The sequence below is a fragment of the Nicotiana tabacum genome, chromosome 16 (assembly GCF_000715075.1).
Source record: "Nicotiana tabacum cultivar K326 chromosome 16, ASM71507v2, whole genome shotgun sequence".
Lineage (NCBI taxonomy): Eukaryota > Viridiplantae > Streptophyta > Magnoliopsida > Solanales > Solanaceae > Nicotiana > Nicotiana tabacum.
This window is the reverse complement of record NC_134095.1, coordinates 162,982,410-163,054,498: the sequence shown is the minus strand read 5'-3', so window position 1 is coordinate 163,054,498 and position 72,089 is coordinate 162,982,410.

Sequence of the window (72,089 nt, the reverse complement as noted above, 5' to 3'; positions counted from 1 at the left end):
ACAATAGTGTATAAGGGTGATTAACAAGTATTAGAAGTTAAACGAATCAAGGATGTTGTAACTCATATTTTCAGGTAAATCTAGCAGTGCTTAATACACTCAATAGGTCATGTATTAAGGTATTTTAATCATATAATATCCGTATCATAAGTCTTGAAGTCAAATGAGTTATGAAACAAAAGTCGACAAAGGTTGTCGCAACTTAGGTTCATAAATTTTACTTAAACATTAGGTTAAATGTTTCTAAGTTTTTCTCCTAATTTACAAGGTATTACGGGGTTATCTACCCACCAAATTAAAGATCAATGAGTCTAGTTTATAACTCATTAAACCGTTCATCGATACAATCTTGGAGTAGAGATATATTCACGTTTTCGCGAGACTGCGCCAAACACCTCTCTATGGGGCCCACTAAGGCGGTTTAAGATATTTGGACCTATATAGGATGCCTCAAACCCATTGTAAGTCATTTATTTTCACTATTTTCAGACCATATAACCCTATGAACATCCTCTCAAGGTTCTCTCAAGATTCAAGACCCAAAAAAAGGGCGAACAACACAAATCAAGTGTCGGGAATTCCGTGGCGCTAGTAAGTCTCATGTTCTTCTTGTTGTTGCTCATTTTTGTGTTGTTTCAGCTCATGTGGGATGTTGTTGTAAAGGGTTTATGTTCTGTAAAAACTCCCTCATGTTCTTAATATCAATCCTAGGTGATTTCAAGCCTTCTAAAGTGATTCTAGTGCCGAAAAATACTAATTGATCGCTAGTTTCGCTTTCTTGTTGTTGTGGCAGCATTGGAGGGATATTTCATGGAAATTTAAGGTCAAATTGGAGTTTTTATTTCTTTATAAAGGTAAGGAACCTCTTACTCTATATGTATTTAAGATTATCCAAGTTGCGGCTAAGCCATTGAAGCTAGAACTTGTGAAATATATATCGAAATGCTTGGTAGTAATGTTATTGTTTTGTGGACTGTTTTGCATTGCTGTTGGGCTACGTATTTTACTACTGTTTTGTGGAGTTTTGGATGAGGAAGGGTGTGTAGAAACACCATATATATGTAGGGTTGTGGGATGATAGTTATTCGTAACATTTCCGGGTCGTTTGACACGACTACGGTGGTCGTCATATGTATGGAGTGATTAGGTTGTGCGTGGACTATTTTGGGAGGCTCAATATGTTAATTATTGATGTTGTTTGTGTTGTTTGGTGATTTGTTTTGAATGGTGTGAATTCATATATATAGGGGAGGTGTTGTCCGTTTCATCGTAAAATAGGTTGTGGTCGATACATAATAGTTATGACGCTTAAATGATAACGATAGTATCGTTTCTCTTATTGTAGACTAAGGAGTTGTGACAATTGCATAGCTTGAGATTTGGGCAATATATACAAGGTATGTGAGGCTATACCTTTCCTTCTTTTGCACGACTCCAATTGTACATAATGCAATGAACGTGCTTCCAAAGATACTCTACTCTTAGAAGCTAGTAGTACTTACATTGTTTCCCCTCTTATGGAACGATTGATGTTAATGTTGCTTCTGTTATTCTTATATTATCAATGTTGTTGGTACTTCCTGATTCTTATAAGGTTCATAGTGAAGAGTTAGTCCTAATAACATGTACAGAGGATACCGACTTTATGTCACTCCAAAAGGTTTAGAACGTGATTCCATGAGTCGAGCATGTATTATATATATGTATCTATTTTACTCTACCGAGCCGCACTATAGTCGGCCGGGTACGACACCTATTGTGCAACCACTGATCAGTTGGGTTTTACCGAGCTCCACGTGGCAGGGTACGATTCTACCGAGCCTTAGGATTGTCGGGTACATTTTTTACCGAGCCTATTATGGCCAGGTACGATATAATGATGATGATGCCCACAGAGGTGAATGTTTTAAAAGTTTATGTATTTATACATATGTATCATGCATTTCATGTCAGTAGCCCTCAGAGGTACTCAAATGTTACAGGTTGTATATTCTCTATCCCTGCTTACATTACTGATCGTATTTATGGTTCCCTCCCTTATATACTCAGTACTTTATTTGTACCGATGTCCTTTTATTTGTGGACGCTACATGTCATGTTGCAGGTCCTGATAGACAGGCAGGTGCAGCTCTCCCACCACAGTAGGTTGTCCAGATCAGCGGTGATTGGCGAGATCCCTTCTCCGGACTTGCCTTGGTCTTGGTATGCATTTTTGTTATAGACATTATGGGTATGTCGGGGCCCTATTTCGGCTATGTTGCAGCACTTATATTCCTTTAGAGGCTCATAGACAGGTGTCGACTCATGTATAGTTTGGTATACCTTGTCAGCTAGTTTTTGTTGTATAGTCTTTCATGGTAGCGTGGTAGCTCATACCTTATATATAGTTTCTTGATTGTCTAGTCATCCCATATTATATATGTTCATGCCATTATTTTTTATTGTTGGTTGTCCATGATCCATGTCTACCATTTATATTGATCTCATCAGCCGTAAAAGATAATAAAGAAGGTTAGATAAAATGTACGTTAGTTTTCGGCAAGTATGGTCGGGTGCTAGTCATCGCCCTCCAGTTTGGTCGTGACAAACTTGGTATCAGATCAAGTCTGTCCTAGGAGTTGTCTATGAGCCGTGTCTAGTAGAGTCTTGATTATGGATGTGTAGCGCACCACATTTATAATCAGGTGGCTACATGACATCTAGGGTTGTTACCTTCTTCCTGAATCTAGATCGTGCGTAGAGTAGAGTCGTAAGTGTTTGTCTTTAATATTCACCTTGTTTTCTTTCAGTGATGCCTTCGACTAGGAAGCAAACAATTAGTAGACGGCTTGATACAATAGTGGGAGAGGGTACCAGTCAGGTGCCCCAAGCCAGAGCAGGCCAAAGTGAGGCTCAGAATGAGATGCTCTCTCATACCTCATTTACTCCGTCTCCTCCAGAGGATATTAGGAGGCACCCAGCACCGCCAGTTCCTCCAGCTGGCACTATAGACCAGGATATGCGGAGTGCTTTGTAGTTATTGACTAGCCTGGTAGCTGCTCAGGCTCAGAGGCAGAATACAGGTGCTGCTGATAAACCAGTTAGTATGAGAGTTTATGATTTTATTAATTTGGACCCTCCAGTGTTTACCAGATCAGACCCCAAGGAGGACCCGCAGACTTTTATTGACCAGGTTCATCGTACACTGCGGGTTATGCGTGTTAGTAATACAGAGGTAGTAGAGTTGGCTTCTTATCAGCTACGTGATGTAGCGGTTCTCTGGTATGATAGTTGGGGTAGATATCCAGGGGTCCGAACGCTCCTCCAGCAGTGTGGAAGGAATTTCTGAGGCCTTTCTTCGTCACTACTTGCCAGTTGAGATACGACGAGCTAGAGCTGATAAGTTCTTGAACCTTAGACAAGGTAATATAAATGTGCGAGAGTACAATATGCAGTTTGATTCTTTATCAAGGTATGCTCCCCATATGGTGGCCGAGATGAGTGATAGGGTGCATTTATTCGTGAACGGGTTGGGACCGCATCTGATAAATGAGTGCACGACAACCTCCTTGGTGGAGGGCATGGATATTTCCCATATTCAAGCTTATGCCCAGACCCTAGAGGATCGTAAGCACCAACAGAGGGCAGTTAAGGAGCAGGATAGGGGCCAGCATAAGAGGGCGAGGTTTGCAGGGTATTCTGATGACTTCAGAGGCAGCGTCAGGCCACAATTTTCGAGGAGTTTGGTGCCACCTGTAGCTAGTGCTCCTCCACAGTTTTAGAGGCCTCGATATGATCGATCCTATTTTGGTCCAGGTCAGAGTTCGCGGGCATCTGGCTTGCAATATCACAGGGATACTAGTCAGATTAGACCCCCAACACCACATTGTTATCAGTGCGGCAAGGCCCACTTTGGACTGTGCCGTCGAGGTTCTGATACGTGCTATTTGTGCGGACTGCCTGGCCATATAATGCGGGATTATCCTAGCAGGGGAGGTGATAGTATGGCTTAGCCGACTGGATCTGTGTCTGGTTCTTCCTCATCAGTTGGACCTCCAGCACAGGCTTTTCAGCAGTCGACAGGTCATGGTAGGGGTAGAGGTGCAGTGCCGAGTTTGAGTGGTGCTCAAAATCGAACCTATGCTCTAGTAGGTCGACATGATCTCGAGTCGTCTCCAGTTGTTGTTACAGGTATATTGTCTGTGTTTTCTTATGATGTATATGCGCTGATTGATTCGGTATCTACATTATCATATGTTACACCCTTTGTGGCTAATAAGTTTGGCATTGAACCTGAATTGATAAGTAAACCCCTTGCGGTATCTACTCTGATAGGTGATTCAGTGATTGCTAGAAGAGTATATAGAGATTGCACTGTGATGATTTATAGTCGTCAAACCTCGGCAAATTTATTTGAGTTGAAAATGGTTGATTTTGATGTGATAATGGGAATGGACTGGTTGGCCTCATGCTATGCAAATCTTGATTGTCGTACGAAGATGGTTAGGTTTCAATTTCCTAGTGAACCCATCATTGAATGGAAAGGGAACATTGCTACACCGAAAGGTAGGTTTATTTCCTATCTTAAGGCAAGGAAAATGATCTCAAAAGGTTACATTCATCATCTCGTTCGCGTTAGGGATGCGGAGGCGAAGCCGCCTACTCTACAATCAATCTCTGTGGTCATCAAATTTCCAGATGTTTTCCCAGATGAACTCCTAGGCCTTCCTCCTGAAAGGGAGATTGAGTTTAGCATTGATGTGTTGCCTGACACTCAACCGATCTCTATCCCTCCATACAAAATGGCCTCGGCAGAGTTGCGAGAGTTGAAGGTGCAGTTAAAGGACTTGCTGGATAAAGGCTTCATTAGGCCTAGCACTTCACCTTGGGGTGCGCCAGTCCTATTCGTGCGGAAGGAAGATGGGTCGTTACGGATGTGTATCGACTATCGATAGTTGAATAAGTTTACTATAAAGAATAAGTATCCACTTCCAAGAATTGATGACCTGTTTGACCAACTCCAGGGTGCCAAGTATTTCTCCAAGATTGATTTACGTTCAGGGTATCATCAGGTGAGGGTTAAGGAGAAGGATATTCCAAAGACGGCCTTCCGGACAAGATACGGGCACTTTGAGTTCTTGGTGATGTCGTTCGAGCTAACAAATGCCCCAACAGCTTTTATGGATCTCATGAATACTGTATTTAGGCCCTATCTTGATGTGTTTGTGATTGTATTCATTGATGACATTCTAGTGTATTCTCGTTCGGAGGCGGAACATGCGGGCCACTTGCGGATAGTATTACGGACGCTTCGGGATTGTAAGTTATATGCTAAGCTCTCCAAATGTGAATTTTGGCTGAACTCAGTAGCGTTCCTTGGCCATGTGATATCTGATGAGGGTATTAGTGTCGACACTCAGAAGATCCATGCAGTAAAGAATTGGCCGAGACCTACAACACCATCATAAGTCCGCAGCTTCCTGGGGCTAGCAGGATATTATAGGCGGTTTGTAGAAGGGTTTTCCTCTATATCATCACCATTGACTAAGTTAACACAGAAAGCTACCAAGTTCTAGTGGTCTGACACTTGTGAACGTAGTTTTCAGGAGCTGAAGAATCAATTGGCATCTGCACCAGTGCTCACTCTCCCTGAAGGAACTGAAGGTTATGTGGTATATTGTGATGCCTCAGGTATAGGTTTGGGGTGCGTATTGATGCAGCGTGGGAAGTTGATTGCTTATGCACCAAGACAATTGAAGAAGCATGAAAAGAATTATCCAACCCATGATTTGGATTGGCTGCAGTAATATATGTTTTGAAGATATTGTGGCACTACTTATACGGCGTCCATGTTGACATCTACACAGATCATAAGAGTTTACAATACATCTTCAAGCAGAAAGAGTTGAATTTGAGGCAGCGTATGTGGCTTGAATTACTGAAAGACTACGACGTCGAGATATTTTATCATCCCGGTAAAGCCAATGTTGTGGCAGACGCTCTCAGCCATAAATCAATAGGAAGCTTAGTACATATTGAGGCAGGTAGATGGGGGTTGACTAAAGAGCTTCATCAGCTAGCCAATATGAGAATCAGATTGTTCGACTCTGATGACGGAGGTGTTACTGTACAGAATACATTAGAATCATCTTTGATAGCCGAGGTAAAAGCACGACAATATGAAGATCCTATCTTAGTACGATTAAGAGAGAGCATTCAGCAATGTAAAAGTACGACTTTTGAGATCGAAAAAGATGGGGCACTAAGATACCAGAGCCGATTATGTGTGCCTAATGTGGTAGGGTTGCGAGAGAAGATTATGAATGAGATTCATCAATCCCGACATTCCATCCATCCCGGCTCGACAAAGATGTATCATGATGTCAAGGAGCAGTATTGGTGGGATAACATGAAGATGTCTATTGAAGAATTTGTAACCCAGTGTCCCAATTGTCAACAAGTAAAGATAGAACATCAAAAACCCGGTGGATTGCTTCAGAATATAGAGATTCCGACCTGGAAATGGGAGGTGATTAATATGGACTTCATTATTGGATTACCTCGCTCTTATCATAAGTTTGACTCCATCTGGGTGATAGTTGATCGACTTACAAAATGTGCCCATTTTCTGTGCCAGTTAAGACAACTTACACAACTGAAGATTATGCGAAGTTGTATATCAAGGAGATTGTTAGGCTTCATGGTGTGCCGGTATCTATTATATCAGACTGAGGAGCTATATTTACAGCTAACTTTTGGAGGTCTTTTCAGAAGGGTTTAGGCACACAAGTGAATCTCAGCACTGCATTTCATCCGCAGACTGATGGACAGGCTGAACGTACCATTAAAACATTGGAAGATATGCTACGAGCATGTGTTCTAGATTTTAAGGAGAATTGGGATGATCATCTTCCACTCATAGAATTCGCCTACAATAATTGCTACCATTCCAGGATTAAAATGGCCCCATACGAGGCACTATACGGGAGGAAATGTAGATCACCAGTTGGATGGTTCAAAGTCGGTGAAACAAAATTATATGGGCCATATTTGATTCACCAAGCCATTGAGAAGGTGAAAGTAATACAGGAGCGATTGAGGACAGCACAAAGCAGGCAAAAATCTTATTCTGATGTCCGGCGTCGTGATCTGGAGTTTGAGGTTGGTGATTGGGTTTTCCTGAGGATCTCACCAATGAAGGGTATTATGCGTTTTGGGAAGAAAGGTAAGCTAAGTCCAAGGTATATCGGGTCGTATAAAATTCTTCGACGAATCGGACTGGTTGCTTATGAGTTAGAATTGCCATCCGAATTGGAATTTGTCCACCTGGTATTCCATGTATCTATGTTGAGGAAATGTATTGGAGACCCTTCTCGGGTCGTCCCCATCAAAGATGTACAACTTACAGAGGACCTATCATATGAAGAAGTGCCAATGGCTATATTAGATTGACAAGTCCGCAAGTTGAGAGCAAAAGATGTAGCTTCCGTCAAAGTATTGTGGAGGAACAAGAATGTGGAAGAGATAAAATGGGAAGCAGAAGAAGAGATGAAGTCTAAATACCCTTACCTATTCCAGAATGAAGACAACAAGGATGCTGGTGGAACACATGATACATTGGAAGGTGAAACGGCTCTATGAGGTAAGCAATAATTTGAGAATACTCCTCCTTAATACAAAATGGTGATATGTAGATAATGTAAATATCCATAATGTTTTGTGTAGCCTTGTAAAGCCATATGTTGGGCTTAATTGCTTGCAAGTTTTGCTAGTGACCATTTTATAGGGGAAAATTGATCGGAAATTTCCATTGGAATCCACAATGATTTAAACTCCCCATGAACCCTTACATTCGAGGACGAATGTTCCTAAAGGGGGGAGGGTGTTACAACCCATATCTACATGTGTTAGTTCATTCCATATATTAGTTAACATAAATCAAAGAAGGAATTATCTTTGAGATGATAAGAAGTTAATCATATTGGTCTTAAGTGATACAAGAGTGTATAAGGGTGATTAACAAGTATTAGAAGTTAAACGAATCAAGGATATTGTAACTCATATTTTTAGGTAAATCTAGCGGTGCTTAATACACTCAAGAGGTCATGTATTAAGGTATTTTAATCATATAATATCCGTATCATAAGTCTTGAAGTCAAACGAGTTATGAAACAAAAGTCGACAAAAGTTGTCGCAACTTAGGTTCATAATTTTACTTAAACATTAGGTCATATGTTTCTAATATTTTATCCTAATTTACAAGGAATTATGGGGTGATCTACCCACAAAATTAAAGATCAATGAGTCTAGTTTCTAACACATTAAACCGTTCATCGATACGATCTCGGAGTAGAGAGATATTCGCGTTTTCGCGAGACTGCGCCAAGCACCTCTCTATAGGGCCCACTAAGGCAGTCATTTATTTTCACTATTTTCAGACATTAGAACCCTAGTAACATCCTCTCAAGGTTCTCTCAAGATTCAAGACCCAAAAAAGGGCAAACAACACAAATCAAGTGTTGGGAATTCTGTGGCGCTAGTAAGTCTCTTGTTCTTCTTGTTGTTGCTCATTTTTGTGTTGTTCAAGCTTGTGTGGGAGGTTTTTTTAAAGGTTTTATGTTCTGTAAATACTCCCCCATGTTCTTAATATCAATCCTAGGTGATTTCAAGCCTTCTATAGTGATTCTAGTGCCGAAAAACACTAATTGATTGCTAGTTTCGCTTTCTTGTTGTTGTGGCAGCATTGGAGGGATATTTCATGGAAATTTAAGGTCAAATTGGAGTTGCTATTTCTGTATAAAGGTAAGTAACCTCTTACTCTATATGTATTTAAGATTATCCAAGTTGCCGCTAAGCCATTGAAGCTAGAACTTGTGAAATATATATCGAAAGGCTTGGTAGTAATGTTATTGTTTTGTGGACTGTTTTGCGTTGCTGTTGGGCTGCATATTTTACTACTGTTTTGTGGAGTTTTGGAGGAGGAAGGGTATGGAGAAACACCATATATATGTAAGGTTGTGGGCTGATAGTTATTCGTAACATTTCCGGGTCGTTTGACACAACTACGGTGGTCGTCGTATGTATGAAGTGATTAGGCTGTGCGCGGACTATTTTGGGAAGCTCAATATGTTTTATTATTAATGTTGTTTGGGCTGTTTGGTGATTGTTTTTAATGGTGTGAAGTCATATATATAGGGGAGGTGCTGTCTGTTTCATCGTAAAATAGGTTGTGGTCGATACATAATAGTTATGATGCTTAAATGATAACGATAGTATCATGTTTTCTTGTAATGCCATATGGTTAGTCCCGACAGATAGAGCAAGGATTAGGATATATACAAGGTATGTGAGGCTATACCTTTCCTTCTTTTGCACGACTCTGATTGTACATAATGCAATGAACGAGCTTCCAAAGATACTCTACTCTTAGAAGCTAGCAGTACTTACATTGTTTTCCCTCTTATGGAACGATTGATGTTAATGTTGCTTCTCTTATTCTTATTATCAATGTTGTTGGTACTTCCTAATTCTTATAAGGTTCATAGTGAAGAGTTAGTCCTAATAACGTGTACAGAGGATACCGACCTTACGTCACTCCGAATGGTTTAGAACGTGATTCCATGAGTCGAGAATGCATTATATATATGTATCTATTTTACTTTACCGAGCCGCGCTATAGTCGGCCGGGTATGGCACCTATTGTGAAACCACTGATCAGTTGGGTTTTACCGAGCTCCATGTGGCCGGGTACGGTTCTACCGAGACTTAGGATGGCCGGGTACGTTTTTTACCGAGCCTATTATGGCCGGGTACGATATGATGATGATGATGATGCCCACAGAGGCGAATGTTTTAAAAGTTTATGTATTTATACATATGTATCATGCATTTCTTGTAAGTAGCCCTCAGAGGTACTAAGATGTTACAGGTTGTATATTCTCTATCCTTGCTTACATTACTGATCGTATTTATGGTTCCCTGCCTTACATACTCAGTACTTTATTCGTACTGACGTCCTTTTATTTGTGGACGCTGCATGTCGTGCTGCAGGTCCTGATAGACAGGCAGGTGCAGCTCCCCCACCACAGTAGGCTGTCCAGTTCAGCGGTGATTGGCGAGATCCCTTCTCCGGACTTGCCTTGGTCTTGGTATGCATTTTTGTTATAGACATTATGGGTATGTCGGGGCCCTGTTCCGGCTATGTTGCAGCACTTATGTTCCTTTAAAGGCTCATAGGCAGGTGTCGACTCATGTATAGTTTGGTATGCCTTGTTGGCTAGTTTTTGTTGTATAGTCTATCATGGCAGTGTGGTAGCTCGTACCTTATATATAGTTTCTTGATTGTCTGGTCATCCCATATTATATATGTTCATGCCATCAGTTTTTATTGTTGGTTGTCCATAATCCATGTCTACCATTTATATTGATCTCGTTAGCCGTAAAAGATAATAAAGAAGGTTAGCTAAAATGTATGTTGGTGCTCGGTAAGTATGGTTGGGTGCTAGTCATGGCCCTCCAGTTTGGGTCATGACAAACTTGGTATCAGAGCAAGTCTGTCCTAGGAGTTGTCTATGAGCCGTGTCTAGTAGAGTCTTGATCATGGATGTGTAGCGCGACACATTTATAATCAAGAGGCTACATGACATCTAGGGTTGTTACCTTCTTCCTGAATCTAGATTGTGTGTAGAGTAGAGTCATAAGTGTTTGTCTCTAATATTCACCTTGTTTTCTTTCAGTGATGCCTTCGACTAGGAAGCAAACAATTAGTAGACGACTTGATACAGCTACGCGGGAGAGGGTACCAGTCAGGTTCCCCAATCCAGAGCAGGCCAAAGTGAGGCTCAGAATGAGATGCCCTCTCATACCTCATCTACTCCGTCTCCTCCAGAGGATATTAGGAGGCACCCAGCACCTCCAGTTCCTTCAGCTGGCACTACAGACCAGGATATGTGGAGTGCTTTGCAGTTATTGACTAGCCTAGTAGCTACTCAAGCTCAGATGCAGAATACAGGTGTTGCTGATAAACCAGTTAGTACGAGAGTTTGTGATTTTAGTAATTTGGACCCTCCAGTGTTTACCGGATCAGACCCCAAGGAGGACCCGCAGACCTTTATTGACCAGGTTCATCGTACACTGCGGGTTATGCGTGTTAGTGATACAGAGGCAATAGAGTTGGCTTCTTATCGGCTACGTGATTTAGCGGTTCTCTGGTATGATAGTTGGGAGAGATCCAGGGGTCCGAACGCTCCTCCAGCAGTGCGGAAGGAATTTTTTGAGGCCTTTCTTCGTCACTACTTGCCAGTTGAGATACGATGAGCTAGAGCTGATAAGTTCTTGAACCTTAGACAAGGTAATATGAATGTGCGAGAGTACAATATGAAGTTTGATTCTTTATCAAGGTATGCTCCCCATATGGTGGCCGAGATGAGTGATAGGGTGCATTTATTCGTGAACAGGTTGGGACCACATCTGATAAATGATTGCACGACAGCCTCCTTGGTGAAGGGCATGGATATTTCCCGTATTCAAGCTTATGCCCAGAACTTAGAGGATCGTAAGTGCCAGCAGAGGGAAGTTAGGGAGCAAGATAGGGGCCAACATAAGAGGGCGAGGTTTGCAGGGTATTCTGATGACTTCAGAGGCAGCGTCAGGCCACAATTTTTGAGGAGTTCGGCGCCACCTGTAGCAAGTGCTCCTCCACAGTTTTAGAGGTCTCGATATGATTGATCCTATTCTGGTCCAGGTCAGAGTTCGCGACATCTGGCTCGCAACATCACAGGGATACTAGTCAGATGAGACCCCCAACACCACATTGTGATCAGTTCGGCAAAGCCCACTTTGGACTGTGCCGTCGAGGTTTTGATGCGTGCTATTCGTGCGGACAGCCTGACTATATGATGCGGGATTGTCCTAGCAGGGGAGGTGATGGTATGGCTCAGCCGACTGGATCTGTGTCTGGTTCTTCCTCATCAGTTTGACCTCCAACACGGGGTTTTCAGTAGTCGACAGGTCGTGGTAGGGGTAGAGGTGCAGTGCCGAGTTTGAGTGGTGCTCAAAATCGAACCTATGCTCTAGTAGGTCGACAGGATCTCGAGTCGTCTCCAGTTGTTGTTACAGGTATATTGTCTGTGTTTTCTTATGATGTATGTCACACCTCCTTTTTGCGCGCCCCGCCCCGAAGGGTTGGATGCGCGGGTGGAGTTTTTCCAATTTAAGTGACAATATTCGAAATGGGATTATTTATTTAATTCAGAGTCGCCACTTGGGAAAGGTTTGGCTTTTGGTGTCCCAAGTCACCGGTTTATCTTGAATCCCGAATCGAGGAAATTTTCGACTTTTCCAAATGAAGTCTGCGAACCAGAAATTCTAAGTAAGGAATTCTGTTGACCCGAGGGAAGGTGTTAGGCACCCTCGAATCCCGTGGTTCTAGCACGGTCGCTTAAATTGTTATAATGACTAAATATCTGACTTGAATACATGTTATGACTTACGTGCTTTTATTAAGATTAAACCGCTTTTATTATTATCATTTATTTTTTATAGAATTGCAACGTCGTGAAAACGCATCTTGAAACACGTCACAATCAATGCACCCGTGATCGTCAACACATTCTGACTCCGTTGAGATTTGGATTTGGGTCACATCAATGTGCACCCGTGTTTAAGAAGGTTAAGTTATTAAAGGTGCTCCTAAAGCAACTAGTGTATTGTTACTTTTTGGGAAAGGCCATGAAGTTTACTAAACGGCCCGTCCTGAATTCTAAATATTTATTATGTTTAGTTGTTGAGGGCCCCGCAATTTGCATTTTTATTTGGCGAGGCTCGTCTCATTATTTTAGAAAAGGATGTCCTAAAGCGACTACATTTCTATTACATTTGTCTCTAAAAATGAAATAGAAAGACCAAACTTACTTGTTTAAGTAGCTACATGCTAAATATCTGCTATGTTTGGCGAATCTGAATTTTGTTTGATCACCTGATTGGTTGTTTATGAGATGAGAATTACCTCATGCCTTGTCTTTAAGGAGTGAATGAACTTTGTTAATTTGCTAAAGGGGATTGCAAACAAACTAATAATGTACACTAAATTTACATTAAAACGACCTTCCAGTTTGAACTTTAAAACTAGCTCATTTGGGCTTGATAAATAAGATCAGTTGTTTATTAGGAAAACTACTGTTAATTGAACTCAAAAAGTAGCCGCATTATTTTGAAACAGTGAATCTATATCGAAACCCATATCGACCCTATATAGGAACAAGTAAACTAACAGGAGGGTTGGCATACATGGTCATCCTGTTAAAGTAACACCACATGAGAATTAGCTTGGGTACATTTATCTTGAAATTAAACGGAACCAAATATAACAGATTTGACAGTTCAAAAGTCTCGACAAAATACATACAGATGTTTGCCACGATTCTATATTATACTATCATAGCTGAATCGAAACCTAATGGTTATACATATTGAAAATACGTCTGACCTAATAAACAATATTATCTAATATGTCAATCAAGAAGTGCATAACTCATACAGAGCAATCGTGATTGGAACTAACTTAAACAAATACATACCAAGCTACCATTCAAACTATTTTTGAACACAAGGATTGTAAAGTAAACAGATGTTCATTTCTTTATTTCAGCTTCAAACTTCAAACTTTCAACCAACAAGGTTTCAGGAGCGTGTACCTGGGAATGCTTACAATCGAAAAAGGAAGGAGGTTAGTAGAGTGACAATGGCAACAGAAACAGCAGCAGTAACAGCAGGTACAAATAGGCCAGCTCCCAGTGCAAGATACAGTTAGAACCGATAAGAAATGGCAGAAAGGTGACAGCAGACAATGCAGTAGGAACAATACTCTAAGACAGACCAAATCCAGGAGAAACAAACAATATGAATCAACCAATGAACTCAGCTGATACTTGAAAGAAAACAGAGTTGATTGAACAGTTTGAACAAACTGAGATTCGCACAAACAAAACAGAAATAGATGCTGATTTTCTGTTTATCCCTCTCCCTATCTCCTTTCTTTTCAAAATCTAATATTAATCTTCAGTTTTGAACTTGTGCTTGAGTTATCAAAAGAAATCTTTTCCAGTCTTCTGTTTTTCAGAACTCAAACCCTCTGCATTCAATCTCAGTGTTTTATGTGTATCTCTCTTTCTGTGTGTGTATCTTTTTCTAGAACTTCAACTCTCATCTATCTATGCTCTCTCTGACCTCTATTATCAGATGGTGTTCTTTTTCTCTCCTCCTTTTTTTGTCTGTCCCCCCTATCTCTTATCCCAATCCCCCTTTTATATCAGCCTCCCATCATCAATTAGAACATCCTCCCATGTGCTCCCTTATTTTCAGATTCCACTTACTATTTAAATAAGAAAACCAGCCCATGATATTCCCTAGCAGACTTACTTTTAGGCAAGGTTTAATATTTTTGAACTAAAGCAAGGTAATGGGCAGCAGAATGTAGTCTGACAGCACATGCTGTCAAATTATTTAATTCAAAAACACTTAGGCAGGGCACAGGCTGTGCACAAAATGCACATGTTGTGCATAAGTGCACATGCTCTCCAATTTCAGAACTGTGACTAAACAGAACATTGCTCTTTTACACTTCTGATTCAAATTACTAATTATAAGCACCAAACTCAGTTCCTAAGTGATTCAAGCCATGCTTATCAAAAGTACATTGATTTGTTATCGTTCGGACAACTAAAACTAATTGACGACATATGTCGACTCGACTATATTAGTTATAACACATACAATCGTAACCAAAAATCAGACATTTAACAGTATCGACACATGATTTGAATTACACTGACTAAGCAAAGTGGTACCCGAGGAATCAACTAGTCAGTCCAAATTTGAAAATCAGCTAGTTGCACAACACTTACATACACATTATCAAAACAAATGGAAAGACTCAATCAAACAGCAGAGGTTCAAGCAAAGTGGTCAAGGCACAGTTGCTAAAAGTCAAGGACGCAAACAAAACATGAACAGACCTTTACCACAATCGGATGAACCAAAACAAATAAGAAAAGAAAGAACTCACCTTAAACCTTGAAAAATCAAAACCTCAAACCAGACTCGGAACAGACCTTTCTTAAGGCTGAACGGACTTTAATCGAAGTGTTTCTCAAATGAGAAACACTTGGATTAAAGTCCATTAGACCTTAACCTCTTCGGTTCGAACGGATATGGACCAGTGACGAAGAACCCACAAATTCCAAAACTCAGATCTGGGATTCATGCTTCCCTGATCAGATTCGGACCAAACCAAGTATGGTTTGGTCACGAGGGGGGTCTGGGGAGTGTCTGGTATGAAACTGGGGTTGGTTGGGTTAGATCGAGTTTTGACTCGAATCTTCAAATGAAGATTCGAGGACCTGGGGGGTGATTCGAAGCATGGGGTTGGTAGATTTGGGTTCAGGATGGCATGGGGGTTCTATGGTGTTCAGGGGAAGGTCACCGGCATCCATGCCGCCGGCTTTCATGGCGGAAGTACGCAGGGGCGGCTAGGGTTTTAGGGTTGTTTGTTTGGAGACGAAGGCTGGGGTTCAGATAGGGGGGCAGGGTATGGTGAAGGGCTTATATAGTTAGTGGGTGGGTGAACCTCGACCGTCAGATCAATCTAGATCTACGGTCTGGATTTGAGGGCTTAAGTGGAACGGTGTCGTTTCGAGGGTAAGGGGTTTGGGTTGGTCCGGGTAAGATGGGTCGGGTTTATTGATGGGTTATGGAGAATTGATCTTGGCCGTTGATCAATCTGAGATCAACGGCCTAGATCAGGCACGACTCAAACGATGTCGTTTGGACGTCTTGGGCATCGGGTGGCCTGGACCGGGTAGGCCTGGGTCTTGGGCTGTTTGTTTGGGCCAATTTTAATAAATTGGCCCAAGTCCGGAAAGGCAGGGTCCTTTTCTTTATTTTTTTTTTTTTAATTTTATTTTATTTATTTCCTTTTTCTTATTTATTTTAAAAACAAAACTAAGCCAAAAAAAATCAAATTAAAATTAAATACACACTCAATACAATTATTTGCACACGCACTAAAATATTTCAAAACAGGTAAAGTCAAACCAAATAAAATCACGGACGAAGATGCCTATTCATGATTTTCTATTTAACGACCGGATTATGGTTCGAATTATGCAGGACACATATATATTTTTTGAATTTTAAAAGTAAATAAAAATGGGCCGAAGTCACAAATAAATCAACAAGGTGCCGCACAGAAATCCAAAATTGTACAGCAGGGCCGATTATTATTTTTTTATTTCTTTTTGGAGCGATTGTCGTGCGAAACAAAAATCACGTGCTCACAACTGCCCCTCTTTGTTCGGAAACACGAAGGGTTTTCGTGCAAAGATCAAGTGAGCGTGTATGAGCGATTTTTGCCTATAGACCACTCCGTATGAAGCATTTTTTTTTTTGAAAGATCTGACCGAATCTTGCTTCAAAGATTTCCTACATATCCTGGGCTAAACAGGAATCAGGTCAATGTAGTTCGGGAGGTTTTGGTAGCTGGGATTACCATGGGATTACGATGCTTGCTGTTACTGCTGCTGCTGTTGTCACTGCTACGTTACTGACCGCCTTATTACAACCAAATGGAAATTGGAAACTGAGCTAACTACTTATGTGTATGTCAACTGCTAGTTACAAGATTCCTATCTATGATTCTTTTACGACTTGATCTTGGGTCTTAGCTGATTCTGCTTGTAGATTTCGATCTGAATCTTGATGCTTGCGAGTTGTGGCGACTTGCTTAATCTCCGGGATACTCAGTGAGACGCGACTGGCAGAGTTCTGGACCTTAATCAAATCTTGGAGCGATCCGCCTTCCGTTTTCTCCAGTATCTCGGGACATCTTCTTTTCTTCTTTGATTTTGAGTTGAGACTCATCTCGCGGGTCATTTCGATCCGTGTGGCTCGAGGTTAGACCTGCGGGAAAAAAACAAACAAACGAACGAAATTTTCTGCCCCAGTTTCACTAGGAAAATTTCGTTAATTATTCACCAGGAAGCTCATAAAATTGATGAAAGAGGATATGAATGCCCAGTTCAGGGTTGGAGCCCCAACATCGGCTAGCTGGGGAGAGGTTCGGTTTGGGGTTAAAGACCCTAACGCCAAACAAAGGAAAATTCAGTTTAGGGTTTAAAACCCTAATGCTGACTAAAAGGAAAATTCAGTTTAGGGTTTAAAACCCTAATGCTGATTGCATGGAAAAGCTCAGTTTAGAGTTTAAAACTCTAATGATGGCTGAAAGGAAAAAGTTCTGTTTAGGGTTTAAAACCCTAATGCTGACTAAAGGAAAATTCAGTTTAGGGTTTAAAACCCTAATGCTGATTGCATGGAAAAGCTCAGTTTAGAGTTTAAAACTCTAATGCTGGCTGAAAGGAAAAAGTTCAGTTTAGGGTTTAAAACCCTAATGCTGACTAAAGGAAAATTCAGTTTAGGGTTTAAAACCCTAATGCTGATTGCATGGAAAAGCTCAGTTTAGAGTTTAAAACTCTAATGTTGGCTGAAAGGAAAAAGTTCAGTTTAGGGTTTAAAACCCTAATGCTGACTAAAAGGAAAATTCAGTTTAGGGTTTAAAACCCTAATGCTGATTGCATGGAAAAGCTCAGTTTAGAGTTTAAAACTCTAATGCTGGCTGAAAGGAAAAAGTTCAGTTTAGGATTTAAAACCCTAATGCTGACTAAAAGGAAAATTCAGTTTAGGGTTTAAAACCCTAATGATGATTGCATGGAAAAGCTCAGTTTAGAGTTTAAAACTCTAATGCTGGCTGAAAGGAAAAAGTTCAGTTTAGGGTTTAAAACCCTAATGCTGACTAAAAGGAAAATTCAGTTTAGGGTTTAAAACCCTAATGCTGATTGCATGGAAAAGCTCAGTTTAGAGTTTAAAACTCTAATGCTGGCTGAAAGGAAAAAGTTCAGTTTAGGGTTTAAAACCCTAATGTTGACTAAAAGGAAAATTCAGTTTAGGGTTTAAAACCCTAATGCTGATTGCATGGGAAAGCTCAGTTTAGAGTTTAAAACTCTAATGCTGGCTGAAAGGAAAAAGTTCAGTTTAGGGTTTAAAACCCTGATGCTGACTAAAGGAAAATTCAGTTTAGGGTTTAAAACCCTAATGCTGATTGCATGGAAAAGCTCATTTTAGAGTTTAAAACTCTAATACTGGCTGAAAGGAAAAAGTTCAGTTTAGGGTTTAAAACCCTAATGCTGACTAAAGGAAAATTCAGTTTAGGGTTTAAAACCCTAATGCTGATTGCATGGAAAAGCTCAGTTTAGAGTTTAAAACTCTAATGCTGGCTGAAAGGAAAAAGTTCAGTTTAGGGTTTAAAACCCTAATGCTGATTGAAAGGAAAATTCAGTTTAGGGTTTAAAACCCTAATGCTGAATGCATGGAAAAGCTCAGTTTAGAGTTTAAAACTCTAATGCTGGCTGAAAGGAAAAAGTTCAGTTTAGGGTTTAAAACCTTAATGCTGACTAAAAGGAAAATTCAGTTTAGGGTTTAAAACCCTAATGCTGATTGTATGGGAAAGCTCAGTTTAGAGTTTAAAACTCTAATGCTGGCTGAAAGGAAAAAGTTCAGTTTAGGGTTTAAAACCCTGATGCTGACTAAAGGAAAATTCAGTTTAGGGTTTAAAACCCTAATGCTGATTGCATGGAAAAGCTCAGTTTAGAGTTTAAAACTCTAATGCTGGCTGAAAGGAAAAAGTTCAGTTTAGGGTTTAAAACCCTAATGCTGACTAAAAGGAAAATTCAGTTTAGGGTTTAAAACCCTAATGCTGATTGCATGGGAAAGCTCAGTTTAGAGTTTAAAACTCTAATGCTGGCTGAAAGGAAAAAGTTCAGTTTAGGGTTTAAAACCCTGATGCTGACTAAAGGAAAATTCAGTTTAGGGTTTAAAACCCTAATGCTGATTGCATGGAAAAGCTCAGTTTAGAGTTTAAAACTCTAATGCTGGCTGAAAGGAAAAAGTTCAGTTTAGGGTTTAAAACCCTAATGCTGACTAAAGGAAAATTCAGTTTAGGGTTTAAAACCCTAATGCTGATTGCATGGAAAAGCTCAGTTTAGAGTTTAAAACTCTAATGCTGGCTGAAAGGAAAAAGTTCAGTTTAGGGTTTAAAACCCTAATGCTGACTAAAAGGAAAATTCAGTTTAGGGTTTAAAACCCTAATGCTGATTGCATGGAAAAGCTCAGTTTAGAGTTTAAAACTCTAATGCTGGCTGAAAGGAAAAAGTTCAGTTTAGGGTTTAAAACCCTAATGCTGACTAAAAGGAAAATTCAGTTTAGGGTTTAAAACCCTAATGCTGATTGCATGGAAAAGATCAGTTTAGAGTTTAAAACTCTAATGCTGGCTGAAAGGAAAAAGTTCAGTTTAGGGTTTAAAACCCTAATGCTGACTAAAAGGAAAATTCAGTTTAGGGTTTAAAACCCTAATGATGATTGCATGGAAAAGCTCAGTTTAGAGTTTAAAACTCTAATGCTGGCTGAAAGGAAAAAGTTCAGTTTAGGGTTTAAAACCCTGATGCTGACTAAAAGGAAAATTCAGTTTAGGGTTTAAAACCCTAATGCTGATTGCATGGAAAAGCTCAGTTTAGAGTTTAAAACTCTAATGCTGGCTGAAAGGAAAAAGTTCAGTTTAGGGTTTAAAACCCTAATGTTGACTAAAAGGAAAATTCAGTTTAGGGTTTAAAACCCTAATGCTGATTGCATGGGAAAGCTCAGTTTAGAGTTTAAAACTCTAATGCTGGCTGAAAGGAAAAAGTTCAGTTTAGGGTTTAAAACCCTGATGCTGACTAAAGGAAAATTCAGTTTAGGGTTTAAAACCCTAATGCTGATTGCATGGAAAAGCTCAGTTTAGAGTTTAAAACTCTAATGCTGGCTGAAAGGAAAAAGTTCAGTTTAGGGTTTAAAACCCTAATGCTGACTAAAGGAAAATTCAGTTTAGGGTTTAAAACCCTAATGCTGATTGCATGGAAAAGCTCAGTTTAGAGTTTAAAACTCTAATGCTGGCTGAAAGGAAAAAGTTCAGTTTAGGGTTTAAAACCCTAATGCTGATTGAAAGGAAAATTCAGTTTAGGGTTTAAAACCCTAATGCTGAATGCATGGAAAAGCTCAGTTTAGAGTTTAAAACTCTAATGCTGGCTGAAAGGAAAAAGTTCAGTTTAGGGTTTAAAACCTTAATGCTGACTAAAAGGAAAATTCAGTTTAGGGTTTAAAACCCTAATGCTGATTGCATGGGAAAGCTCAGTTTAGAGTTTAAAACTCTAATGCTGGCTGAAAGGAAAAAGTTCAGTTTAGGGTTTAAAACCCTAATGCTGACTAAAAGGAAAATTCAGTTTAGGGTTTAAAACCCTAATGCTGATTGCATGGGAAAGCTCAGTTTAGAGTTTAAAACTCTAATGCTGGCTGAAAGGAAAAAGTTCAGTTTAGGGTTTAAAACCCTAATGCTGACTAAAAGGAAAATTCAGTTTAGGGTTTAAAACCCTAATGCTGATTGCATGGGAAAGCTCAGTTTAGAGTTTAAAACTCTAATGCTGGCTGAAAGGAAAAAGTTCAGTTTAGGGTTTAAAACCCTGATGCTGACTAAAGGAAAATTCAGTTTAGGGTTTAAAACCCTAATGCTGATTGCATGGAAAAGCTCAGTTTAGAGTTTAAAACTCTAATGCTGGCTGAAAGGAAAAAGTTCAGTTTAGGGTTTAAAACCCTAATGCTGACTAAAGGAAAATTCAGTTTAGGGTTTAAAACCCTAATGCTGATTGCATGGAAAAGCTCAGTTTAGAGTTTAAAACTCTAATGCTGGCTGAAAGGAAAAAGTTCAGTTTAGGGTTTAAAACCCTAATGCTGACTAAAAGGAAAATTCAGTTTAGGGTTTAAAACCCTAATGCTGATTGCATGGAAAAGCTCAGTTTAGAGTTTAAAACTCTAATGCTGGCTGAAAGGAAAAAGTTCAGTTTAGGGTTTAAAACCCTAATGCTGACTAAAAGGAAAATTCAGTTTAGGGTTTAAAACCCTAATGCTGATTGCATGGAAAAGATCAGTTTAGAGTTTAAAACTCTAATGCTGGCTGAAAGGAAAAAGTTCAGTTTAGGGTTTAAAACCCTAATGCTGACTAAAAGGAAAATTCAGTTTAGGGTTTAAAACCCTAATGCTGATTGCATGGGAAAGCTCAGTTTAGAGTTTAAAACTCTAATGCTGGCTGAAAGGAAAAAGTTCAGTTTAGGGTTTAAAACCCTGATGCTGACTAAAGGAAAATTCAGTTTAGGGTTTAAAACCCTAATGCTGATTGCATGGAAAAGCTCAGTTTAGAGTTTAAAACTCTAATGCTGGCTGAAAGGAAAAAGTTCAGTTTAGGGTTTAAAACCCTAATGCTGACTAAAGGAAAATTCAGTTTAGGGTTTAAAACCCTAATGCTGATTGCATGGAAAAGCTCAGTTTAGAGTTTAAAACTCTAATGCTGGCTGAAAGGAAAAAGTTCAGTTTAGGGTTTAAAACCCTAATGCTGATTGAAAGGAAAATTCAGTTTAGGGTTTAAACCCTAATGCTGATTGGCCGGGGATAAAGCTCTAGAATGCTACACGATCAATTTTCTGAGTTTTCTTGTTTTAATAGAAAAATAAGAGGGAGTTTTGCGGGAACTTACCTTTTGAGTGAATTCCTTATTGCCAAAATGTTTCTTGTACCCGTGTACCTTCTTCTTTGGGCGACACCTGCTTCTTGCACGGTTGTCTTGGATTAATACTTGTTTCAACTTAAAGAACAATTGTTAGTTCGAAAATGACGGTCGGTTCGGTGACCTTGATCGTTTCCAATTGCTTTGTTGCGTCTCTATTTATGTTGCGGAGTCACGCCATTGATTTGATTCGAATGGCGAAACCTTTAGACTGCTCAGGCTTGTATTTCCGGATTCTGTGACGGCGAAACCTTCTTTTTTTTTTTTTTTTTTTTTTGTGTCCCGTTTTGCTTGGAGGTTCACAACGGGGATTTTATTGGAGGTATTTTGTGGGAATTTGTACAAAAGGGAAGCTCTGTGGGGAATATTTACAAAGTGGATTCTTTGTGTGGATTTTTGTACAATGGGGCATACTGGGGATTTATTTCAAAGCGGGATTTCTAGGATTTGTTGGGGTAAGCTTGTTGGGGAATATTTACAAAAGGACTCGCTGGGGATGCGCCGATGAAATTCCAGCGGGGAGACTTTGTGGGAGATTGTACAAAAGAGAAACTCTGTGGGGTTTTGTACAGGGGGAAACTCTGTGGGGATTTGTCCGAAGGTAGACTTGCTGGGGAAGATTTCAAGATTTCTCTCTTTTTCCTTTACTCCGGAACACCATCGAACGTCATGATTCATCATGCTTGGGTATATCAATGAGATGAGGTACTTTCCTTCATGAGACGGGATTCCGTGCAAACAAACCTACCACCTGTCCTTTCCGGTGTGTCCTGAACTCGGGGTTAAAATGCGAAAGGGATTCGAAAAGAAACAAAGAAAAGAGAAAACAAATCAGAAAAGGAGTAACCTTTTCGGGATGAGAAAGACTTATCTGAGGAAGATAATGCTGGCTTTCAATGACATGACATGCTTTTTGGACTGGACGTCTGACCTTCTAAGAGCTTGCGTTTTCCTGAACCAGAACGGATCTGTGATTCCAAACTGGTGGCATTCTGGCGAAACTTTCTTGGGACGGCGTCATTCTTTTCGGCCAACAGCGCCCTTTGCGGGTTTTCGCTGGCTGACCTCTCTCATTTCTCTCCCTGTCATCGCTTGATAGCACTCTTTGCGAGTTTTTTACTAAACAAACTCTCTCATTTTGGTTTCTCTACTCCCGTCGCCTCGTGGTGCCCAAAGGTTTTCACCGCCAAGACTCTCTCATTTTATCTCTCTCAATTCAGAGTGTGATGGTCTTCGTTTGTGACACTTATTGATTCCCCACCATATTTGGTAATTGATTTGAAGGCTTGTGCTTGGTAAAGAGAGGTAGTGATACTAACTTCTCAACTGCTCGACGTGCCCCGGTTTTCAATTTCAGGGTGAATGGGATTTTATTGTTGGTGTGACTGAACCTCAGGGAGAGGCTGCCTACGTATCCTTTCGGAATCAAGTCAAACGTAGTTCAGGCAACAATTAAATTTTGTTTTGTTTTCTTTTTCTTTTTTTTTCTTTTTTTTTGTTTTGTTTTGTAAGCGGCTCAAAAGTTGGGGGAGAGGATTGGGTAGTGTTTGAGGAGTAGTGGGGAACAAACGCCTTCGTCATTTTCAACGTGTCAGGACCACTGGAGTATGCTTTAGACATAATACCTCTTGACTGCATCTGCATTTACTGCTGTGTCGGGGTCATTTCCTTCGATATCACCCAAATACAATGCTCCTCTCGGCAATATCTTCCTTACGATGTATGGGCCTCTCCAATTTGGGGCAAACTTTCCTTTTGCTTCTTCATGATGCGGCAAAATACACCTTAGTACCAGCTGACCTACTTCGAAATTCCAGGATCGGACTTTCTTGTTGTAAGCACGGGCCATCCTTCGTTGGTATAACTGTCCGTGACAAACTGCAGCCATCCGCTTTTCATCAATCAACGTCAATTGCTCCAGTCGAGCCTTGACCCACTCGCTGTCTTCGATTTCTGCTTCGACAATGATTCGAAGCGAAGGAATCTCTACCTCTGCCGGTATTACAGCTTCGGTCCCGTAAACCAAAAGATAAGGAGTTGCTCCCACAGATGTGCGTACCGTAGTGCGGTACCCCAATAATGCGAAAGGTAACTGCTCATGCCACTGTCGGGAACTTTGTATTGTCTTCCTCAAAATCTTCTTGATGTTTTTATTTGCAGCTTCCACAGCACCATTGGCTTTTGGCCGATAAGGAGTGGAATTCCTGTGTGTTATCTTGAATTGCTCGCACACATCTCCCATCAAATGACTGTTCAAGTTTGCTGCATTATCCGTAATGATGGTCGCAGGAATATCGAAGCGACAGATAAGATTTGAGTGTACAAAATCTACCACAGCTTTCTTAGTGACCGACTTGAGAGTGACGGCTTCTACCCATTTTGTGAAGTAATCGATGGCAACCAGTATAAACCTGTGTCCATTCGAAGCCTTTGGTTCAATTGGTCCAATGACGTCCATGCCCCAAGCGACAAATGGCCACGGTACGGACATGGGATGCAGTTCCGTGGGAGGTGCATGAATCAAATCACCGTGCACCTGACACTGATGACACTTCCAAACGAAACTAAAGCAATCCTTTTCCATGGTCATCCAGTAATAACCTGCTCGAAGGATTTTCTTTGCCAAGACATACCCGTTCATGTGAGGTCCACACACACCTGCGTGTACTTCATGCATGATCTTTCTTGCCTCCTCGATATCGACGCATCGTAAGAGATTGAGGTCCGGGGTCCTCTTATATAACAATTCACCGCTTAGAAAGAAACCACTTGCATGTCGCCTAATGGTCCTCTTCTGGTCTCCAGTAGCATGCTCTGGGTATTCTTGCGTCTTCAGGAACCTCTTGATGTCATGGTACCAAGGCTGCGTATTTGATCCCGCCTCGATTACACTGCAGTAACCGTGTCTTTCCTTGATTTGGATTTCCAAAGGATCGACGTGGGCGTTGCCCGGGTAGGGTAGCATAGAAGCCAGAGTAGCAAGTGCATCTGCCAGTTCATTGTGACACCTTGGAATATACCTGAACTCTATTGAGGTAAAGCGCTTGCTGAGGTCCTCCACATGTTGTCGGTATGGGATAAGTTTGACATCCCGAGTTTCCCATTCACCTTGGACTTGCCGGATGATCAGGTCAGAATCTCCCATAATCAGTAAATCTTCGACATCCTGATCGATTGCCATATGCATGCCCATAATGCAGGCTTCATACTCAGCTGTATTATTTGTGCAAAAGAAACGCAGTCTAGCTGTGGCGAGATAATGCTGACCAGAAGGCGAGATCAAGATTGCCCCAATCCCTACACCCTTGGCGTTCACGGCTCCGTCAAAGAACATCTTCCAAACATAAGCTTCCTCCGAGATCATTTCTACGGTGTTTACTTCTTCATCTGGGAAGTAGGTATCCAATGGCTGGTATTCCTCATCGATCAGATTTTCGGCCAAATGATCTGCTAACGCCTGGGCTTTCATTGCCGTGCGAGTGACATAAACTATGTCGAATTCCGTAAGCATGATTTGCCACTTAGCCAGTCTCCCAGTAGGCATTGGCTTCTGAAATATATACTTCAAAGGATCCAACCTGCTTATGAGGAATGTAGTGTGGGCTTGGAGATAATGTCTCAGCTTTTGTTCAACCCATGTGAGAGCGCAGCATGTCCTTTCCAACAGTGTGTATTTGGCCTCGTAACCGGTGAATTTCTTGCTCAGGTAGTAGATTGCTTGCTCCTTCTTTCCGGTTACGTCGTGTTGCCCGAGGACACAGCCGAAAGAGTTCTCTAAGACTGTCAGATACAAGAAAAGTGGCCTTCCCGGTTCTGGAGGGACCAAGACTGGGGGATTCGAAAGGTATTCTTTGACTTTATCAAAGGCTTCTTGACACTCCGTTGTCCACTTAATCGCCGCATCTTTCCTTAACAGCTTGAATATGGGTTCACACGTGCTTGTCAGTTGGGCAATAAACCGACTGATGTAGTTCAACCTGCCCAACAGACTCATCACGTCTTTCTTTGTTCTTGGAGGAGGCAAATTTCTGATGGATTTTATCTTAGTTGGATCTAGCTCGATACCTCTCCTGCTTACGATGAAACCCAAAAGTTTGCCCGACGGAACTCCGAAAGCGCATTTGGCTGGATTTAGCTTCAAGTCATACTTCCTTAGCCTCTCGAAGAATTTTCTCAAGTCTTGGATGTGATTATCCTGCGTCCTGGATTTGACTATCACATCGTCCACGTACACCTCTATTTCCTGGTGCATCATGTCATGGAAAATGGCGGTCATGGCCCTCATGTAAGTAGCCCCAGCATTCTTTAGACCAAATGGCATGACCCGATAACAGTAGGTGCCCCAAGGCGTGGTGAAAGCAGTTTTCTCGGCGTCCTTCTCATCCATCAGCACCTGATGATACCCGGCATAACAATCTACAAAAGATTGTATTTCGTGCTTGGCGCAATTGTCAACGAGGATGTGGATGTTAGGCAGCGGGAAATTATCTTTAGGACTTGCTTTGTTCAAATCTCGGTAATCTACACATACTCGAGTTTTCCCGTCCTTTTTCGGTACTGGAACCACATTTGCCAGCCATGTTGTATATTGGACTACCCGGATCACTCCCGTTTTCAGCTGCTTGGTGATCTCCTCTTTAATCTTGTCACTGACCTCAGTTTTGAACTTTCGTTGCTTTTGTTGAACTGGAGGACAATCAGGATGAATCGGCAATTTGTGAACCACTAGATCAACACCTAGTCCCGGCATGTCATCATATGACCAAGCAAACACGTCTTTGAATTCAAGGAGAAGTTGAATTATCGCCTCTCGCGTTTTCTTGTCCGTGTGAATGCTTATCTTGGTCTCCCGGACTTTTTCCGGGGTTCCTAAGTTTACCGGTTCAGTGTCGTTTAGATTTGGCTTAGGTTTATTCTCGAAATATTCCAACTCTCGGTTTATCTCCCTAAAAGCCTCTTCCGCATCATATTCTAGTTCTGGGTTCATTAATTCGCAGTTAAATAGCTCATTGTGATCTGGGCGTGAAGTCCGCAAGCATGTCATATTCAAAGCCGCATTATTAGGACTGAAAAGGAAGATAAAAGGAAAACTAATAAAAAATCAAAGCAAAAGAAAGAATAGGAAAGCACTGATGATTTTTTTATTTTTTTTTTGTATATTTTCTTTGGAAAGTTGGAAGACAACAATGTTTACAACTGGGAATTCAAAACAACAATTGGAAAGAAGAAAACGTTCAAGTTAAGTCCCGGAGATGACTTGTGATACAGGAAAGGTGGCAGGGCAGATCTACCTGGACTTCCGTCTAGTCGGGAATGGCGTGGCCTCCCAGTTTTGAAGTTGGGCGTTCGATCCCATGTACAGCATCTCAGCAGTGCTTGTGTCTTCACCCGGTTGAACCATGTGGACCTCGTAGAGCATTTCTCTCATCGCCTCACATATTTCCTCGATTTCCTCAGCTGTGAAAACCTCATCATCTTCTTCTTCGGCGTACCTTGGCCTGACGAAAGTCGCATATAAGTCTGGCAGTGGTTGAGGCAACTCCCAGCCCTCATTTCTCCTTTTCTTTGCCCATTTTTCGTCCATTGGAGTAGGTTTGAAACCTAGTCCAAAAGGTTTCTTGATGACTGGCAAAGTAACGGGTTCTGTTATTCCCTGAAGGGTTCGTCCAAGTCCCTTCCCTGGCCTAAATCCGTGCCGGATCATCTCTTTGGCTACCATGACCGAAGCGTTAGACAAGAAAGGCTGGGGGCAAGGTACTCCCTCTTCGTGCTGCTCGGCCAGTACCACCTCGAAAGCTTGATAGACCGTATGTTCGCTCCCTTCTCTCGGTTCAAGATACGGAATGGATGGGTCCCGGTAAATGGCATGTTCGTCTTCCCCATGGACCATGATTTCTTGGTCTTCGTACTCGAATTTCACCATCTGGTAAAGAGTGGAAGGCACGGCTCCTGCCGCATGGATCCAAGGTCTGCCAAGGAGGAAATTATAGGATGTGTCCATGTCGATCACCTGGAAGGTTACTCGAAATTCGACTGGTCCTATGACCAACAACAGTCTATTTCTCCCATGGTATCTCTCTTGATGCCATCGAAAGCTCTCACGCAGACGTTATTGGGTCGGATTCTTCCTTCCCCAATTTCCATTCTTTGTAGCGTGGAGAACGGGCAAATGTCAACACCTGATCCCCCGTCCAGCATTACTCGCTTGACATAGTAGTCCTCGCATTTCACTGTTAAGTGTAAGGCCTTGTTATGTGCTGCTCCTTCCGGGGGTAAATCATTCTTATTGAAAGAGATTTGGTTGACAGCGAAGAATCTTTCTGTCATCCGCTCTAGTTGCTCCACCGAGGTTTCGACCGGTACATATGCTTCATTCAGGGTTTTCAGCAGGATCTTTTGATGCTCGTTTGACCTCATTAATAACGACAGCATGGATACTTGCTCAGGGTGCTTGCGCAGCTGATCTATCACTTCGTAATCCGGCATCTTCATCTGTTGGAAGAACACTTCCGCTTCTTCAACACTCACGGGCTCCTTTGGAGGGAAGCGCCTTTGTGTGGCGTTGTTCAGTTCTTGGGTATTTGAGTACCCTCCAACGAAAGTATTTTCTGGAAGTTCTTCCATGACCTCCTTACCTTTGTATGTTACCAAAGTCTTTTGATAATTCCACGGCACTGTGGACGGGTTGGTCATTGGCTTTTGTGGCACGCGTCCGATAACCACTGGCTCATTCAGCCGAGGCGGTTGAATCGTCCCCCGGACCACATAGGCCCCTTTTGGCACGTACATAGGTTTTGTCTTTTTGATCCCGAAGTTCTGCGTCTTCTTGGCTTGACCTCGCGGTATGTAAAGAACTCCACCCTTTGCTGGTACCACTTTCTTCTCCACCTTCTTTTCAGGCTTGCTTTCTGCAGCCTTGGCCTCCTCCCCCCTTTCTAATTTCTGGTCTATTTCAGGCCTCCTCCCCGTGTCGACAATGGCAATTATGGCTTTCACGGCAGGGTCGAACTCTTTGTCTTCACAAATCATGCCGATCAGCGGCCCATTATTGTGAGCGGGCAATGGATTGTTAGTCACATTTGGGATCTCTTCGTCCCTTAGCACTATTTTCCCCTGCTCTATCAAATTTTCGACCACTCTTTTCAATGACCAGCAGTCGTTTGTATCATATCCTTCGGCCCCTGAATGATAGGCGCATCTGACTCCGGCTTTATAAGAAGGAGATGTCGGGTTTTGCCTCGTTTGGGGAATTGGTTGCAAGAAACCTAACTGGACTAGCTTAGGGAACAATGTAGAGTATTGTTCACCGATGGGCGTGAAAGTCCGCCGTCGAGGTGGCTCCTGGGGGCGGTAGTTATTCTGCGGGGGTTGTGGGTTATAGTGGTTGCGGTAAGGAGGCTGATTTCTGGGAGGTGGAGCTGGGCCTCGGTTGGCTTGTTGTGGTGGATGGTTATAAGGTTGGGCATTCATGACCATATAAGGTTGATGAGCATATGCCACATTTGAGTGGGGGTAGTAGTGTTGTGGGGCCCTTTCCGGAAAATGGGGCCTGGGATGACGGTACTCCCTTGCTTCAGAGGCTGCCATAGCCGTTTCTTCCTTCTTCTTCCCCCTTGTCGTCCCTCCAGACCCGCTTTGGACGGCCTGAGAGGTTGCCCTTATGGCTGCTTGACTCAGAATTCGACCCGTTTTCAGCCCATTCTCTACCATCTCTCCTATCTTGATCGCTTCCGCGAATGGCTTACCCATGGCCGACATCATGTTTTGGAAATAGTCAGACTCTTGAGCCTGGAGAAAGGTAGTGACCATTTCCACTTCATCCATGGGAGGCTTCACTCTCGACGCCTGTTCTCGCCACTTAATAGCATACTCTCTAAAGCTTTCCGAAGGCTTCTTCTTCAAATTCGACAGAGAGTTTCGGTCTGGCGCAATGTCGATGTTATACTGGAATTGCTTTACAAAATCTCGGGCGAGATCATCCCATATATGCCATCGGGACATTTCCTGATCCATATACCATTCCGAAGCTATCCCTACTAAGCTTTCCCCAAAATATGCCATGAGCAGTTCTTCTTTTCCGCCGGCTCCCCGCAATTGGTTGCAGTATTTCTTAAGATGTGCAATGGGGTCACCGTGCCCGTCGTATTTCTCGAACTTGGGGGTCTTGAAACCCATTGGCAGGTGCACGTGAGGGAACATGCACAGGTCGGCGTAAGAGACGCTCTTTTGTCCGCTCAAACCTTGCATATTCTTCAAACTTTGTTCAAGGCTTCTCATTCTCTTAGCAATCTCATTTTGTTCTGCAATCCTGGGGTTCTGATCCTGTCCCGGTGCGAGTTCGCACTGAGGCGGTAGAGGATTATTGTTGGTAGCGAACCTGGTTGGTTCCATTGAGAACGATGGTGCTTGGAATGTAAAAGAGGATGAGTCAAAGCTTGGCTTGTATGTGGCAGGCTGTGCCGTAGCTGGGCAAGGCGATGCAGTAAAGATGTTCATGCTTGCATCAGTGGCCGACATTCGGGGATGAGGCTCAGAAGGTGATCCTGCGGAGAAGGCGGAGTTGGCTGGGTACCCGAATGGGGTAGCAGGGTAATTTATGGGGACATTAGAAGTCCCACCTGACCTGGAGAATAATTCAGGGAATCCACGGACAACACTTGGCGGCTCTTTCCCATTGTTCCAGTCATCCAGTATTTCCAACATGCGGAGCCGTAGGATTCTATTTTCTTCCGCAGTTGCGGATTTAGGCGTGAGGACGGCTGAGATTGAGCTCTCCTCAGAGACGGGGACTGTTTGCAATGGAATTTCCGAAGACATTTCCACACTTCCTTTTGACCTGGTGAAGTAAGTGTGAGTACTGCTTCTGGTCCTAGCAACAGGTAGTTGACACCTCTCCTTGACCTCGTGAAGTATGAGTGCGAGGCCAGACTTTCACCAAACCAACCGTCTTTTCAAAAACCCTGGGAAAATGCTCAATGACAAGCGCACGGTTAATTTGCAGCAAATAACAGATAGTTAATCTCACGTTGGGCATGATGCACCTATACAGTTAAGTGGATTACTATATGTCTGCTACGAGAGCATGCGTCATTCCGGTATTTTTTCCCTTTTTTTTCTCTTTTGATTTCCTTTTATTTTATTATTATTTTTTTTATTTTTGTAGTAAAAGAAAATGCGACCGGATCCGATGAGGATTGCCTACGTATCACGATGCTTACGTGAATCAGATCATTACGTAGTTCAAAAAACACAAATGGATGTAAAAGAAACAACCTCTTCATTGTTGAAATGTTCTATTACAAGCTACATTCTGCAAAAGAAAAAGCAAACTTGGAAAATAAATCTAGACTTCAAAATAGACTGAAAATCACCTTGATGAAAAAAAAACAGGCAGAAGATGCTAAAAATACAGATTTGACCTATGAATGCATTATGGCTTTAAAAATTGGTTTCCGCGGGGCATCGTTCGGCCTCGCCGCGGTCCTAGGCGTGAGATCCCTCTCAAGTTGCTCCAGCTCGTGCATAGTCTGCTTGACATAACCCATTACTGCCGAGAGGACGGTAGCGCTGGACATGTTCTCACATCGTAGACATCGTCTGGTGATGGCATGGGCAATGGCCTTGATCCTATCTCTGGTTTGCTTCTTCTCTATGAGTAGGTTCCTTATCTGATCACTGCTCGTCTTGAATACCTGTGAGTCCTGTATGTGCTGATCCCTCAGCTGCCGCACTTCTTCCTTCATTTGGGCCAACAAGTCGTAACAGTATCTACTCTCCATTTGGAAATCCCTGGCCTGCTTAACTGCTTTAAACTCAAGTGTAACCATCTCCCTCTTTATTTTGGAAACAGCCTTCTCGTGGTCACGTTTCAATTGGTTCAAACATCGGCGATGCTTATCTACTCTTGTTTCCCACCGTGCCTTGAACTCTGTCATGACCTTTTCGGATTCTTCTAACCTGTCTCGCCATCCCGTGATCTCTCTTTTCAAACCCTTTATCAACCGCTGGTCTGATTGACTTCTGGGTTGCTCATCAAGAGACAATCTCAATTTTTGGACTTGGGCCTTAAGTTCTTCATTCTCTTGGATCAACCTATTCTTTTCGCTTTGATCCGCCGCGATTTGTATGCTGTTATCGAATTTCAAACTATCTATTTGTAGCTTCAAATCGCCAATTTCTGCTCGATAACCCTTCTCTTTTGCTAACCAGTTCCATTGTCCTTGGGATGATTCTACGAAATCTTTGAGATGCGGCCTCTTAGCCGGTCTTTCGTAAGACAGGCTGCCTCTAAACCAAGCGTGATATCCTGGGGCGACTTCCCCTTTTGTCGTATCGATCACACAAGTGTTTGCTGTCAGATGTTGGCATTCACTCCAGATTTGGCGAACTTCTTCTTCAGGGAAATGACCGTTCGGACTTATTTCAATCACCTGGGTACTCAAATCTTCATCTTTCGGTACCACTTGGTACCTCCCAAGTTGCCTCAAAACCCGATACGGTGCATAGGGTTGGATACTTTTCAGTCCCATCAACAGAAAGTGAGACCGGGTTGCCGGCATGTATATGATTTCCTCGATAGGTGACCATCCGAGCGTCCATTGGATTTGGCTGGCGGTGAGAGTTCGGAGAAATGAGGTCCATGATGTGACTCCCTCAGGTAAATTGAGCCCTTTGATTCTCATGTAGAATTCTCCAATACAAGTTTTCTCTCGCGAACCATAACCCAAAAGTGAGGAGCGATGACATAAATGATCGGTCATCCACACTTGCAACAGTAGGTTACATCCTTCGAAAAAGTCACCTCGGGCTCGACAAACAGTGAGAGCCCGGAAAATGTCAGCCATAATCATAGGCGCCAGAGTACTTTTATCTTGGGTAAGCAAAGTACTGACAACCCCAGTCATTCTTAGATCGATGTGGCCGTCCTTCCTTGGGAACACTATAAGACCTAAGAAGGCCGTCATGAAAGCCAATTGCCTGTGTTCGTCCCATTTTTGTCGGTTGCCTTTACTACATAGTTTGAAATCCGGCTTATTGAACCCGCCCTCATGACCGTATCTAGCATACATGAGATGGAGACTGCAGAAACCTTTGGCCAGATCTGGATGGTGAAATGTTCGGGGTATTTTCAGAAAATCCAAAAATCGGTGTACCGTGACGGCCCTAGGTGCAATCAAGTACTTGAACCTTAACGGAGCTTCATCACTCCCAATGTATCCTGCTATTTCCTCCAACGTCGGGGTGAGTTCGAAGTCTGAAAAATGGAATACATTGTGCGCCGAATCCCAGTAAGTGACCAATGATCTGATAATATCACCCCGAGGTTGAATGTCTAGTAAATCCGGGAGATTTTTCAGATATTTCCTCACTTTGCCTTGCCCTTCTTTGCCTAAGTCGTTCCACCATAATCGCAACTCAAAAGGGATCTTGGTCATTATTGAAAACGATTCATTTTGTATCGTGCTCATCCTGCACATTTATTTAAGGCGATTTTAACAAAATGACTGACTCAAAAAAAATATTTTTACAGAGAGGATCAAGTTCTGAACACGGCCTTTAAACACTTTGGAGACGAAGATTTTAAGGCTGTGCGGGTTTATTGGATAAAAACGCTAAACAAGACCCAAAGGTGGCTGTTTATGCAAAGTCAGTCTTCCGGCGTCCCTTCCGGGAACATTCGGCTATTTATGATAAAACAACGTCACCTGACTTATTTACGACTCTTTTAAAAATTTGACACATCTTTTATTTATTCACTGATTTTTGGCTATTTAGAAAAATGGGGTTGAACCCGACGAGGGTTGCCTACGTATCTCACACCCGGTGAGAATCAAACCGGCGTAGTTCGGGCATATCCTATTTTTTTTTTTTACTTGGGCTATTAGTCTGAATTTATAAAAGGGTACTACAAAAGAAACAACACATTTTTTGAATTATGAGTTTTCCATTTTTTTTTGAAATAAATACCCTCTTTTTTCTTAAAAGAAAAGAACAATTTTATATGTTTTTTTTTTAAAAAAAAAAAAATCAAACTGAAAGGAAACTTTTGGTTTTATTCCCTTTTTTTTTTAGAAAAATTCCGACGAGGTTTCGACACTACTTGGACATTGGTTTTATTTTTCCAAAATAAGTAATTATCTCCCTACGCTTCTATTTTTCTTTTTTTTTAGAAACCGGTCAGCATGCGGAACCGAAGCAAATAAATGCGCAAAACAAATAGGATGCAGCAGGGTGGTCTTTTCATTTCAGGTTGCTTGTCCTAGACGGACCCAACCCCTGTGTTGAGCCCCCTAAGTCAAATGCAACATGATGCAAATAAGAGTTCCTACTAGGGATCCGGCATGAAGTCGAGTTATACTAGGTTTAAACCTTGGTATTTGTTCTAAACTGTGTACCCGAGCGGACAACTCGAGTCGAGGAGGGGCAACTTACCGGGAACCAAAAGGCCGTCCGGCTTCGTAACTTATCCGTCCTCTTTCTTATTTCGGGCATTGACACTAACAGAATAGGGAGTCTCGACCAGCGAGCTTCTCCCCGGAGGTAAGAAGAGAAGGGTTCCGGCACAGTTTATATACACAGAGAAGGCCTCCTTTTTGCGCGTCCCGCCCCGAAGGGTTGGATGCGCGGGTGGAGTTTTTCCAATTTAAGTGACAATATTCGAAATGGGATTATTTATTTAATTCAGAGTCGCCACTTGGGAAAGGTTTGGCTTTTGGTGTCCCAAGTCACCGGTTTATCTTGAATCCCGAATCGAGGAAATTTTCGACTTTTCCAAATGAAGTCTGCGAACCAGAAATTCTAAGTAAGGAATTCTGTTGACCCGAGGGAAGGTGTTAGGCACCCTCGAATCCCGTGGTTCTAGCACGGTCGCTTAAATTGTTATAATGACTAAATATCTGACTTGAATACATGTTATGACTTACGTGCTTTTATTAAGATTAAACCGCTTTTATTATTATCATTTATTTTTTATAGAATTGCAACGTCGTGAAAACGCATCTTGAAACACGTCACAATCAATGCACCCGTGATCGTCAACACATTCTGACTCCGTTGAGATTTGGATTTGGGTCACATCAATGTGCACCCGTGTTTAAGAAGGTTAAGTTATTAAAGGTGCTCCTAAAGCAACTAGTGTATTGTTACTTTTTGGGAAAGGCCATGAAATTTACTAAACGGCCCGTCCTGAATTCTAAATATTTATTATGTTTAGTTGTTGAGGGCCCCGCAATTTGCATTTTTATTTGGCGAGGCTCGTCTCATTATTTTAGAAAAGGATGTCCTAAAGCGACTACATTTCTATTACATTTGTCTCTAAAAATGAAATAGAAAGACCAAACTTACTTGTTTAAGTAGCTACATGCTAAATATCTGCTATGTTTGGCGAATCTGAATTTTGTTTGATCACCTGATTGGTTGTTTATGAGATGAGAATTACCTCATGCCTTGTCTTTAAGGAGTGAATGAACTTTGTTAATTTGCTAAAGGGGATTGCAAACAAACTAATAATGTACACTAAATTTACATTAAAACGACCTTCCAGTTTGAACTTTAAAACTAGCTCATTTGGGCTTGATAAATAAGATCAGTTGTTTATTAGGAAAACTACTGTTAATTGAACTCAAAAAGTAGCCGCATTATTTTGAAACAGTGAATCTATATCGAAACCCATATCGACCCTATATAGGAACAAGTAAACTAACAGGAGGGTTGGCATACATGGTCATCCTGTTAAAGTAACACCACATGAGAATTAGCTTGGGTACATTTATCTTGAAATTAAACGGAACCAAATATAACAGATTTGACAGTTCAAAAGTCTCGACAAAATACATACAGATGTTTGCCACGATTCTATATTATACTATCATAGCTGAATCGAAACCTAATGGTTATACATATTGAAAATACGTCTGACCTAATAAACAATATTATCTAATATGTCAATCAAGAAGTGCATAACTCATACAGAGCAATCGTGATTGGAACTAACTTAAACAAATACATACCAAGCTACCATTCAAACTATTTTTGAACACAAGGATTGTAAAGTAAACAGATGTTCATTTCTTTATTTCAGCTTCAAACTTCAAACTTTCAACCAACAAGGTTTCAGGAGCGTGTACCTGGGAATGCTTACAATCGAAAAAGGAAGGAGGTCAGTAGAGTGACAATGGCAACAGAAACAGCAGCAGTAACAGCAGGTACAAATAGGCCAGCTCCCAGTGCAAGATACAGTTAGAACCGATAAGAAATGGCAGAAAGGTGACAGCAGACAATGCAGTAGGAACAATACTCCAAGACAGACCAAATCCAGGAGAAACAAACAATATGAATCAACCAATGAACTCAACTGATACTTGAAAGAAAACAGAGTTGATTGAACAGTTTGAACAAACTGAGATTCGCACAAACAAAACAGAAATAGATGCTGATTTTCTGTTTATCCCTCTCCCTATCTCCTTTCTTTTCAAAATCTAATATTAATCTTCAGTTTTGAACTTGTGCTTGAGTTATCAAAAGAAATCTTTTCCAGTCTTCTGTTTTTCAGAACTCAAACCCTCTGCATTCAATCTCAGTGTTTTATGTGTATCTCTCTTTCTGTGTGTGTATCTTTTTCCAGAACTTCAACTCTCCTCTATCTATGCTCTCTCTGACCTCTATTATCAGATGGTGTTCTTTTTCTCTCCTCCTTTTTTTGTCTGTCCCCCCCTATCTCTTATCCCAATCCCCCTTTTATATCAGCCTCCCATCATCAATTAGAACATCCTCCCATGTGCTCCCTTATTTTCAGATTCCACTTACTATTTAAATAAGAACACCAGCCCATGATATTCCCTGGCAGACTTACTTTTAGGCAAGGTTTAATATTTTTGAACTAAAGCAAGGTAATGGGCAGCAGAATGTTGTCTGACAGCACATGCTGTCAAATTATTTAATTCAAAAACACTTAGGCAGGGCACAGGCTGTGCACAAAATGCACATGTTGTGCATAAGTGCACATGCTCTCCAATTTCAGAACTGTGACTAAACAGAACATTGCTCTTTTACACTTCTGATTCAAATTACTAATTATAAGCACCAAACTCAGTTCCTAAGTGATTCAAGCCATGCTTATCAAAAGTACATTGATTTGTTATCGTTCGGACAACTAAAACTAATTGACGACATATGTCGACTCGACTATATTAGTTATAACACATACAATCGTAACCAAAAATCAGACATTTAACAGTATCGACACATGATTTGAATTACACTGACTAAGCAAAGTGGTACCCGAGGAATCAACTAGTCAGTCCAAATTTGAAAATCAGCTAGTTGCACAACACTTACATACACATTATCAAAACAAATGGAAAGACTCAATCAAACAGCAGAGGTTCAAGCAAAGTGGTCAAGGCACAGTTGCTAAAAGTCAAGGACGCAAACAAAACATGAACAGACCTTTACCACAATCGGATGAACCAAAACAAATAAGAAAAGAAAGAACTCACCTTAAACCTTGAAAAATCAAAACCTCAAACCGGACTCGGAACAGACCTTTCTTAAGGCTGAACGGACTTTAATCGAAGTGTTTCTCAAATGAGAAACACTTTGATTAAAGTCCATTAAACCTTAACCTCTTCGGTTCGAACAGATATGGACCAGTGACGAAGAACCCACAAATTCCAAAACTCAGATCTGGGATTCATGCTTCCCTGATCAGATTCGGACCAAACCAAGTATGGTTTGGTCACGAGGGGGGTCTGGGGAGTGTCTGGTATGAAACTGGGGTTGGTTGGGTTAGATCGAGTTTTGACTCGAATCTTCAAATGAAGATTCGAGGACCTGGGGGGTGATTCGAAGCATGGGGTTGGTAGATTTGGGTTCAGGATGGCATGGGGGTTCTATGGTGTTCAGGGGAAGGTCACCGGCATCCATGCCGCCGGCTTTCATGGCGGAAGTACGCAGGGGCGGCTAGGGTTTTAGGGTTGTTTGTTTGGAGACGAAGGCTGGGGTTCAGATAGGGGGGCAGGGTATGGTGAAGGGCTTATATAGTTAGTGGGTGGGTGAACCTCGACCGTTAGATCAATCTAGATCTACGGTCTGGATCTGAGGGCTTAAGTGGAACGGTGTCGTTTCGAGGGTAAGGGGTTTGGGTTGGTCCGGGTAAGATGGGTCGGGTTTATTGATGGGTTATGGAGAATTGATCTTGGCCGTTGATCAATCTGAGATCAACGGCCTAGATCAGGCACGACTCAAACGACGTCGTTTGGACGTCTTGGGCATCGGGTGGCCTGGACCGGGTAGGCCTGGGTCTTGGGCTGTTTGTTTGGGCCAATTTTAATAAATTGGCCCAAGTCCGGAAAGGCAGGGTCATTTTCTTTATTTTTTTTTTGTTTTTTTAATTTTATTTTATTTATTTCCTTTTTCTTATTTATTTTAAAAAACAAAACTAAGCCAAAAAAAATCAAATTAAAATTAAATACACACTCAATACAATTATTTGCACACGCACTAAAATATTTCAAAACAGGTAAAGTCAAACCAAATAAAATCACGGACGAATATGCCTATTCATGATTTTCTATTTAACGACCGGATTATGGTTCGAATTATGCAGGACACATATATATTTTTGAATTTTAAAAGTAAATAAAAATGGGCCGAAGTCACAAATAAATCAACAAGGTGCCGCACAGAAATCCAAAATTGTACAGCAGGGCCGATTATTATTTTTTTATTTCTTTTTGGAGCGATTGTCGTGCGAAACAAAAATCACGTGCTCACAATGTATATGCGCTGACTGATCCGAGATCTACATTATCATATGTTACACCCTTTGTGGCTAATAAGTTTGGCATTGAACCTGAATTGGTAAGTAAACCCCTTGCAGTATCTACTCCGATAGGTGATTTAGTGATTGCTAGAAGAGTATATAGAGGTTGCACTGTGATGATTTATAATCGTCAAACCTCGGCAAATTTATTTGAGTTGGAAATGGTTGATTTTGTGATAATGGGAATGGATTGGTTGGCCTCATGCTATGCAAATGTTGACTGTCGTACGAAGATGGTTAGGTTTCAATTTCCTAGTGAACCCATCATTGAATGGAAAGGGAACATTGCTACACCGAAAGGTAGGTTTATTTCCTATCTTAAGGCAAGGAAAATGATCTCAAAAGGTTACATTTATCATCTCGTTCGCGTTAGGGATGCGGAGGCGAAGCCGCCTACTCTACAATCAATCCTCGTGGTCAACCAATTTCCAGATGTTTTCCCAGATGAACTCCCAGGCCTTCCTCCTGAAAGGGAGATTGAGTTTAGCATTGATGTGTTGCCTGACACTCAATCGATCTTTATCCCTCTATACAGAATGGCCCCGGCAGAGTTGCGAGAGTTGAAGGTGCAGTTAAAGGACTTGCTGGATAAGGGCTTCACTAGGCCTAGCACTTCACCTTGGGGTGCGCCAGTCCTATTCGTGCGAAAGGAAGATGGGTCGTTACGGATGTGTATCGACTATCGACAGTTGAATAAGTTTACTATAAAGAACAAATATCCACTTCCAAGAATTGATGACCTGTTTGACCAACTCCAGGGTGCCAAGTATTTCTCCAAGATTGATTTACGTTCAGGGTATTATCAGGTGAGGGTTAAGGAGAAGGATATTCCAAAGACGGCCTTCCGGACAAGATACGGGCACTTTGAGTCCTTGGTGATGTCGTTCGGGCTAACAAATGCCCCAGCAGCTTTTATGGATCTCATGAATACTGTATTTAGGCCCTATCTTGATGTGTTTGTGATTGTATTCATTGATGACATTCTAGTGTATTCTCGTTCGGAGGCGGAATATGTGGGCCACTTGCGGATAGTATTACAGACGCTTCAGGATCGTAAGTTATATGCTAAGCTCTCCAAATGTGAATTTTGGCTGAACTCAGTAGCGTTCCTTGGCCATGTGATATCTGACGAGGGTATTAATGTCGACACTCAGAAGATCGATGCAGTAAAGAATTGGCCGAGACTTACAACATCATCAGAAGCAGCTTCCTAGGGCTAGCAGGATATTATAGGCGGTTTGTAGAAGGGTTTTCCTCTATATCATCACCATTGACTAAGTTAACATAGAAAGCTACCAAGTTCCAGTGGTCTGACACTTGTGAACGTAGTTTTCAGGAGCTGAAGAATCGATTGACATCCGCACCAGTGCTCACTCTCCCTGAAGGAACAGAAGGTTATGTGGTATATTGTGATGCCTCAGGTATAGGTTTGGGGTGCGTATTGATGCAGCGTGGGAAGGTGATTGCTTATGCATCAAGACAATTGAAGAAGCATGAAAAGAATTATCCAACCCATGATTTGGAATTGGCTGCAGTAATATATGCTTTGAAGATATGGCGGCACTACTTATACGGCGTCCATGTTGACATCTACACAGATCACAAGAGTTTACAATACATCTTCAAGCAGAAAGAGTTGAATTTGAGGCAGCGTAGGTGGCTTGAATTACTGAAAGACTACGACGTCGAGATATTGTATCATCCCGGTAAAGCCAATGTTGTGGCAGACGCTCTCAGTCGTAAATCAATGGGAAGCTTAGTACATATTGAGGCAGGTAGATGGGGGTTGACTAAAGAGCTTCATCAGCTAGCCAATATGAGAATCATATTGTTAGACTCTAATGACGGAGGTGTGACTGTACAGAATACATCAGAATCATCTTTGATAGCCGAGGTAAAAGCACGACAATATGAAGATCTTATCTTAGTACGATTAAGAGAGAGCATTCAGCAATGTAAAAGTACGGCTTTTGAGATCGGAAAAGATGGGGCACTAAGATACCAGAGCCGATTATGTGTGCCTAATGTGGTAGGTTGCGAGAGAAGATTATGAATGAGATTCATCAATCCCGACATTCCATCCATCCCGGCTTGACAAAGATGTATCATGATGTCAAGGAGCAGTATTGGTGGGATAACATGAAGAAGTCTATTGCAGAATTTGTAACCCAGTGTCCCAATTGTCAACAAGTAAATATAGAACATCAAAAACCCGGTGGATTGCTTCAGAATATAGAGATTCCGACCTGGAAATGAGAGGTGATTAATATGGACTTCATTATTGGATTACCTCGCTCTTATCATAAGTTTGACTCCATCTGGGTGATAGGTGATCGACTTACAAAATGTGCCCATTTTCTGCCAGTTAAGACAACTTACACAACTGAAGATTATGCGAAGTTGTATATCAAGGAGATTGTTAGGCTTCATGGTGTGCCGGTATCTATTATATCAGACCGAGGAGCTCAATTTACAGCTAACTTTTGGAGGTCTTTTCAGAAGGGTTTAGGCACACAAGTGAATCTCATCACTGCATTTCATCCGCAGACTGATGGACAGGCTGAACGTACCATTAAAACATTGGAAGATATGCTACGAGCATGTGTTCTAGATTTTAAGGAGAATTGGGATGATCATCTTCCACTCATAGAATTCGCCTACAATAATTGCTACCATTCCAGGATTAAAATGGCCCCATACGAGGCACTATACGGGAGGAAATGTAGATCACCAGTTGGATGGTTCAAAGTCGGTGAAACAAAATTATATGGGCCATATTTGATTCACCAAGCCATTGAGAAGGTGAAAGTAATACAGGAGCGATTGAGGACAGCACAAAGCAGGCAAAAATCTTATTCTGATGTCCGGCGTTGTGATCTGGAGTTTGAGGTTGGTGATTGGGTTTTCCTGAGGATCTCACCAATGAAGGGTATTATGCGTTTTGGGAAGAAAGGTAAGCTAAGTCCAAGGTATATCGGGCCGTATAAAATTCTTCGACGAATTGGACAGGTTGCTTATGAGTTAGAATTGCCATCAGAATTGGAATTTGTCCACCCGGTATTCCATGTATCTATGTTGAGGAAATGTATTGGAGACCCTTCTTGGGTCATCCCCATCAAAGATCTACAAGTTACAGAGGACCTATCATATGAAGAAGTGCCAGTGGCTATATTAGATCGACAAGTCCGCAAGCTGAGAACAAAAGATGTAGCTTCCGTAAAAGTATTGTGGAGGAACAAGAATGTGGAAGAGATAACATAGGAAGAAGAAGAAGAGATGAAGTCTAAATACCCTTACCTATTCCAGAATAAAGATAAAAAGGATGCTGGTGGAACAAAGGATATATTGGAAGGTGAAACGGCTCTATGAGGTAAGCAATAATTTGAGAATACTCCTCCTTAATACAAAATGGTGATATGTAGATAATGTAAATATCCATAATGCTTTGTGTAGCCTTGTGAGGCCATATGTTGGGATTAATTGCTTGCAAGTTTTGCTAGAGACCGTTTTATAGGGGAAAATTGATCAGAAATTTCCATTGGAATCCACGATGATTTAAACTCCCCATGAACCCTTACATTCGAGGATGAATGTTCCTAAAGGGGGGAGGGTGTTACAACCCATATATATATGTGTTAGTTCATGCCATATATTATTTAACATAAATCCAAGAAGGAATTATCTTTGAGATGATAATAAGTTAATCATATTGGTCTTAAGTGATACAAGAGTGTATAAGGGTGATTAACAAGTATTAAAAGTTAAACGAATCAAGGATGTTGTAACTCATATTTTCAGGTAAATCTAGTGGTGCTTAATACACTCAAGAGGTCATGTATTAAGGTATTTTAATCATATAATATATGTATCATAAGTCTTGAAGTCAAACGAGTTATGAAACAAAAGTCGTCAAAAGTTGTCGCAACTTAGGTTCATAATTTTACTTAAACATTAGGTCGAATGTTTCTAAGATTTTCTCCTAATTTACAAGGAATTACGGGGTGATATACCCACAAAATTAAAGATCAATGAGTCTAGTTTCTAACTCATTAAACCATTCATTGATATGTTCTCGGAGTAGAGAGATATTCGCGTTTTTGCGAGACTGCGCCAAGCACCTCTCTATGGGGCCCACTAAGGCGGTTTAAGATATTTGGACCTATATAGGATGCCTCCCAACCCGTTTTAAGTCATTGCTTCTCACTATTTTCAGACCTTAGAACCCTAGGAACATCCTCTCAAGGTTCTCTCAAGATTCAAGACCCAAAAAAGGGCAAACAACACAAATCAAGTGTCGGGAATTCCGTGGTGCTAGTAAGTCTCTTGTTCTTCTTGTTGTTGCTCATTTTTGTGTTGTTCCAGCTCGTGTGGGAGGTTGTTTTAAAGGTTTTATGTTCTGTAAATACTCCCTCATGTTCTTAATATCAATCCTAGGTGATTTCAAGCCTTTTAAAGTGATTATAGTGCCGAAAAATACTAATTGATCGCTAGTTTCGCTTTCTTGTTGTTGTGGCAGCATTGGAGGGATATTTCATGGAAATTTAAGGTCAAATTGGAGTTGTTCTTTCTGTATAAAGGTAATTAACCTCTTACTCTATATGTATTTAAGATTATCCAAGTTTCGGCTAAGCCATTGAAGCTAGAACTTGTGAAATATATATCGAAAGGCTTGGTAGTAATGTTATTGTTTTGTGGACTGTTTTGCGTTGCTGTTGGGCTGCATAGTTTACTACTGTTTTGTGGAGTTTTGGAGGAGGAAGGGTGTGGAGAAACACCATATATATGTATGGTTGTGGGCTGATAGTTATTCGTAACATTTCCGGGTCGTTTGACACGACTACGGTGGTCGTCGTATGTATGAAGTGATTAGGTTGTGCGTGGACTATTTTGGGAAGCTCAAAATGTTTATTATTGATGTTGTTTGGGCTGTTTGGTGATCGTTTTTAATGGTGTGAAGTCATATATATAGGGGAGGTGCTGTCCGTTTCATCGTAAAATAGGTTGTGGTCGATACATAATAGTTATGACACTTAAAATGATAATGATAGTATCGTTTCTCTTATTGTAGACAAAGGAGTTGTGACAATTGCATAGATTGAGATTGGGGAAGTATATACAAGGTATGTGAGGCTATCCCTTTCCTTCTTTTGCACGACTCCGATTGTACATAATGTAATGAACGAGCTTCCAAGATACTCTACTCTTAGAAGCTAGCAGTACTTACATTGTTTTCCCTCTTATGGAACGATTGATGTTAATGTTGCTTCTCTTATTCTTATGTTATCAATGTTGTTGGTACTTCCTGATTCTTATAAGGTTCATAGTGAAGAGTTAGTCCTAATAACGTGTACAGAGGATACCGACCTTACGTCACTCCGAAAGGTTTAGAACGTGATTCCATGAGTCGAGCATGCATTATATATATGTATCTATTTTACTCTACCGAGCCGCGCTATAGTCGGCCGGGTATGATACATATTGTGAAACCACTGATCAGTTTACCGAGCTCCACGTGGTCGGGTACGATTTTACCGAGCCTTAGGATGGCGGGGTACGTTTTTTACCGAGCCTATTATAGCCGGGTATGATATGATGATGATGATGCCCACAGAGGCGAATGTTTTAAAAGTTTATGTATTTATACATATGTATCATGCATTTCATATAAGTAGCCCTCAGAGGTACTCAGATGTTACAGGTTGTATATTCTCTATCCCTGCTTACATTACTGATCGTATTTATGGTTCCCTGCCTTACATACTCAGTACTTTATTCGTACTGACCTCCTTTTATTTGTGGACGCTGCATGTCGTGCTGCAGGTACTGATAGACAGGCAGGTGCAGCTCCCCCACCACAGTAGGTTGTCCAGTTCAGCGGTGATTGGCGAGATCCCTTCTCCGGACTTGCATTGGTCTTGGTATGCATTTTTGTTATAGACATTATGGGTATGTCGGGGCCCTATTCCGGCTATGTTGCAGCACTTATGTTCCTTTAGAGGCTCATAGACAGGTGTCAACTCATGTTGTTACGCCCCGCAATATTACGTCACACAGTATTAAGTTACGACATTATTACACCCAGCAGTATTACGTTATGGTGATGTTACACTTCGCAGTATTAAGTTACGGCGATGTTGCGGCCTATAGTATTGTGTGTTCAATTTATTGTAAGGTAATTGACATCAGTCCAAGGAAAAGATTATTTGGAGATTATAAGGATTATGCTATTTCAATCAAGTAATAAGTAAATTCGTAAAGGTGAAAGGGGAAGCAAGTCAACGAAACGCGTTTCGTTGAAAATGGACAATTTGGAATAAAATACGGGTCGAGCGATAATACCCAATAATTATAAACTAATACCATGCAAGGTACCATTGACCACGGTAGTATAATATATAAAGTATATAAGAAGTGTTTTAAAAACAAATAGAATCTTAAGTAATTTGAGGTAATTTTTAAATTATGCGGGTAATTGATTAATTATCGGGTAATAGAACATTACCCAATTAACTAATAAGTGGATAAGAATTAATAAATTAAACCTCAACCCCACGTGGCAAGAACCCACGAAATTGAAAAGTGACTAAGTAGTTACTTTTGGCCACATGGCTAATTATGGAATGACTAAGATTTGAGTCTTAGCCAGTAAGACTAGTGGCCATTATTTTGAAGACTTTGCAATAAGTCTTAAGAACAGAACGCTGTTCTAATTCTTGGAAATTCAATTCCAACATTGGCCCATTAGGAATATAATACAAATAAAAGCAAATTCCAAACTTTGCATTTAAAGTCTTATATCTTTTTAACAATAAGAACAAATAACATTGGGAGCTAACTACACCAAGACGTGGGAAGCAGAACATTTTGGTTCCAAGAATTTCGAAAGATTCAAGCAAATATCGTTCAACATATTTCACTGAAGTAGAAGCTCAATTTCATTCGAATAATTCCAGGAACAGGTATGTTAAGGCTATCCCTTATTTCTTTTGGCATGATCCATACGATATGAACGGAACGTGCAAATGCACAAATTCCATGAATGACTCTATTCATAGAAGTATTAGAGACATCTGTGTTCTTGAATTTTCATGTGTTATAATATCTTATCATTTGTTCATGGGTCTCAGAAAAATACGAAAGTTGAAAAGAGTTTACTTTATGATATTACTCAGAGGAAAGATGGTCTTATGACATTCCGAATAATTTTATTGACGTACTTTTTATGCATTGCATTCATGTGCATTGACCCATGACCAGATGGCGTTATATACGCGTATATATGTAAATATATGTATATGGGATATGGGAAAAGGTTACGGCATTATATACGCACCACCACCTGATCAGCTGGTATATGATGATGATGTTGCCCATAGTGGCTGAAATATGATTCAAACGGCGTTATATACGCATATATGGGTATGTATTCAAATGGCGTTATATACGCATATATATGTATGTATGTATTCATATATATGTATGTATTCAAACGGCGTTATATATGCGTATATATGTATGTATATATATGTATATGGGATATGGGAATGGTTATGGCGTTATATACGCACCACCACCTGATTAGCTGGTATACGATTATGACTTTGCCCACAGTGGCCGATATGATATGATGTGATGCCCTCAGAGGCTGATGATGTTATGAAACATATACCTATGCACGACATGACATTCATACGCATATGCATGACGCTGAAAGTAATTTATGATTTACAAAGTTATTCAGACTTACGGGTTGAGTCATGTACTCCATATGTCTTTCATGCCTCTTATGTATTTATTTATATGCCTTACATACTCGGTACATTATTCATACTGACATCCCTTTTGCCTGGGGACGCTGTGTTTTATGCTCGCAGGTCCTAATAGACAGGTCAAGGGCCCTCCAAGTAGGTTAACAGCTCAGCAGAAGATGTTGGTGCGCTCCATTTGCTTCGGAGTTGCGTATTTGGTTAGTATGATTTAGACGTCTATTGTTTGGTATGGCGGGACTCTATCCTGACATTTGACACTTATGTACTCTTAGAGGCTTGTATACATATATCGTGTACGTGAAAGATTGTACGGCCCTATCGGCCTATGTTTGAGTTTATAAATGATTATGTTAGCCTATTAGGCCCATATGTCACATGTATATAATGATTTAATAAGAAAGGTACATTACGGTTGTACTCAGTCAAGTAAGGTACTGGGTGCCCGTCGCGGCCCATCGGTTTGGGTCGTGACAAAAGTGGTATCAGAGCAGTTCTTTCCTAGGGATGTCTACAAGCCGTGTCTAGTAGAGTCTTGTTTATGGGTGTGTAGTGCACCACACTTATAAGCAGGAGGCTACAGGGCATTTAGGATTGTCACTCTTTCTTTTTACTCTAGATCGTGTGGTAGAGCTCACTTATAAGAATCCAAGTTCTGAAATTCTATTTTATTCGTAATAAGACGATGCCTACTTCCAGAAAAAAGGTTGGAAAGAGAGATTGTTGTGGAAAAGCTGAGTCAGAGGATTTGGATTTTTGTATGATGCCTATGATAAGTAAATGTGAGGTCTTTAGAAGATCATGAGTGTACTGAAAGGTACAAGCTTCCTGATAAGAAGCCTTAATGCAATGATGTCTATCCATCTTTATGGTAAAAGACAATGGGAGATTAAGAAGATAAATACAGGTTTCAACAAGAAAAAGAAGCAAGATGAAGAAGGGTACGAGGCACCCAATTAATGAAGGCTAACAACATTTGTAATTGAGGCAAAGGAACATAAGCCTTTTAAGTTATAGTCAATAGTAATAGAGGTATATACAATTGGTCGCACCCCTTCCAAATACGCCCTATGGGGGTTAACAAAAATAGTATAAGAAGATATGATGGATGAATTGATCGTGTTAGTTGATATTTCCGAAGGATATTGCAAGTGTGCTAGTAGATCTCCTTGTGAGACACTCAGATGGTACACTCTAAAATAGTGTAGCCAGATATGAGTACTACAAAGACATGCACTATAAACCTTGAAAGGATAAATATTACCTTAGTGTGGCTCGCGTCTCTAGTAAAACGAGAATGTTAAGCAACTTGAAGAGCCACTGGATGGAGAAAAGGAAAATTAAAAGCGAAAGAATGTCGTATTGAAGTTTTCACAAGAAAATGGATATGCAAAAATATTAGCAGAATAATGAGAAGCGAGATAAGGAAGCATTATGAATAAAGTGTGATACATAGATGAAAACGGTAGAGTGTTACAGAGCATATAGTCAAATGAAGGAAGAGATGGTGATGGGCCTTAAGACAACAAAAGAGTATAGGCCATAAGGTTATATCCTCATTCCGAAAAATAAGTTCGTGAATCCAACACGACTACCAGAGGGGAGAGTTAATCCCGAAAGTAACAAATATCAGTATGGACTGATAAACAAGATAAACTAAATATGAATTAGGGACTGAATAATTGGAAAGTACTCAACATCATTGGAATTTCATATTTTGTCCCGCCAATAATAGAATGGACGACAAAAAAAGATTCATGAGAAATTTAGAGAATGGTCATCCAGGGAGACGTTTCCCTAAAGCAAACAATGTGAGCAAAGTTAAGCTTAAGAGACTGTATGTGCCAGTTAAGTTAAGTGCCACCCTCGCAAGTAAGGGAATTTGTCATCTTTGGTACAGAATAAATGCCGCAAAGCGAGTAAGAATCATTGATGTTGAGAAACGACGCCAAAGATGAAAAGTTAAAACATCTATAGGTAGATCCTCGTGGATTCAACTTTTAGTACACCCCTAAAGGGGGGAATATGGAGTAATGTTGCATTAAGCCAGAATTAAGTGGTTCTAGTGATTATAGAATGGTAAAGGAAGAATGCGATAATTGAAAGAGGACTGAGATAGCACTTATCCAAATCTTACACATATGCTACGGTTCAAGAATATTGTGCAAGCACGATGTTAAGGAGATGAAGTAAAGGTTCCTGCCTGAGCTATTATTAATAAATAAGGAGCCAGTGCGAGACATAAGTTAAAACAAAATAAATAACCCAAGAAAGATTACAAGGAATATTAATATGAGAATGGGAGAACGAGTAGTTTGTAATTGGTCAGGAAGATCCCAGTTATGGCTAAACAGGAGGGTACAGACGAGTCATCAGAATGTGTAAGATAAACATAGTAAAACCTAACATGGAGAATTCAGCGTCAAAGAATATCATTATAATATTTGAGATATATTCAAACAAGATTCGGGGTAGTTAAAGATACCATATGAGTGTTACGGGGATAAAAGAAAGTGTCACTGGGAAGGCAGTCAAAATATCAGTTCAGAAGCAACCCTACAATCACAACGGCATATAGGTAAGCAACTACGAATAATTATACGCAAGGAAGGACATCAAAAAGTCCATAAGAAGCTCACAACTTTACAGGAATCAAAGGGTTCTCCCTAAGTACTGTAACGAAAGACTAGCTCAGGAAATAAGGAAGAAGGCTTCAATCTAAGCACAATGACCTAAAAAGGAAAGGGTCGTGTAACAACAGTCTCACAACAACATTGTAAGCACTCCAAAGGAAAGTGGCCCCTACCATGGACAATGAAAGGGAAGAAACAAAAATTAATTAAAGGCAAAATTTGAAGGTCATATGAGTTGCACGAAAACTATAGCATGCGTGGGAACTAAGATAAGCTAAGTATGCACGCAACAAGGGGCAGAAAGGCCAGGTAAGGTAATAGCTTACATTGAAGAAAGCTAAGAAGGAACAAAAGAAATTATATGATCAATGATCCCGAGTTGGTGACGTTATGAACACACTTAAGAGTTTGGAGTTTAATACCTGCATCATATACAATCGTAGAAGATTCTGGTATACGTTAAAAGAAATAATTGAGCCCAAGGCATAGACAAAGGATTGAATTGTTAGAAGATTGTATCATGGATATTTCATAATGCCCATGAAAGGCTAAGGTAATAACTGATACCATGAGCCACCGATCGGAAGATAGCTTAAGCCTACGTAAAGGCTGATTAGAAGGAAGAGGAAACTAAAGGATTACATCACTTAAGTAAATCAAGAGTCTGATTATTGGACCTAGAAAAATTATAGAAGTTGTGATGGAAAACATGACAAAATCACTCTGAATATCAGATGTTCAAGGGAAATAACACAACAACCATAATCTATAACGGCTCTACAAGGAAGCCAGTTAGAAGAAGTACCAGCCTCATAAGAAGTTAGTATAAAGCTTCCACCGGATTGTGTATGTACCAGAGGTGCGAGTATTAAAATAGAGCTTCAAGTTATGGACTTGAATTACACCTAGGTATAAGGGAGGTTATGAAAGAGATAGAAGATATGATACAAGATTTTAAGTAAGTAAGGAAAAGGTGAACAACATACAAGATACTCAAAAATAGAAAGTTATGAATAGTCTGTACTGCAGAAAAGAGACTATAAGCGCGGGATTCAATATCCAGGAATGATAGTGACAAGGTTTTAGGAAGACTGGAGTAAGGATAAGAGAAGGCGAGTGAGAAGGTAACGAGAATGGATAAGTCCTCGGGATTAAGCGCATGAAAACAAGAAGAGCTGATGGTTTCTCTAAGTTATAGAAACCTCAGTATAGCCTGAATGAATTCAAAGGAGTCTAAGTCTAGTAGCATTTAGAATAGATGGAATGCTGCCCTGATAGTACAATGAGGATATAATAGTGATGGATAAAGGAAGACGTTTAGACCTTCGAGTGAGTAATGATTTGAAGAGGATTTCATGGATTGTACGAGATTAAAATACCCACATAAGTGAATCACATTGGGATGCTATAAAATACGGTCATTGAAGTATAGTATCACCCCTAAGTGGATCAGGAAAATCACTTCAAATATTCCTCGATGGAACGTAAGCCCTAGTGGCAAGGTATGACATAAGAAGTTTCAAGTTATCAGTGGTATATTGTAGATAAATATTGAGGCGGATCAACAATGGATGGACAAAAGTCACAAAGCATGAGATGAGATTAGGCCACCATTCTTAAGACGAACGGTAATGAAGGAGCATTGAAGGACTGAGATTTATACCTAAAGAATAGGCAACAAAAGTAACTGGGAGCTTGGTAAGCATACCTCAGTAAAGGTAGATTGAAGCAAAAATTATGGTACAGTATAACCCATGTAAATGCAGTAGAGTCATATGAATGGGTAACCAGATCTATGAAATGATACATGGTCATATTTGCAGGTTCTACAAAGTATCAAGCAAAGGACTTCAGTACACCTATAGAGGCCCAGAGAGGCATCCTATTAAATGTTGTACATACAAAGTAAGGCCTAGATATTGACAAAAAGATAAAAGGAAAAAAGAAAGATGAATCGGATAAGTACACTTACAAAGCCAGGGTCATACAGGTTGCATGACAGGTAGTAACAGTAGTTGCAAGACTAGGAAGATTTCGACCACAGGTCATGATATGAGAAAAAATACTAAAGAGGGGGGAATACCCCTAGACTTTTGATTTATTCACAAAGCAACTGCTTTAATGGCAGGAAGAGTATTAAGGAATTCATAAGAACTATAAGTTACGAAAATGATAAGAGCATCAGTCAACATTCGAGGACGAATGTTCCAAAGGGGGGAATGATGTTACGCCCCGCAATATTACGTCACACAGTATTAAGTTACGACATTATTGCACCCAGCAGTATTACGTTATGGTGATGTTACACTTTGCAATATTAAGTTACGACGATGTTGCGGCCTATAGTATTGTGTGTTCAATTTGTTGTAAGGTAATTGACATCAGTCCAAGGAAAAGATTATTTGGAGATTATAAGGATTATGCTATTTCAATCAAGTAATAAGTAAATTCGTAAAGGTGAAAGGGGAAGCAAGTCAACGAAACGAGTTTCTTTGAAAATGGACAATTTGGAATAAAATACGGGTCGAGCGATTATACCCGATAATTATAAACTAATACCATGCAAGGTACCATATGACCACGGTAGTGTAATATATAAAGTATAAAAGAAGTATTTTAAAAACAAATAGAATTTTAAGTAATTTGGGGTAATTTTTAAATTATGCGGGTAATTGATTAATTATCGGGTAACAGAACATTACCCAATTAACTAATAAGTGGATAAGAATTAATAAATTAAACCCCAGCCCCACGTGGCAAGAAGCCACGAAATTGAAAAGTGACTAAGTAGTTACTTTTGGCCATATGGCTAATTATGGAATGACTAAGATTTGAGTCTTAGCCAGTAAGACTAGTGGCCATTATTTTGAAGACTTTGCAATAAGTCTTAAGAACAGAAAGCTGTTCTAATTCTTGGAAATTCAATTCCAACGTTGGCCCATTAGGAATATAATACAAACAAAAGCAAATTCCAAACTTTGCATTTAAAGTCTTATATCTTTTCAACAATAAGAACAAATAACATTGGGAGCTAACTACACCAAGACGTGGGAAGCAGAACAATTTGGTTCCAAGAATTTCGAAAGATTCAAGCAAATATAGGTTAACATATTTCACTGAAGTAGAAGCTCAATTTCATTCGAATAATTCCAGGAACAGGTATGTTAAGTCTATCCCTTCTTTTTTTTGGCATGATCCACACAATATGAACGGAATGTGCAAATGCACAAATGCCATGAATGACTCTATTCATAGAAGTATTAGAGACATATGTGTTCTTGAATTTTCATGTGTTATAATATCTTATCATCTGTTCATGGGTCTCAGAAAAATACGAAAGTTGAAAAGAGTTTACTTTATGATATTACTCAGAGGCAAGATGGTCTTATGACATTCCGAATGATTTTATTGGTGTACTTTTTATGCATTGCATTCATGTGCATTGACCCATGACCAGATGGCGTTATATAAGCGTATATATGTAAATATATGTATACGGGATATGGGAAAAGGTTATGGCGTTATATACGTACCACCACCTGCTCAGCTGGTATATGATGATGATGTTGCCCACAGTGGCTGAAATATGATTCAAACGGCGTTATATACGCATATATGGGTATGTATTCAAATGGCGTTATATATGCATATATATGTATGTATTCAAACGGCGTTATATACGCGTATATATGTATGTATATATATGTATATGGGATATATATATATGGGATATAGGAATGGTTATGGCATTATATACGCACCACCACCTGATCAGCTGGTATACGATTATGACTTTGCCCATAGTGGCCGATATGATATGATGGGATGCCCTCAGAGGCTGATGATGTTATGAAACATATACCTATGCATGACATGACATTCATACGCATATGCATGACGCTGAAAGTAATTTATGATTTACAAAGTTATTCAGACTTACGGGTTGAGTCATGTACTCCATATGTCTTCCATGCCTCCTATGTATTTATTTATGTGCCTTACATACTCGGTACATTATTCGTACTGACATCCCTTTTGCCTGGGGATGTTGCATTTTATGTCTGCAGGTCCTGATAGATTGGTCAAGAGCCCTCCAAGTAGGCTATCAGCTCAGCAGAAGATGTTGGTGCGCTCCATTTGCTTCGGAGTTGCGTATTTGGTTGGTATGATTTAGATGTCTATTGTTTGGTATGGCGGGACTCTGTCCCAACCTTTGTGACACTTATGTACTCTTAGAGGCTTGTAGACATATGTCGTGTACGTGAAAGATTGTACGGACATATCGGCCTATGTTTGAGTTTATAAATGATTATGTTAGCCTATTAGGCCCATATGTCACATGTATATAATGATGTAATAAGTAAGGTACATTACGGTTGTACTCAGTCAAGTAAGGTACTGGGTGCCCGTCGCGGCCCATCGGTTTGGGTCGTGACACATGTATAGTTTGGTATGCCTTGTCGGCTAGTTTTTGTTGTATAGTCTTTCATGGTAGCGTGGTAGCTCGTACCTTATATATAGTTTCTTGATTGTCTGGTCATCCCATATTATATATGTTCATGCCATCAGTTTTTATTGTTGGTTGTCCATGATCCATGTCTACCATTTATATTGATCTCATTAACCGTAAAAGATAATAAAGAAGGTTAGATAAAATGTATATTGGTGCTCGGCAAGTATGGTCGGGTGCTAGTCATGGCCCTCCAGTTTGGGTCGTGACAACTCTTTTGTTTTCTTGAAGCCTATCACCTCTCGTCGCTTCCTTCACCTGACTATGGACCCGGTAATGTCGTCATCTTTTTGATCTATCATTGCCATCTATTTATAATATCTTACTCATAATTCTTCCTTATCTCTCTTGTCATTACTCTGCTAAGATTTCTACTTATCCTTTTCTTGTGAAAACTTCAGCAAGACATTCTTTAGCTTTTTGCTCCCCTTGCTTCATCTATCGGCTCTTCGGGTTGCTCAACGTCCTTGCTCTACTAGGGACAAGAGTCATACTAAGGTAATACTTATCCTTTCCAAGATTTCAGTTCCTATCTTCTGAATTCTTTTTATCATGCTAGTATTCACATCTAATTGAAATATCTAGAGTGCATCATCTGGGTGTGTCACAAGAAGATCTATTAGCACATTTGTAATACCCTTCGGAAATGTCAACTAACACAAACAATTCATTCACCATTTTGGGTTACTCTAACCCCAGCCGGATCCTGATGTTCCGTCCTTTTCTTAAAATACACCTGTTAGCCCCCATAGGGCATAACTGAGATGGGTACGGCCAATTGTACATACCTCTGTTACTACTGAATATAACTCAAAAAGATTATATTCCTCTGCCTAAATTATAAACATTGTTAACCTTCATCAACTGGGCGCCTCGTACTCTTCTTTATCTTACTTCTTTTGCTTGTTAAAACTTGTATTTATCTTTTGAATCTCTCATTGTCTTTCACCATTAAGGTGGATAGGTATTCTTGCCTCAAGACTCCTTATCAAGAGGCGTACACCTTTCAGTACGCACATGATCTGCTAAAGACCTCACATTTACTTATCATAAGCATGATGCAAAGTTGAGTTCCTCTGACTCAACTCTTTCATAGCCATGTATTTTACCAACCGTCTTCCTGGATGTAGGTATTGTCTTATTACGAATAAAATAAAAGTTAGGAATTTGAAATCTTACAACTGAGCTCTACCACAGGATCTAGAGTAAGAAGAAAGAGTGATAGTCCTAAATGTCCTATAGCCTCATGCTTATAAGTGTGGTGCACGACACACCCATAAACAAGATTCTACTAGACATGGCTTGTAGACTCCCTAGGACAGAACTGCTCTGATACCACTTTTGTCACGACCTAAATCGATGGCCCGTGACGGGCACCCAGTACCTTACTCAACTGGGTACCAACATAACATATCTTTCATATCATTTTATCATAGGTAAATAAACTAGAGTAAAGTATAAGGGAATACAAACTTATACATATAAAGTACGGGCCTATAAGGCCGGCATGATTCTTTGTATACTCGAAGCATAGGCCGACAAGGCCATACAAGTATCCGTATACATGACATCTGTCTACAAGCCTCTAAGAATACATAATATCATAAAGGTCGGGACAGGGTCCCGCCATACCAATCAATACACGTACTAATCATACTGACCAAAGAAGCAACTCCGGAGCAAATAGAGCGCACCAACACCTTCCGTTGAGCTGATAGCCTACTTGGAGGGCTCTCGACCTGTCTATTAGGACCTGTGGGCATGAAACGCAATGTTCCCAAGAAAAAAAGGATGTCAGTACAAATAATGTACTGAGTATGTAGAATGAAAATCAGTAACTAGTAGACATGAGAGAAACATGGAGTAAAAGACTCAACATGTATATCTGAATAACTCTGTGAATCATTTAATATTATAATGTCGTGCATATGCGTATAAATGTCATATCATTCATGGGCATATGTGTTCATAACATCATCAAGCCTCTGAGGCATCCCATCATATCATCTCGGCCACTGTGGGCAAATCATCAACGTATACCAGCTGATCAGGTGGTGGTGCGTATATAACGTCGTAACCTTTTCCCATATCCCATATAAATATAATATACATATATACGTGTACATAATTCCATCTAGTCATGGTTCAATATAAATGAATGCAATGCATGAGAAGTACGTCAATAAAATCTTTCGGAGTGTCATAAGACCATTATACCTCTGAGTAATATCATGAAACAAACTTCATCAGCTTACGTATTTTCTGAGACACATGAACAGATGATAAAATAATAGGACACCGAGAATTCAAGAATATAGGCACCTCTAATACTTCTATGAATAGAGTTATTTATGGAAGTTGTGCGTTTTCTCGTTTCGTTTGTATCGTACGGATCATGCCAAAAAGAAAGAAGGGATAGCCTTAACATACCTGGACCGATTCTCTTGAAAATTCCTCTAACACACGTCTTTTGTGACGAACACATAATGGCGTATCGAAGTAGGGGAAAATCCGTATAATATTTCAATGTCTTGCTTGGTAGGCCCCACTTTTCTAATGACTAATCCACAAATTCTTCTAATTGTGACGCCAAATTTCATGACTTAAGAGTCATTTAGTTAAATCTTGTAATGCTGCCACATTTTTGGCTCATCTTTATCCAACAATTAACCACTTAATTTCTTAATTAATTGGTTAATCCCCCATTAACTAATAACTATCCAATTATCCATATAATTAGGTATTATCTCAAATTACTTAAAATACCACTCACTTTTAACACACTTTGCACACCTTACTATTATGGTCATGTGGTACCCTATATGGTACTAGTCCATAAATACCGAGTATGATGGCTCGGACCGTATTTTACCCAACTTGTCAAACTTCGACGAAAATTATTTTCTTTTATTTGCCTATCCTCTCACCTTCACGAATTTACTTATCCCTTGTTTGAAATAGTATAATACTTGTAACCTCAAAATAATCCCAATCCCGAACTTACGTTGATTAACTTACGACGAAACTTTAACGTACAAAAATGCAGGATGTAATAGCTCATTTTCGAATTTTCATCAAATTACTTATGCCGTAACTTTACATACAAAAATATGGGGTGTAATAACTTGGAGCTAGCAGCCATTGTTCACGCGGTGAAGATTTGGAGGCATTATCTATATGGCATGTCGTGTGAGGTATTCACAAATCATAAGAGTTTGCAGTATTTGTTCAAGCAGAAGGAGCAAAATTTGAGGCAGAGAAGGTGGTTGGAGCTATTGAAAGACTATAATATCACCATCTTGTATCATCCCGGGAAGGCCAATGTGGTGGTCGATGCCTTGAGCAGGAAGTCAGATAGTATGGGCAGTCTTGCGTATATTCCAGTCGGTGAGAGACCGCTTGCTTTGGATGTTCAGGCTTTGGCCAATCAGTTCATGAGGTTGGATGTTTCTAAGCCTAGTCGTATTCTAGCTTGTACAGTCGCTCGGTCTTCATTATTTGAGCGTATCAGAGATCAGTAGTATAATAACCCTCATTTGCTTGTCCTTAGGGACACAGTATGGCACAGTGGTGCCAAGCAGGTTAATGTTGGAGATGATGGGGTTTTGAGGATGCAGGGTCATGTTTATGTACCTAATGTGGATGGACTTTGTGAGTTGATTCTATAGGAGGCCCATAGTTCCCTGTATTCTATTCACCGGAGCGTCGCTAAGATGTATCAGGACTTGCGGCAGCATTATTGGTGGAGGAGGATGAAGAACGATATTGTTGCATATGTAGCTCGGTGTTTGAATTATTAGCAGGTAAAGTATGAGCATCAGATACCAGGTGGTTTGCTCCGGAAGATTGAGATTCCTGAGTGGAAATGGGAGCGTATCACCATGAATTTCAATGTTGAACTCCCACGGACTCAAAGAAAGTTCGATGCAGTATTGGTTATTATGGATTGGCAGACTAACTCAGCGCATTTCATTTCTGTGGCAGTTTCCTATTCTTCAGAGCGGTTAGCTGAGATCTATATCCGGGATATCATTCGTCTTCATGGCATGCCCGTGTCTATCATTTCTGACCAAGGTACGTAGTTTACCTTGCATTTCTGGAGGGCAGTGCAACGTGAGTAGGGTATGTGGGTCGAGTTGAGCACAGTGTTTCATCCTCAGATGGACGGACAATCCGAGCGTACTCTTCAGATTTTGGAGGATATGTTTCATGCCTGTGTTATTGACTTTGGAGGTTCTTAGGATCAGTTCTTGCCATTAGCAGAGTTTGCCTAAAACAACAGCCATCAGTCGAGCATCCAAATGGCTCCTTATGAGGCATTATATAGTAGACAGTGTCGATCGCTAATTAGGTGGTTTGAGCCGGGGGAGGCTCAGTTGCTGGGTACAGATTTAGTATAGGATGCCTTGGATAAGGTTAAGATCATTCAAGATATACTTCGTACAGCTCAGTTCGGGCAAAAGAGTTATGCCGACCGTAAGGTTCGTGATGTGGCATTCATGATCGGAGAGCGAGTGTTGCTTCGAGTGTTGCCCATGAAGGGCATAATGAGATTTGGGAAGAAGGGCAAATTAAACCCTAGGTTCATTGGGCCTTTTGAGATTCTTCGAAGAGTGGGTGAGGTGGCTTACGAGCTTGCGTTGCCACCAGGTTTATCAACAGTGCATCCAGTGTTTTATATGTCCATGCTTCGGAAGTATCACAGCGATCCATACCACGTGTTAGACTTCAACACTGTCCAGTTGGACAAGAACTTGACCTACGAGGAGGAGCCGGTAGCTATTCCAGATTGGCATGTTCGTCAGTTGATATCGAAGAGTTATCCTTCGGTTCGTGTGCAGTGGAGAGATCAGCCTGTTGAGGCAGCTACCTGGGAGTTCGAGTCCGATATGCGAAGCCGATATCCCCATCTTTTCACCAACTCAAGTACTTTTCTATGTCCGTTCGAGGACAAACGGTTGTTTTAAAGGTGGAGAATGTGATGACCCAAAAGGTTATCTCGTGTTTTAGAACCCAGTTCGGGGTTTCGAGGTCTTCAAAATCTCATTTCCTTCCTTCTCGATTTGCGTGTGTAATCCGGGCACATTTCCAAAAAGCCTTTATGTGAAATTTAAGAAAAATATTGAGTTTGCCTTTAAAAATTGATTTAAGTTAATTTCGGTCAACATTTTTAGTAAACGGACCCAGATTCATGATTTGACGATCCTGGAGGGTCCGTAGTAAAATATGGGACCTGAGCGTATGCCCGGAATCAAATTCCGAGGTCTCTAGCCCAAGAAATAAATTTTTGAAGAAAATTGTTAACTAAAAAATATAATAGTTTTTAGAAATGCAATAATGTTTTAACTTGTTGGTATCGGGCCCGTATTTTGGTTACAGAGCCCCGTACAGGTCCATTATAATATTTTAACTTTATTTGTGAAATTTGGTAAAAAAATGGAAGTAATTTGACATGATTCGGACCTTTGGTTGAGAAAATAGGAAGTTTGAAGCTATCTTGAAAATTTCATGTGTTTTGATGTTGAATTCATAGTTTTATGTGTTATTTTGGCGATTTGATCACATGAACAAGTTCGTATGATGTTTTAAGACTTGTGTGCATGTTTGGTTTCGAGCCCCGAGGGCTTGGGTGAGTTTTTGGATAGGCTTCGGAGTGTTTTGGACTTGGGAAAAAAATGTTGCAGGTATTCAGTTCTGGTGTTGGCCTCTGATCTCGCAAATACGAGACCAGAGTTCGCATTTGCGAAGCCTGACAATGTTGCAATTGCGAACCACTCATCGCAAATGCAAAGAGTAGCTGGTCCAATAATCTTCACAATTGCGAAGAACTCTTCGCATTTGCAAAGTAAAGCTGGGAGCGGTATTGGTCGCAAATGCGGTCATTTAGTCGCATTTGCGGAGGATCATGTTCGCATTTACAAACTTTCCTTCGCATTTGCAAAGGCAGCAGAAATGTGAGGGGTTCGCATTTGCTATATTTTCCTCGCACTTGTAAGCTTCGCAAATGCGAAGCTCAGGTTGCAAATGTGACATCTGCAGCTGAGTAAAAGGGTCTTGGACGGGATTTTTCATTCATTCTTCAAATTTTCAAAACCTAAACTACAAGAGGCGATTTTCCTAGAGCAAGTTCTTCCCCAAATAATAGGTAAATGATTCTTAACTTATTTCCTTCAATCTATTTCATCTTTTTACAAGGTTTTATCACAAAATCTAGGGATTTTCATGGGAAATTGGATGTTTTTGGGTAGAATTTAGGAATTTCGAAATTTGGGGATTTAGACCTCAAATTGAGGCCTGGTTCCAAAACCAATTGTATATCTAGGCTCGGGGGTAAACGGATAATTGGATTTTGGTCCGAACTTCGAGTTTTGAACAAGCGGGCCGGGGGTCGATTTTTGACTTTTTGGGGAAAACGTTGGGAAATCTATAATCATGCATTAGAATTAGTTTCTTTGGCATTAATTGATGTTAATAAGTTAATTATGCTTATATACGAGTGGATTGGAAGTGGAAACTAAGGGAAAAGCGGTATTTAAGGCTTGCGTTTGGCAGTAGAATCGAGGTAAGTGTCGTGGCTAATGTTAGCTTGAGGGATTAGGTGATTTTGCCTTATTTGCTACTTTTTATTTGTTAAGTACGATGTATAGGTGTGGTGACGAGTATCTATACGTCATTGTCGGGTCATAGCATGCGAGTGAGTCTTATACTTGTGACTGTTGTGTTTATTTGTATGTATTGTTTCTGCTTATACTAGTTATTACTCATGTTAAACAAGTCTTATTATGTTTTTCCTAGTTTTAGATATTGGTTGAGTATTGGCTCCAGTTGAGATTTCTGTTGTGAAATTAAGTGATGAAATGAAGTTGTTTGATTGTGATGCACTTGCCGGGTTGTTATTGTTTATGTTGTTTCTTATGGTGAGGAAGAGTGGTAAAGTATGAAGGGTGATGTCGTGCACATTTATATTATTCATATGATGAGGAAGAGAGATAAAGAACGAAGGTTAATATCGTGCACTGCCATGCACATTTCTATTATTCATATGGTGAGAAGAGTGATAAAGCATGAAGGGTGATGCAGTGCACGTTTCTATTATTGATTGCATGGTGACGATTGAGAGTAAAAGCACGAAGGGTGATGCCGTGCATTTTTTATTTGTTGTGTTTATTTGTAGTTATCGGTTCAAGTGTACTAGCTGTTTAGATTCCTTTATTGCTGTGATTCTGTGTGTTGGAACCCCCATAGCATGTTACCCCTTCCCGTTCATTTCTGCTTAGCTTTTATTACTTGTTATTCTATTAGTATATTATTTAACTGCACAGGTTTATGTTTTTTGTCATGTCCTAGCCTCGTCACTACTTCGCTGAGGTTAGGCTCAGCACTTACCAGTACATGGGGTTGGTTGTACTGATACAACACTCTGCACTTTCTGTGCAAATCTCGGTACTGGACCATACTGATCAGAGGTTGAGGTTACTGCCTTCAGTCCATAGGATACCCAAGGTAGATCTGCCAGCGTTCGCAGACCCTGGAGTCCCCTTCCATCTATCTTAATTCCTGTTTTCGTTCATTCCGAAAAACAGATGTATTTTCTTTTAAACCAGTATTTGTAGAAATTCTTAGATGTTCGTGGATTGTGACACCAGATCATTAGGGTAGTCGTGTTTTAGAGTTTTGAACTGTTATTAAATTTCAGCACTTCATATTTGTTTAGCTTTAATTAATATTTATTACTATTTTGGTTAATGATTAATGTGTTAGAATTGTATCTGTTGGCTTGCCTAGCACTCAAGAGTTAGGTGCCATTACGATCCCGACGGTGGAAAATCTGGGTCGTGACAGAGAAATGATTGAATCTTTCCAATAATAAGTTGCTAGAAACCTTCTCTGCTCTATAACAAGTTAGGATTTTAACATGTTTTATGCCCCTACTTGCCTATGATTTGATCATATATTGTTACAAAATAGTCCTAAAAGGCTCACAAGTTGTTCTTGATTGCAGGTTTGATCGACAAAGTGACGAAATATCAAAGATCGACTCAAAAAGGAGTGAAACCTGCTCAAGTATCAAAGACCAAGGAATTTACGAAAAGAAGGCCTGGTGTGGACCGCGCAAAATGGAATGCGGCCGCACTAGTTGGTTCAGAGAGTTGGTGAATCAGGCTAGAAGAAGCGCGGCCGCAGTACACATCTCGCGGTCCGCGGTGAAGGCTCCACGGCCGCACTACTCTTTTGCGCGGTCCGCGGTCATGAGATTCAAAGAGATGAAGTTTGCAAAGCCAGTGCCATGCAATCCGCGATCGTGGTTGCGTAGACCGAGCCAGATCCCTCCACGGCCGCGGTCCATTCAACGCGGTCCGCTGAGTCCAAGTTCATAGAAGCAGAAGTGAGCTCAGTGCGGCTGCGGTCCATTTAATGCGGCCCGCACTGACCCCATAGAAGTATTTTTGTTCAGTTTTTCCATCCTAGTATAAATAGAACATTTTACCATTTTTTAGGTAATGAGATATATCAAACAACAGCTGCACTCGTGAGAACGAATTTTGTAGCCATTTTTGCCACTTTTGCTTTACATTTACGATAGATTCTTGTAGTTTAATTTTAGCAATTAATTAATATGCTCAGTTCTTCATCTATTTCTTCAATTTCTTTATCTAGCATGAGTAGCTAAACCCATTAGCTAGGGTTGTGGCTCAACCCTAGTGTGGGTAATTGATGGGTGTTTCCATCTAGTGTTAGATTGACTATGGGTGTTTGCTATTTGGGTTGATTTTATGTTTTAATCTAGATTTAGTGGTTGCAAACACTGATTCAAGCTTTGTGGGTTTAACTCTTCTTGAGAAAGAGACCCTACAACAACAACAACAACAACCCAGTATAATCCCACAAGTGGGGTCTGGGGAGGGTAATATGTACGCAGACCTTACCCCTACCCCGAAGGGTAGAGAGGCTATTTCCAGGAGACCCTCGGCTCAAAAAAGCAATAGGAGATGATAGTCCCAATTAACGGGTTAAACCTCGAGAGAGCAATAGAGAGGTTGTTTGAGAAAGAGAGCCTATGACCCCAAAATTGACCCAACAAGGAATTGGGATGGACTCATGAGAAATGATAGTCCCAATTAACGGGTTAAACCTCGAGAGAGTAATTACCCTACTTGAACCCTAGTTGCTTGGTCTAATTTGCCTACCCATTTGGTCTCGAAGGAGTCAATTGGGCAAAATTACTCTCTCTACCGAGAGGTGTGGGAGTGGGTAAAATTGTGCAAAGGTTATAGCATAAGCCCCAATTATGTCAATCGAACCTTAGTAACATCTACCCGTCAATTAGCTACCTAGGTAGTGTCACGACCCTAGTGCCCTTCTTCCCATTAGATACAACTTAGCAATATTCTCGTAGCATAATTTAGTGTTAATCAATAGTTTTACAAAAATAGTTATAATTTGAAAACCCAAAAATGTTTGAAGTGACATTAGGAGTACAAACACTTCTCTAGGATAGACAGACAATCCAACTCCACTACTAGCTCCTTGAGTAATTCGATCCCGACCCTCATATCGGATAAAAGCTATTGTGACCCGCTCTTCCTACCTTAGTATAGCGTCGAGTTGGCTGCGAACACTTTTTGGCACCGTTGTCGGGGATCTTATGGTGTTGAATATCTATTTGTTTAGTTTTGTGTTTTGCTTCTCTTTCCTTCTTGTTTACTAATTTTGTTTGTGTCGATCGATCAGGTACAAATGGCTCATAATGCAAATGACCCTCTCGGCAATGTGATAGTGGGGAAGGAGGTAGAGGATCTAGAACAAGATTAGGTCTTACCTAAAGTTCCACGGAGAGGCCGAAATGCCAATGTAAACGCAAATGAGAATAACAATATTCCAGACCCTTCTCTGGCACCGCCGAGAGTGGCTCCCAAAGTTTTACCAAATCAAGGATACGCCAGTGCTATTGTTCCTCCCCGAATTCAGGCAGGAAATTTTGAAATCACAAATGTTATGTTGACCTTGCTCGAGCAAAGAGGGTATTTTGCGTGTGCCTCCGATAAAAATGCCTACAAGCACTTAAAGGGATTCGTGGATACATGCTGGAGTAGTAAGCAGACAAACGTGTCCGAGGATGCGTTGAGATTGAGGCTTTTCCCGTTCTCTCTTCGGGGTAAAGCATTGGATTGGTTAGAAAGGCTCCCCAATCATTCTATTACAACATGGGATAAATTGGCGGACAAATTTATTGCCAAGTTCTTTTCTCCAAGTCATATGGCGGCTCTTCGGGATGAAATTCTAGCCTTCAAGCAAGAGCCAACGGAACCTTTGCACGAGAGATGGGAAAGATATAGAACAATGGTGAAAGAGTGCCCTAATAACGACATGACCGAGGCTATGATTCAACAAACCTTTTATCGGGGCATCAACACCACGAATCAATGTATTGTGAACAAATTGCCCGGAGGGAACTTTATGAAACTTTCTTACCAAGAGGCATGTAATGTACTTGATGAAATGGCCAACACCTCTTCGGCATAGCAAAGCCGAGCAAATGTGCCCCAAGGTGACCCCACGGTCATCCATTTGCACAAGGAATTGCACGATCATCCCCAAGCTATTGCCAAGCTTACAACAACTATGAATCAACTGGCAAAGGCGCAGTTACAACAAATCCAAAACCCACGCCAAGTCAATGCAATGGAAGGTGTTTCTATTTTGAAAAAGAGGCAAAGAGGACAACAACCTCAAAGTAATTGTGAACAATATGATGACAACAATGATGGTAGTGGTTATTCAAATGAGTGCTATGATGATCAAAGCGAAGAGGTCCAATATGTCAATAACTACCAAGGGAATAGAGGCAACTCTTCAAATCAACAATGGCGTCCTCAAGGAAATTGGGGAAATCAACAACAAGGCGGAGGTAATTGGAATAACAACAATCAACAACAAGGCGGAGGTAATTGGAATAACAACAACTAAAACAACAATTGGGGTAATCAAAGCAACCAAGGGAATTAGAATGGTAATAAAAATAATTGGGGCAACAACAATAATCAAGGAGGGTGGAACAATAGTGGGAACCAAGGCAACCGGGGGCCAGGCTTTCAAAGGCCCCCCATGTACCAACAACCGAACAATCCACCCCCCTTTCCTTCTCAAGGTCCAAGTTCTTCCGGGAGTGATATGGGGAGAATTGAAAGCATGTTCGAGCAAATGATGAAAAAGAACCAAGATTCTGATGCCCAATTAGCTTCCCATAATACATCTATCCGGAACTTGGAGGTGCAATTAGGCTAAATCTCTCAAAACGTTGAATACTCGTCCCAAGGGTGCGCTACCAAGTGATATTGTAGTGAACCCAAAGGATGGGAATAATAATCATGTGATGGAGGTTACAACAAGAAGTGGGAGAGGCGTTGATGTGAATGCCTCAAAGCAAAACCAAGTTATGGAAGAAGATGTTGAGGTGTGGGATAATAATGTACCTTTGATTGTTGATGATGTGGTTAATCAAAATGTGAACAATGATGTGCGGATTGATATTGATGATGAAACCGAGGTAGAGACTCAAGATGTCATGAACCCATCGAGGGAACACATGATTGACATGCCCGAGCCGATTGTACAAAAGGCCAAAACACCTTTGCCTAGGCCACCTCCACCTTATCCTCAATGGTTAACAAAGCAAAAGAGTGATAATCAATTCAAAATTTTCATTGACATGATGAAAAGCCTCACAATCAATGTGCCTTTGGTAGAAGCACTTGAGAAAATGTCGGGGTACGCTAAGTTCATGAAAGACTTGGTAACAAAGAAGAGGTCGATGGAGTGCGAAACAATTAAAATGACTCATCAAGTGAGTACCATAGTGCATTCAATGGCATCCAAGCTTGAGGAACCCGGAGCTTTTACTATCCCTTGTACTATTGGAAGTGCGGATTTTGCCAATGCCCTTTGTGACTTGGGGGCTAGCATAAATTTGATATCGTACTCGGTCTTTAAGACTTTAGGAATTGGACAACCTCGACCTACCTCAATGAGACTTCAAATGGCGGATCGATCGATGAAGCGACCTTTGGGCATAATCGATGATGTACTTGTCGGGGTGGATAAGTTTATATTGCCGGCCGACTTTGTCATATTGGATTGTGAGGTGGACTTTGAAGTGCCAATTATTCTTAGTAGACCTTTCCTAGCTACGGGGAAGGCATTGGTTGATGGTTGATGTTGAAGCGGGTGAGGTTGACTTTTCGAGTGGGGGATGAGAAGGTGGTATTTCATGTTTGCAAATCAATGAGACAACCCAATAGCACGGAGGTGTGTTCATTTGTGGACATTGTCACAGCTGTGATAGTGGATGACACAAGTTCCATGATCCATGTTGAAGATCCCCTTGAGGCCGTGCTTCTTAATATGGATGTCAATGATGATGCTAGTAGAGTGGAGTGCGTGAATGCATTGCATGGTATGGGTTCATATTCATATGAGCCTAGGAGGCTATCTTTGGATCTTGAAAACCGCAAAACTCCACCAACAAAGCCATCGATTGAGAAGCTAATGGTGTTGGAGTTAAAGCCACTTCCTTTACACCTCAAGTATGAATTCTTGGGTTCAAATTCTACTTTACCTGTTATTCTTTCTTCTTGCCTTACTAACATGCAGGTTGAGGCCACCTTGGCGGTTCTTCGAAAGCGGAAAAGGGCAATCGGATGGACTCTAGCTGATATTCGGGGAATAAGCCCTGCATTTTGCATGCACAAAATCATCTTGGAGGAGGATGCAAAGCCTTCCTTGGAGCATCAAAAAAGACTAAATGAGGCGATGCAAGAGGTGGTGAAGAAAGAGGTTATAAAGTGGCTAGATGCTGGGGTGGTTTATCCTATTTCTGACAGTTCGTGGACTTCTCTGGTGCAATGTGTGCCGAAGAAGGGTGATATGACCGTGGTGACCAATGACAACAATGAGCTCATTCCCACTAGAACGGTCACCGGGGGGAGAGTTTGTATGGATTACCGGAAGCTGAATAAGGTGACTAGAAAAGATCATTTCCCTTTGCCATTCCTTGACCAAATGCTTCATCGTCTTGCGGGATGGGCTTTCTATTGCTTTCTGGATGGTTACTCGGGGTACAATCAAATTCTAATTGCCCCGGAGGACCAAGAGAAGACCACCTTTATATGTCCTTATGGCACATTCGCTTTCTCTAGAATGCCATTTGGATTGTGTAATGCTTCGGCGACCTTCCAACGTTTCATGATGGCTATTTTCACCGACATGGTGGAGGATATCTTGGAGGTCTTCATGGATGATTTTAGCATGGTTGGGGATTTTTTTGAGAAGTGCTTGGTGAACTTAGATAGAGTGTTGACCCGATGTGAAGACACCAACCTTGTTCTCAATTGGGAAAAGTGTCATTTTATGGTAGAAGAAGGTATAATGTTGGGTCACAAGATCTCGAAGCGAGGAATTGAAGTTGATAAGGCCAAGATTGAGGTTATTTAGAGGCTCACTCCCCCTACTTCTGTCAAAGGGGTGAGGAGTTCCTTGGGCACGCGGGTTTCTACTGGAGGTTCATAAAGGAGTTTTCTAAAGTGGTACATCTGTTGTGCAAGTTGCTAGAGAAAGATGCAAAGTTCTTGATCGATGAGAGTTGTATGCAAGAATTCGAGCTTCTTAAGCTCAAGTTGACTTCTACCCCCATCATTACCGCACCAAATTGGAGCTTGCCTTTTGAGCTCATGTATGATGCTAGTGACGTTGTGGTTGGGGCTGTTTTGGGCCAAAGAATTAACAAGATGTTTCATCCGGTGTACTACGCAAGCAAGACCATGAATGATGCTCAAAATAACTATACAGTCACTGAGAAAGAATTGTTGGCTATTGTGTTTGCTATGAAAAAGTTTCGACCTTACCTTATGGTGGCCAAAACTCCGCCCTTAGGTATTTGATGACCAAGAAAGACTCCAAGGCGAGATTGATGAGATAGGTGTTACTTTTTCAAGAGTTTGTTCTAGAAATTGTTGACCGGAAGGGTAGTGAGAATCAAGTGGCGGACCACTTGTCCCATTTGGAGGAGGAGGGGAGACCTTGTTTCAGCCTTGAGATCAATCATTCATTTCCCGACGAACAACTCCTTGCGGTGTCAATGAAGGATACGCCATGGTTTGCCGATGTTGCCAATTACCTTATGACCGGAATAATTCCATGTGAGCTCTCTTCTAACCAAGGAAAGAAGCTCAAGCGGGATAGTTTGGATTTCTATTGGGATGAGCCATACTTTTTCAAGATTTGCACGGATGGTGTGATTCGTAGATGTGTCCCGGAGGAAGAACAATTGAGTATCCTAGAGGCTTGCCATTCTTCACCCTATGGTGGCCATCATGGCGGGGCGAGAACGGCTTCTAAAGTGCTTAGTTGCGAATATTATTAGCCTACCTTGTTCAAAGATGCGGGCGATTAGGTGAAGAGATGTGATGAGTGCCAAAGAGACGGCGGAATTTCTAAAAGGGATGAGATAACCCTCAATACAATTCTCGAAGTGGATATTTTTTATGTTTGGGGCATTGATTTCATGGGTCCTTTTGTGAGATCTTGTGGGAACACTTACATTCTCATGGAGGTGGACTATGTCTCAAAATGGGTTGAAGTCGTAGCTTTGCCCAACAATGAAGCCTGGAGTGTTGTGGCATTTTTGAAAAAGAGTATCTTCACAAGGTTTGGCACTCCTCGTGCTATTATTAGTGATGGGGGGTCTCACTTTTGCAACAAGGCTTTCAACACATTGCTTTCTAAGTACGGTGTCAATCATAATGTTTCGACCCCCAATCATCCTCAAGCTAGCGTCCAAGTGGAAGTCTCTAACAGAGAAATTAAGAGTATCTTGTCTAAAATTGTCAATGCTACTAGGACCGATTGGTCAAAAAAGTTAGATGACGCTCTTTGGACTTATCGGACGACTTACAAAACTCCGATTGGTATGTCACCGTATCAGTTGGTGTTTGGAAAAGCTTGTCATCTTCCGGTGGAATTAGAGCATAAGGCCATGGGGGCTTTGAGGAAGTTGAACTTAGAATGGCATATTACGGTAAATCTGCGGGTTGAACAACTTACTGAGCTCGATGAGTTTAGATTCCATGCCTACTCCAGCTCGTTCTTGTACAAGGACAAAATGAAGTACCTTCACGATAAATATGCTCGGGGTAAGGAGTTCAAGGTTGGAGATATGGTTCTCTTGTTCAATTTCTGGTTACTTCTGTTTCTGGGTAAGCTCAAGTCAAAGTGGAGTGAGCCATTTGAAGTTGTGTTCGTGACCCCATTTGGTGCTCTTGATCTAAAGAACAAGAACGGTAAAGTATTCAGAGTCAATGGACATTGGGTCAAGCATTATCTTGGTATATTTGATGATGGCCACGTGGTGGCACTTCTCCATCTAAAGTGATGTGATGGTAACATGCGTCGTATCGCGATGTTAAATCAGGCGCTGCTTAGGACGCAACCCATGTCTTCTTCTTTTTGTTGTTTTCTGTGTTTTTCTTGGTAGTGTAGGTTTGATTTTTTAGCTAACTGATTGTGAGATGTTGCAGAAATTGAGTTGATGCAGTGCAAAATAGTTTGAAAAAAGTTGAACAGTCTTTGAAGGTTGCCAGTACGGCCCCATTGCACTTTGTGCGGTCCGCACTGGTGATGGTGAAAAGTGGTACGCTCTGAAGTTTGCCACCGCGGCCGCATACCATTTAGTGTGGTCCGCGGTGGACCTCCGCGGCCGCGGTCTGTTTTGTGCGGACTGCAGAGGTTACCTACTCAAGCTTCATTTGAACAAACCCAGCGCGGTTCATGGTCGATACGCTGGTAGGTAAAGCTGGGTCCCACTGTTTTTCTATAAATAGAACTCATGGGTCACTATTTACCTTTTCGAACTTTTAACACTCAGAGACATAAAAGTACTGTTCATAACCTCTCTTGACCGTGATTCTTGCTTAAGATTGACTAATTAAATTTCATCTTCTCATCTGGTAATGTTTCACTCAGTCCTTGTGCATTTACTTGATTAATTTTGTTTTATTTTATTACCATTAGCTTATAACTTCTTTTTCTTCTCGTTAGTTCTTCTTCTTTATTTAGTTGTTAGCTTAGGGTAGTTTTAAATGGGTTTGTATGCTGGATATGCATAATGGTTGGGCAAGTGAGTAGGGACAAAGTAGGCGAACAAATTTGAACAATTGTAACTTAGTGCCTCTGCAAAACACTCTCCGCAGCCCGTGGTGGCCTTTGTACGGTCCGCGGTGCCTTGACACGATCCGCATTGCCATTTTTTGCGGACCGCGGTGCCCGAGTGATTGAAAGTAAACCTATGCCCAGTGCGGCCGCATTGCACTTTATGCGGCCCGCATTGGCCCACCGCGGCCACGGTGCTACTTTGTGCGGGCCGCGGTGGTTGGATTCAGAGAGGTGGTGTTACAATCCTTACCTCAGTATGGACCGCGGTTGCTTTTATGCAGTCCACAATGCCCTCAATGCGGCCTCAGTACTTTTTGTGCGGGCCGCAGTGAGGAGATTCAGAGAGATATTTTCAGGGGTCTTGTCCCAATGCGGACCGCAGTTGCCTTTGCGCGGTTCGCGGTGCCCCCATTGCGGCCGCACTCCTGTTTGTGCGGGCCGCGGTGCTCTGTTCTGCAACTATTTCTACAATATGTAATCTGTTGTCTGCAATTCACTTTCAACCATTGTTTCACTGCCTGTGAAACAAAGATGTGGTATTTACCGGGAAGGCACTAAATGAATACCTAGGGTTCAATAATGAAGATGAGCCCCTTTACAATGAAAAGTTGGCAATGGGCGAGGAGGTTCATCCGTGGTTAGCTTCATACCTGGCAATCCTGGGTACGGTTTCAGAGTGGTTGCAAGCAGGGGACAAAATACTTCGGAGAACCTTCAACTTTGAGGCTAGAGGGTGGTTGACTTTTGTGTGCAGTCGGCTCGACCCCATTACCCATGATCAGACTATTCCACTTGCCCGGGTTGTTCTTGTCGCTTCTATTATGGCGGGATATCCTATCAACGTGGGCAATGTGATGTCCCGCGTCATTTATGCAATGGGGGTTGAGCATGACCGGAACTACCATTTTCCCAGCAACCTCACTATGTATTTCCGAGACCTGGAGGTGGAGAAAAGACCTTTTGATGCAAGGTCAAACCTGTAGCTCCGTTTTCATGGTACAGTCTGAAGGGGTCAGACAACCCCAAGGACAAAAATTACAAGCCGCCTGCTTCTTCCCCAACTGGCCAGTCTGAAGAGTAGGTTGCGGTAGAACACTCTACTAAGCCTACTTCCACAGTTACTGACATGCCTCCCGGACCTTCCACTACTACAAGTCCCTCTACTTCAGCTGGCCCAGGGATTCCATCTTCCCGGGCCCATCCTATCACCGCCCACCAGCTGAGCCAGACACTTCATAGCTTGAACAACTGGATGGCGACTGCTTCATCCAAGTTGTCCACCTTGGCTTCTACTATTGCGGATCAGTTGGCACCACAGCCAGTGCAGGTACCCCAGTCTATCGAGGATTCACTTAAGGAGATTCTTGCCAACCAGCAAAAGATCCTCGATTCTCAGGCTGCCTTGGCTAAGGCAATGGATTCACATGGCAAGGCCCTGAGGGAGCTTGCCAGGGAGCACAAGAAGCTGTGCAAAACACGGGCTTCCAAGGAATCTGTGAAGGCGCTGAGAGAGGATGTTGACAGACTAAAGGCAAACCAGCTGCCTTTAGATTTGCTATTTGTGGACCCAGCCCTAACAGTAGCAGCAGTAGTAGAGCCACAGCAGGAGCAGACTTATAGGCTTCCCAGGAAGAAGAGGAAGCTCCCTAGTGCAGACAAGGCGGTCATCCGGTTGGCAGACCCACAGGAGGTCTCCTCTAGTCAGCCACAGGTTGCTCCAGATATTCAGCCCGTACAGGTTCAGGCCCCAGTCCCAGCAGCTGAGCAGTAGAAGATCGGGAACCAGTCTGAGGTTCCTGTGCATACAGAGGACCGGGGGACCATTCATGTTCCCATGCATACAGACGAGGCTTAGGGAGCTCCTATATCCTTTCCTCTTGATTTTTGATGCTTATTTGTTTAGTTGGCTTTTATTTGTGGGGGTGCGCCCTACTTTTTATCCGAATGATTGTATATTTTAGTTGACTTAGTTTATGTTTCTGTTAATTTTTTTTATTTTGGTCTGTATATAACTTTGCATTTAGTTACTTTTATCGCACTTTTTATCTTCTCTTTGGTCTGTATATAAAGTTATATTTTTTTATATATATTCATCCCCCGTTTTATATTCTAATCCCCTATTGTAAATATTCATTCTATTTTCTATTTTCGTACAAATTTTTCATTCTTAGCTTAGTAGATAGGCTCGTAGCCTTTTTGTTTTGGTTCTGACGCTTTCAATAAGCCCTTGGTTTTTTTAATATCACGGTTCTTTCCAAGGGTGGAGTATTGTGCGAACCGGGTAGCTCTTCCCGATGATGGATGGCGTGAAAACCTTCTTAAGGGTTTGAGTCCGTTTTTAATTTTTCTTTTGTTTTCAGTAGTTTATAGTTAAGGGTACCTCAAGCAAAGCTTCACTTGGGCCTAACACATTTGCCTTTGATCCCATGGTCAAAGACAAGTGGTTATGTTTAGGATGGTGAAAATAGTGACCTTG